The sequence below is a fragment of the Pocillopora damicornis genome, chromosome 5 (assembly GCF_964200805.1).
Source record: "Pocillopora damicornis chromosome 5, jaPocDami1.2, whole genome shotgun sequence".
In the NCBI taxonomy this organism is placed as follows: domain Eukaryota; kingdom Metazoa; phylum Cnidaria; class Anthozoa; order Scleractinia; family Pocilloporidae; genus Pocillopora; species Pocillopora damicornis.
In genome coordinates, this window is record NC_142674.1 from 18339648 (window position 1) to 18411736 (window position 72089).

At 37.7% G+C, this 72089-nt stretch overlaps 5 protein-coding genes, 1 long non-coding RNA gene and 1 pseudogene across 12 annotated transcripts; 5 read left to right on the plus strand and 2 right to left on the minus strand.

Moving 5' to 3' along the window:
- Positions 1 to 1815: 1815 nt before the first annotated feature.
- LOC113668235 (uncharacterized) lies at positions 1816 to 8243 on the plus strand. The gene is made up of 4 exons (XM_027184114.2): positions 1816 to 1989; positions 2072 to 2193; positions 5113 to 5881; positions 6728 to 8243. Exons 3-4 carry the CDS (start codon positions 5128 to 5130, stop codon positions 7666 to 7668), a joined length of 1695 nt encoding a protein of 564 aa, XP_027039915.2. The 5' UTR covers positions 1816 to 1989; positions 2072 to 2193; positions 5113 to 5127; the 3' UTR covers positions 7669 to 8243.
- Positions 8244 to 11563: 3320 nt separating this feature from the next.
- On the plus strand, positions 11564 to 17217 carry LOC149045771 (uncharacterized). Of its 5 annotated transcripts, none has more exons than XR_016186822.1 (2): positions 11564 to 11687; positions 12448 to 12579. XR_016186822.1 is itself a non-coding variant. In XM_089207145.1 (2 exons), exon 2 carries the CDS (start codon positions 16643 to 16645, stop codon positions 17069 to 17071), a length of 429 nt encoding a protein of 142 aa, XP_089063271.1. In that variant the 5' UTR covers positions 11567 to 11687; positions 16575 to 16642; the 3' UTR covers positions 17072 to 17217. The 5 variants fall into 5 exon arrangements, 2 of the variants coding, with proteins under 2 accessions (XP_089063271.1, XP_089063272.1); XM_089207145.1 differs by lacking the exon at positions 12448 to 12579 and adding an exon at positions 16575 to 17217 and having other exon boundaries at positions 11567 to 11687; XR_016186823.1 differs by lacking the exon at positions 12448 to 12579 and adding an exon at positions 15268 to 15405 and having other exon boundaries at positions 11574 to 11687.
- A 2731-nt stretch (positions 17218 to 19948) lies between these two features.
- On the plus strand, positions 19949 to 22433 carry LOC149045772 (uncharacterized; annotated as a pseudogene). Its single transcript, XR_016186513.1, has 2 exons — positions 19949 to 20608; positions 21451 to 22433. The product of XR_016186513.1 is annotated as an uncharacterized LOC149045772 (transcript).
- Positions 22434 to 26218: 3785 nt separating this feature from the next.
- LOC149045773 (uncharacterized) lies at positions 26219 to 38146 on the plus strand. 2 transcript variants are annotated; one of them, XR_016186828.1, is made up of 7 exons: positions 26219 to 26377; positions 27139 to 27267; positions 29021 to 29151; positions 29814 to 29944; positions 30245 to 30375; positions 33039 to 33169; positions 36932 to 38146. It is a non-coding gene; the product is annotated as an uncharacterized LOC149045773 (long non-coding RNA). The 2 variants fall into 2 exon arrangements; XR_016186829.1 differs by lacking the exons at positions 26219 to 26377; positions 33039 to 33169; positions 36932 to 38146 and adding an exon at positions 31504 to 31638.
- A 10823-nt stretch (positions 38147 to 48969) lies between these two features.
- LOC149045774 (SLIT-ROBO Rho GTPase-activating protein 1-like) lies at positions 48970 to 52762 on the minus strand. Its single transcript, XM_089207230.1, has 4 exons — positions 52658 to 52762; positions 52095 to 52155; positions 49138 to 49215; positions 48970 to 49045 (listed from the first exon to the last, which is right to left on the minus strand). Exons 1-4 carry the CDS (start codon positions 52742 to 52744, stop codon positions 49014 to 49016), a joined length of 258 nt encoding a protein of 85 aa, XP_089063356.1. The 5' UTR covers positions 52745 to 52762; the 3' UTR covers positions 48970 to 49013.
- Positions 50275 to 51402, plus strand: LOC149045775 (uncharacterized). Its single transcript, XM_089207822.1, has one exon. The coding sequence runs from the start codon at positions 50275 to 50277 to the stop codon at positions 51400 to 51402; it is 1128 nt and encodes a 375-aa protein (XP_089063948.1).
- A 736-nt stretch (positions 52763 to 53498) lies between the features above and the next one.
- Positions 53499 to 59156, minus strand: LOC149045776 (SLIT-ROBO Rho GTPase-activating protein 1-like). The gene is made up of 6 exons (XM_089205956.1): positions 59139 to 59156; positions 56916 to 57137; positions 55313 to 55405; positions 54204 to 54371; positions 53729 to 53807; positions 53499 to 53635 (listed from the first exon to the last, which is right to left on the minus strand). Exons 1-6 carry the CDS (start codon positions 59154 to 59156, stop codon positions 53499 to 53501), a joined length of 717 nt encoding a protein of 238 aa, XP_089062082.1.
- Positions 59157 to 72089: the final 12933 nt, after the last annotated feature.

Consider the following 72089-nt stretch of genomic DNA (forward strand, 5'->3'; position numbering starts at 1 on the left):
TCCAATCTCTAAAATATTTTTAATGGCATTTGCCATTTGCCAAAACGGTTTTAAGCCTACTACACAGAACTTGATAATCATATTTCTTATGTAACGAAATTTCAACCGCTATTTCAGCGAAATCACTTTGGCTAATGTGATGTAAATAAGCCATGCCACAGATATGGGAAAAATTGTACACTTTCTTACAGTTTGGGCTGCCTGTGGTTGTCTCGAGCCGAGAAGTCTTTGCACCGATTAATCGTTGACCAAATATCACACAATGTTTCTTTAAATACAATAGACTTCGCAAGAATCGTCAATAATCGATTATGATCGGTCTTAAATGACAGTCAGTACATTAAGCAAGTATGCAGAAGGTAGTGTTTATGACATGCAATAAGTATCTCAGTCTTTAAGTTCTTCTCATTCTATTTAAAGTTGCTATAATATCTTGCCGGCTTATAATTGAAAGCGAATCGTAATTTCCTTATGAAAAAAAAAAATCTTTTAGTCCCCTGCCTGGGATTTTGATTCTATTTAAGTTGCTGGCTGGGAAAATTAAGAATTTGTTCATGCTTAGCGTGCGTATATCGAGTTATGAATGCACGCGGAAAGTTTGGAGAGCACGAAAAATGCGTGGGAGTAGCTCGAGGCGTAGCCGAGATCAGCTCTAGCTTTCTGAGTGCTCTCCAAGCTTCCCAAGTGCATCCATTATACTCGATATACGCACAGCTAAAAGCATGAGCAAATTCGTTTATAACAGAGCGACAACAAGGATCTGCGCGAAGAAGCCTTTTATTGAGAATTCTCACTACGCCCAAAAAAAAGTAAACAAACGTCCCTATTGGCTGGTCAAAAACACGCCACATTTATTACTTTGGTTTCAGTGAGAACATGTGATCCAGTTGACCGATAACTGTGAATGAAAAGCTCAAAATTTATGGGAAAAATGGAGAAAATCAAAGCCAGATGAACTCGTGTCACTAAAAAATGTTTTAAAAGTCAGAGACCCGAAGTTATCAAGGGTTTTGAATATTCAAAATGATGTTCACGCTTCCGAAAAATTTGCGAAACGTGCAACATGCGAGTTTTTTTCAGCTTTTTTTTTTTTGTTGCCTGTTGGATCAGGACCTAAAAGGTCAATGCCGATAGAAAAATTGAGCAGTTCTTCACTGGTTTCTTCCATATTTCAAAGAGAAGGGAAACTGCACTGCACCTTAACAGGACGAAAACTCTGAAGCCAAGTAAACAAAATGCTCACGTCATCTTATTTACGCACGGGCGTGCGTAAATTAAGAATTTGTTCCTAGCGGCTCAATAGGACTTATATAGGGCAAGCACGCGCTCTATGTTATAATAATCCTTTTCATTCGAAAGTGGAAAAATTGAGCTTAACTGTACTAAGTCTATTTTTTCTGTTTCAAGAGCTGTAAGGTCTGAATTGCAAGATGTTTCGTGCCATCATCCTATTCAGTGATAAACGAATCCTTTGTGGTGTCAATGGTTTCTAACATAAACTTACACGCATAACTGTGCATAGGCCTCTTTGTCGATAAAGGAAACATGCAATGAGATCATTTATCTTTTAGCGTCTAAACGGCATTGAATACTTTTTTGCAAACAGCACAAACTTTCAAGGAATCATCACTCGACAGCTGAGCGTCTCGAGAGCATCGAATCAGTGTAACTGTGATTCCAGGATAAACTCGAACTAATGGCGTACAAGTACATGGATCATATTAGTCTACAATGAATATGTAAAACACACCTTAATTGTTTAAATTCAGCGACAATATTGGGTACAACTAAAAACAACAACAACTAAATACAACAACCATGTATAAAACATCAAAGTACATTCGCACTCAGAGCCAACCTACTTCAGCTACAGCAGTTCCTACGTTCCATCGTCAGCGTTTATAACATCTATAACTGAAGTCAAATTCCAGTTCCAAGACCTCCCGTGCCATTATTTTATTGATAAAAGAATCCTTTGTGGTATTAATGGTTTGTAGCATAAACTTACACGCATAACTGCTTCTGAACCTCGTTGTTGATAAAGGAAACAATGAAATCATTTATCTTTCAGCGTCTAAACGGTCTTGACTACTTTTCTGTGAACAGAACAAACTCTCAAGGAATCATCACTCGCGGCTGAGAGGGTCGATTCAGTCTAACTGTGATTCAAAGATAAAATCACACCCATCAAAGGTAAGCATATTTGCGTCGCACAGTGATTCAAAGAGACTATCATACGTGAGAGTGAAAACAGTGTATTTAAGCTAGAGTTTTTCCAGACCTAGGTTATTATAGCTAGCTAATTCAAACTACAGAACTGCTCCAGGTTAATCAATTTGCTCAAAACTACTCAACACTACACCTTAACCAAACCAATCTACACCCGTAATCACACACACTACACCGACTATATCGAACCAACGACCTACACGTACACTGATTATATTAGTCTACAATAAATAAGTCAACCACACCATAAGTGTTTAAATTTAGAGACAACATTGGTTACAACTACATACAACAAAACCTAGCTACAAAAACCATAAATAAAACAGCAAAGTACATATCCTTCAGCTACAACAATTCCAATTCCATCGCAATTTGGGCGTGCAAGCGAAACCTTGCACTTAAACAAATTCAGATCTTGTATTAATACTAAATATAAACGAATGCTTACATCAAACCAAGTAAACTAAATACTTAACAACGTTGTGATGTTGTCTGTAGCTCTGATGGGTCTCACAATTTGTCAGTTACCGAAACAATTTTATGCCAAATCCACGAGATAATCAAATATTATTATCAGCGCAAGTTACATGATGCCATTATCTTGAGAATTCAATTTCATCGAAGACTGTTAGAATGCAATCGCACAGACTTGAATACATTTGCTCAAGTAAATGCTAACGTTTACCAGTTACGAAGGAATCATATATGAACCAAATCCTATTCAGTTAACAGTTAAGAAACTAATTAACATAGCGTAGACCTTCATAATAAGTTTACCCAATTTGTGTGGCTAATTACAGGAGAAAGGTAATCCTTTCCTGAGAGTTAAACCATTATAATGTCTTGCTGGCTGGTAATTGATGTCAATTCAAAATTTGCTAAAAGAAGATAAAAAAATGACTCTTTCATTTTCCTGCGTGGGATTTTGATTCTATTTAAAGTTGCTGGCTGGGAAAATAATCCTTTTCGTTCAGGTTGGCTGGCAGTAAAGAAAAGCCCAGCGTTCTTTTTGTTCCCACGAAGATTAATTGTTAACCAAATATCACACAATATTTCTTTAGATAAAATATACTTTGCAAGAATCATTAATAATCGATTAGGATCGGTCCTAAATGATAGTCAGTACATTAAGCAAGTATGCAACAAAACAGTGTTTACAACATGCGATAAAATACCTCAGTACTTCAAGTAAATGTAAATGTAATGTAGTCGTGGAAACGAAACACAACTCTGCACAAAGAACTCATGAGTGACTGTAATAACACGACGAAAAATTTCAGATATTGCGATACGATCGTCACTTTCCACTTATCTGTTATTGATATAACAAGGCGAAGGAACTGAACTGAAAAGTGAAATGAAAGCAAAGACTGTAGCTAAAAATTTGACATTAATTCTACACGCGTTAAATAGCTGCAACATTGTCTACAAAGAAGACAAAACAAAACAAAAAACAAAAAACCAAAAAAAAAAATAGACCAGGATGGATAGAGAAGAGGCGGTAAAATAATTTATAACTTTTATCAGGAGCCCATTACCCGAAGCTCCCATCTTCCATACTTACCCTTTGAGTCAACCCTCTCCCGCTTCTTTTTATTTTTAGAAGCACCTCCCACGGGATTTTTCGCGGGTGTTTACATAATAGCCAATCATAAGAGAGCTGTAGTCCTCTATTGTTTATGTCACATGCAGGCTGCACGAAAGTATTTCAATAATAGCGAAAAGCGCGGAAAATTTACCATTCATGCCAGGGTGTTGCGCGAACGCCAGCGTGTTTTCGCGGGAAATTAAAGAACCCCCAAATATATCACTTCTAAAAATAAAAAGATACGGGACAGGGTTGACTCAAGGGTACAGTTGGTATGGAGGCTCCGGGTAATGGGCTCCTGCTTTTATGTAGTTTGTTGGGAGGTAAAAACGTATTTGTAACGACGATTCGTTCCAAACATGACAAGTACGTATACTGAATGTTGCATATGGAGAATAGACAAACAAAGCAATGTCTATATTCAATAGCGGCTGAAGAAAATCTATGTAATTAGGCATAATCCTTACGTACCGTGAACGCTTGACACTGCAGCCCGCAATTTTGGATACCTCTGAGCATGCTACTACGAGTTTCCGCTGGACTGCCTCTTAAAATATCGCGGGAGCAAAATGTCATTAGTTGTAGCTAAATTTCTGCGATATTTCTGGATGAAACCCTCTGAGACAAATGTTAAACATCAAAGTTGTCGAAGGTAAAAGTATATACTCAGGAGCATTTTAAGTACTTCGGTATCTTTGTGTTTGGAAATGAATAAAATAATACATTATCGTAACCCACGCAGCAAAAATGTCACGTAAAAGCTCTTTCAGTTGGTCATCACCAATTTCCTTTGTGACCTCACTTTACATCTAGACTAATTGTTATTTTCTTTTACTGTGTGAAAATAGTCCATTTAACTTTGAAAAATACTTACTTTATTAACTTTATTAATTACTTTATTAATTTTGATTGAGAAATACTTTCTCCAATCGCGAATTAGACAAGAAAAAGAGATATTCGGTAATCAGACCTTCTGGAAAGTTATATTCCAATTAGACAAATGAAATAACGCAAGACAACCGTTCTCTTTATGTGATCTGATGACGATGGACAAGAATCGACGGCGCAGTAACTGTCTCCTTTATAAACCGACGAACAAAGTTTCCTAATATCTATTCCGGTTAGTATTCCATACCGCAGGGTAGTTTTTAAAAGTGTACACGGAATACAGACATAATCAACTTGAGTGTTAGAGAAATCCTAAACTTACTTCTAGCATCTAATTGCTTAATAAAACCGACGTTTGTACATTCAAACCAAGGTAATCGCTTAAAAATTGTCTCTTTTCTTTGCAGTGCAAAATCATCATCATGTCTGAACCTGAGTCAATTTTTCACGATGTGACCGTCATTGGGGCTGGTTGGTCTGGGTTAATGGCGTGTAAGTACATGCTAGAGTTTGGACTGACTGTTGCCACCTTAGAGAAACGTTCAGAGGTTGGTGGGCTGTGGTGTTACTCAGAGGACCCTAACATTGTCACAGTCATGCGGACAACGAAAACAACTTCGTCGTCATCCGTGACAGAAATGTCGGATTTTCCAATGCCGGAGGAGATTGGATACTTTCCTAAGCACGCCGACATCTTCACCTACTTGAAATCCTACTGCGACGAGTTTAAGTTGTGGCCTCACATTCGACTGAACCACGGGGTGAAGTCAGTAGAGAAGAGAGAAAATATATGGCGAATTGAGTGCGAGAACGGAAGCCTGTTCACTAGCAAATTCTTGATAATTTGCACAGGCTGTGTACAGAAGCCTAATCGAGTTCTGGAGCAGACTCTCCTTAAAGATTTCGCTGGCAAAATTTACCACAGCTCTGAGCTCAAGTCATTTGTCCCTGAGCATAAAGGCAAACGAGTGATGCTGATTGGTGGAGGCGAGACTGCCAGTGACGTGGTTGAAGAATGGTGTGACAATGTTGATCGCCTTATATGGAGTATACCTCGAGGGATGCATTTCTTCCGTAAGTTTGCGAAGATTCTGCCGAACCGACAGCCTCAAGTCCTGGACAAGGCTTCATCTCGTGCAATGAAATTCGTCGCTCCTTTCACAAAGGGAAAACCAGGTAATCCCAGTAACTATTATGTCATGTTACTGAGTTTAAGTTTTCTTTCTTGAGTTTACAGATAATTGTTCCTCGGCACAAATCAGACTGGAGGAGACATGGGTGCCAAAAACTGATGATTAAGCAAAATTCGAATACTGATAAGACAGCACTGATCAGCAGTGTTAATTAATGTGGCTCTAAACGTGTTCGTAATTTTTGAACCGGCCAATCCTTCGCTTGAGTTTTGATAACTTTTCTGACACAAGAACATTACATAATAATACCATAGCCTCTAAAAATAACAATTGCAAGTTAGCAATTAAAAAAAAAAGCAAAACATGGGAAATTTCAGGTATAGACACATTAAGCTAAAATTCAGGGTGTTTTTGAGAGAGTCTAGGCAGTGCTTCCAGGGTAACTTTATTTATCAGTAAAAAAATAATTACTTCTTGACAAATTATTAAGTACTTTTAAGGACCCCTTCCGAGAAAACAAACGAAAAAGGGAAGAAGCCATCATCCACTATAGACTAGGTATATTAAAATGGATATAGTCCGTTTTTAAACGGCTGTTGTTCTTTTAAACACAAAGAGGGTTTATACAAAATTCAAAGTAAAATAGATCCAGGGGATGATGGTCAACAGTTATGTAAACAACTGACCTGTCTATAACTTAATTACGACTGGTATTTGTCTCTACTCACGATGGAGTAAATTTCGGATCGATTTGGGAACGGACATAGTTGACTTCAAGATACAAAGTGTTGGTTGGTCGCACTGGGTGCTAACTTATTCCCTAATTTTAAATATTACCATTTGTCATATTTTTGCCTCACAATAATGTTGGTCCTCCTTTCCCTTGCAGGGCTAGCATGGGTATGTAAGTGGACGACGAACGGTTCACTACTCGCCTATCAAGGTCATGGTATATCCGAGTGGAAAAATGACGCCAAATTTTTCCATTCTTTCATCAACAAAAATGGTCACGTGCTTGATAGGGTTGATTATCACCACTGTGTTCCAAAAGGCGCAATTGAGAGCGTGAAAGGTACCAAAGTACATTTCTGTGATGGCACAGAAGAGGAGGTTGATATCATCATTCAGTGCACCGGTTTCAAGGCAGAATTTCCAATGCTCCCCGCGGAAATAAAAACGGTTCCTCTTACCCACAACTACAAGTATCTGTTTAACGTCGAGGACCCGACATTGGCTTTCATCGGATATGTTCGGCCGGTGATCGGATCATTAATCACGATGGCCGAGGTTCAATCTTTTTTTACCGCGAAAGTTTTCTCAGGACTGTGTGAGCTTCCTTCCCGAGATGAAAGGCAGAGAATAGCTGTGAAAGACAAGTTATTTTGGGACGACTACTTCAAAGATTCCTCCCGTAGACTTTCTACCTTGGTGGAAGCCTTCACTTACGGAGATGACATCGCTAGGTTATGCGGAATATTTCCTGATTATTGGAAGATGCTCAAAACAAATCCCAGTGGAGTTATGACGGCGATTTTTGCTCCCTACGATGGCAGCTGTCTTCGACTAAATCAGCCAGAATACCAAGAGAAGGCGCTACGGCACTTGCGGCACCAGATGTCCGGGACATTCTCTCCAATACATTTACTTCTCATCCTCTTCTTGCGGCTAATCTGGTTCGACTTCTGGCTGGATGTCCTAGGCGAGATTAAGTACAAGATTCAGTGCGCAGGATGGTGGAAAAAAATACGAGATTGTCGACCCATACGTTTCTTAGATTGGTGCTGGCAGGCTCCTAAGAGATGGCTCTTTGATTGTAAAACAAGAGCCTAACAATTTACCAACCTTAACCGAAAACATTTATACTAGAGTGCTTACTTACGAACACTCCTCGGTTGTTGTATATTTCGAGTGCTTTTAAACTGCAGCGTAGGTAGGATTTGTTAAGAGGGTCGCGCAAGGGGTTTTCTGAGGCGTACTTGCCCAGGCTACCGTGAAACGACTGATAATTACAAGTTTAATATTGCATTTACAAATATCCTCGCTATTAAGCTATCATTCTATGTTATTATACATTACAATACCGGGTGTTGGTTTATGATATCAATTTTTATCCATGTAAGCTGACTTAAAATCACTTCTGTCATCAGAGTAGTTCATCAATTATATTCTTGAAAGGGTTTTCTTTAGTGAAATGTTTCGTGGGCCAAAACCCACCATATGGTGCTGCTTAACTGTATCAGTCTGTCATAGGGGAAAGTCTTCAGTCCGCTTCTAAGAAGGCCTGATTGTCTTACAACAGTTCCATCGCAAAAAACTTTCATGTCGATTACTGAAATTGACAAACGTCATTATCTAGTGGGCACTACCTAAATGTTACTATGATTATTAAACTTTTTGAAAATGTTTCTTTCTGTGTTTCAGTTCTCAGTTTGGTATTTCGTTTTATTTCAGTTTGTCAGTTATTTTCTTTTCGGGATTATAAGTTTGATTGTCTTGTCGATTCAGCTCGACTGCAACACATTCGCTAAGGCTTAAGTATCAATCGCTAGTGATAAAACTCAATTGATATTTTAGCACTAACGATCGAGTTTTATCACTAGCGATTAATAACTTAGCACTAACGATTGAGTTTTTTCTGTAGCGATTGATATTTTTGGCAAAAATGGCTCCTCACAAATTGTCCATGAAAGAGAACACAAAATGAAGTCCGTAAATTTCTTGATCGAGCACAAAAGGCCTCCTCCCCTCCCCACCCCCACCCCCTCCTTGCCTACCATTATGATACAAGTAATGAAGAGCTTACGTACTGACCCAGTACTTGGTGATAAAGTAACGTTGTCCTTCCTCTTATCTGTTTGCTTATTAACCGACTGCGACTTCTCACAACAGAGTTTATATTGGATATCTTTTTTTACAAGGAATCCTTTTCCTAACAAGATGCTTGCCAACGACTTGCCTGTATTGGTGTAAACTATTCCCCATTTTCACTTCGTTGCAAGTGCAGTTGACATAAATAGAATTCTTAGAAATGCACAGATTTGCTTATTAACGAAGGCTCAGTTTTCCTCAGGGTAATCTCAGTTTCGCTCACGATAATTCTCAAAGTTGCCTCAAGGTTCTCAAAGATCACCAGGAGCTGACGGGCTTGTCTGAGATCAGTTCGCCTGACCTTGGCATCGATCCCCGCTCATTTTCAATGTATTTGTGTGTAAACCAATTTCTTAAAAATTTTATTTTTAATGTCAACAACGTACCTTTGACTCCGCGTTATCGACAGAGGACCAGCGCACCAGCTGAAGTCAAGAAACGATGCTTCGGGGGCTGCCATGCTCATATTTTAAAAGGGGCTCGAACATGGGATTGATGATGGATTTCTAATACACAACTGTAGTTTTTTCATGTGAAATAAATTTATACTCCATAGGTATACGCATTTTGAGATTATATCACTATTTTAAATCTTTCCATGCATTTCCTCAACACGTAAGAACATTTTTTGTGGCCATAGAATATTTCAAATAATTCCCAACCCCCCACTCCACCGAAGTCGACAATCAACACCATGCTAACATTATCCACCAAAAATTCGAAGAAACGGAAGGCATTTTACAATTCATGCGCTTAGTGCGCATGGGTAATCAGTTTTGCTTCTGCAGTCGAAGAAAGGTTCGTGATTAGACGAGACAACTAATAAATAATAGAACTCGCTCGGAGGCCACTCGAGAACATGCCGAAGGATATGACCTCCATATGATTCGAGAGACGGAAAGTAAATGGCAGCTCCAATTGACGGTGACTCTGCATATCGGGACAAACAATACTAAAGATGTTCATGCGATTTATTTTATATTTTGCCTTTTTCAAGCATCAGTATGACCTGGTGGTTCAACCGTTTGATGGGGGTCCATTGTTTATCAAGATAGTTCGCTTTCCTTTTTACCCATCCTACGAGATCCAGGGAGGAGTTTTTCTCTACGTCCCGCTACAACTAACTATCGCCTGGTTTTCTCTGAAGGTTATTTGTTATTTTCCTTGAACAATTTCATAGATAAAATTCACAAGTTTTTACGGAAGTTAGTCAGAGTAGAGCTTTCTATGAAAATATAATTACTTTTTAGCTCGAACAAAAACGAAGGTCGGGACCCCGATCAAACACCGAGGTCCCCGGCAGTTAATACTAAAACGGCAGTTTCGCTCATTTGTACAAAGCGTCAGTACGAGGCTGGCGTTGTTTAGGTTGCGGCATTTGATCGAGATAATAAGGGATATGGGTGCTAGGCAAGCTAGTCAACCGAGTTCAAATAAAATGATAGCAATGTCTAAAGATCTTGTAAATTTGGGTTTTACACCTAACAGATATCATCGCGTTTCAAGTAAATTACTGACAGTCAACGCCTGTTCGGTTCAATGAAACAATCGACTTGTGTCAGTTTTTTCATATTCTGACTATCCATTTTTTAAAAAAATTCAACGCCACCCTTTTAAATGCTTCGTTTCCTATCTCCTTTCCTCACGTGAAATTGGAATGGTCAGTCGCGCAAAAAAAACGAAAATTAGAAATAAAAAATTTCTGAAGAAAATCAATCTTTTAAATAAGAGCGAACTAACGGCCTGCACGTACATTGACCATCTTAGTGTACAATAAATAAGTCAACCACACCTCAATCGCTAAAATTCAGCGACTACATTGACTAGATGAAATACAACAATCATTAATAAAACATCAAAGTACACCGGCACTCAGAGCCAACCTGCTTCAGTTACAGCAATTCCAACGTTCCATCGCAATTTGAGCGTGCAAGCGAAACATGGCACTTAAACATATTCAAATCTTATCTTGATACTAATTTCAACGAATACTTAAATCAAACCGATAGACTAAATACTTCACAAACCGCCGTTTTGATGTTCTCTGTAGCTCTCATTGGTCTCACAATTTGTCAGTTACCAAAACAATTTTATGCCAAATACACGAGATAATCAAATTTTATTATCAGCGAAAGTTACATGATCTCATGATTCTGAGAATTCGATTTCATCGAAGACTGATTGAATGCGATCGCTCAGACTTGAATACATTTGTTCAAGTAAAATTTAATGTCTACCAGTTACGACAGAGTCATTTATGAACCAAATCCTATTCAGTTAACAGGTAAGAAACTTATTAACATAGCGTAGACCTTCATAATAAGTTTACCCAATTACAAGAGAAAGGTAATACTTTTCTGAAATTTCAAGCGTTATAATGTCATGCTGGCTGCTAATTGAAAGGAATTCGAAAGTTGCTAAGTAAAAAACAATTACTGTTTAAAAACTCCTGCCTAGGATTTTGATTCTATTTAAAGTTGCAGGCTGGGAAAACAATCCTTTTCATTCAGGTTGGCTGGCAGTGAAGATAAGTGCAACAATAATTTTTTTCTCTCGAATATTGGTTGGCAACCAAATATCACACAATGTTTTTTAGGTTACAATAGACTTTGCAAGATTCATTGATTGGTCTTACATGATAGTCAGTGCATTAAACAAGTATGCAACAAAGCAGTGTTTACAACATCTATAATTGAAGTCACATTCTAGTACTTAAGATGTCTCGTGCCATCATCCTATTAATAAAAGAATCCTTTGTGGTGTTAATGGTTTTTAACATAAACTTACACGCATAACTGCTTCTGAACCTCTTTGTCAAAAGAGGAGATAATGAAATAATTTGTCTTTTAGCGTCTCGACGGCCTTGAATACTAATCTATGAACAGAACAAACTCTCAAGGAATCATCACTCGCAGCTGAGCACCTCGAGAGCGTCGAGTCAGTATAACTGTTATTCCAGGATAAACTCACACCCATCAAAGGTAAGCATATTTGCATCGCTCAGCATTACAAAGAGACTATCATACGTGACGGTGAAAACAGTGCATTTGAGGTAGGGTTTTAGACCTAGGTAATTATGGCTAACTACTTCAAACCACACCAACCAAACCAATTAACACCCATAATTACACAAACTACACCGACTATATCGAACTAACGGCCTGCACGTACACTGACCATATTATTCTACAATAGATAAGTCAGCTACATCTTAACTGTTTAAATTCAGCGACGACATTGACTATAACTAATTACAGCAACCACGAATAAAACATAAAGTACACCGGCACTCAGGGCCATCCTACGTTCCATCGCAATTTGGGCGTGCAAGCGAAACATCGCGCTTTAACAAATTAGAATCTTGTCCTAATACTAAATATAAACGAATGCTTACATTAAACCAAGTAAACTAAATACTTTACAACGTTGTGGTGTTCTCTATAGCTCTCATTGGTTCCACAAATTGTCAGTTACCAAAAAAATTTTATGCCAAATTCACGAGATAATCAAATTTCATTATCAGTGCAAATTGCATGATCCCAAGATCCGGAGAATTCAACTATACTAGGTTTATTTTTTTCCTTTTGCAAGAGCTATAAAGTCTGAATTTGAAGATGTTTCGTGCCATCATCCTATTGATAAATGAATCCTTTGTGGTGTCAATGGTTTGTAACATACATCCCTAACTGCACATGAACCCCTTGGTTGATAAAGGAAACAATGAGATCATTTATCTTTCAGTGTCTACACGGCCTTGAATACTTTTCTGTAAATAGAACAAAGTTTCTAGGAATCATCACTCGCAGCTGAGCGCCTTGAGAGCGTCGAATTAGTGTAACTGTGATTCCAGGATAAACTCACACCCATAAAAGGTGAGCATATTTGCACCGCTTAGCATTATACAAGTAGGAGTGAAAACAATGCATTTGATCTAAAGTTTTTCAGACCTAGGTAATTATGGCTAACTACTTCAAACTGCAGAACTGCTTCAAGATAATCAGCTTCCACTAAACTCTTCAACACCACACCAACCAAACAAATTCACACCCGGAACTACAAAAACTACACCGACTACATCCAAATAACGGCCTGCACGTACATTGACCATCTTAGTCTACAACAAATAATCAACCACACCCTAATCGCCAGAATACAGCGACGACATTAAGGTACAACTAATTACAACAACCATGAATAAAACATCAAAGTACACCGCACTCAGAGCCAACTTGCTTCAGCGATAGCAAGTCCTAAGTTCCATCGTAATTTGGGCGTGCAAGCGAAAAATTGCGCTTAAACAAGTTAGAATCTCGTCTTAATACTAAATTTAAACGAATGCTTAAATCAAACCAGGTAAACTAAACACTTTAAAACGTTGTGATGATTTCTGTAGCTCTCATTAGTCTCACTATCTGTCAGTTACCAAAACAATTTTGTGCGAAATCCACTAGATAATCAAATTTTATTGTCAGTGAAAATAACACGATCCCACAATTCTGAGAATTCTGATTGTTATCAGACTGATTGAAAGCGAACACACAGACTTGAATACACTTGCTCAAATAAATGTTAACGTCTACGAGTTACGACAGAGTCATTTATGAACCAAATCCTATACAGGTAACAGTTAAGGAACTGATTAACAAAGAGTAGACCTTCATAATAAGTTTACTCAATTATTGTGGCTAATTACAAGAGAAAGGTAATACTTTTTTGAGACTTAAACCGTCATACTGTCTTGCTAGCTGGTAATTGAAAGCAATTCGAAATTTGCTAATTAAAAAATGACTGTTAATATGTCCTGCGTGGGATTTTAATTCTTTTTAAAGTTGCTGGCTGGGAAAATAATCCTTTTCATTCAGGTTGGCTGGCAGTGGAGATGAGCACAGCAAATTTTGTTCCCATAAAGATTAATTGTCAACCAAATATCATACAACGTTTCTTTAGATGCAATATATTTTGCATCGATCATGATCTGTCTTAAATGATAGTCAATACATTTAGCATGTATGCAAAAAAGCAGTGTTTATAACATGCGATAAAATATCACAGTCCTTCTAGTAAATGTGATTTCAAAAGTCAGTGTGTGCTCCATCGTAATGTAGGCGTGGAAATGAAACACAAATCTGCACAAAGAACTCATGAGTGGGAGTAATAACACAATGAAAAGTTTTAGATATTGCGCTTCGATAGTCCCAGCACACATCTGTTATTGATATAACAAGGAGAAGAAACTGAAATGAAAAGTAACACGAAAGCGAAGACTGTAGCTAAAAAATTCAATATCAATTCTGTGTGTGCTAAATGGCTGCAATACTTTCTAGAAAGAAATTCTAGTTTGTGTTGTATCAAAGATAAGCATATTTGTAACGCTCAGCGACACAAAGAGACTACCATACGTGAGAGTGAAAACACTACATTTGAGTTACATTTTGTCAGACCTAGGTCTCAGTAAATGTGATTTCGAAAGTCAGTGTGTGTTCCATTGTAACGTAGTCGTCGAAACGAAACACAACTCTGCACAAAAAACTCATGAGTGTTAGTTATAACATGACGAAAAATTTTAGATATTGCGCTTCGATAGTCACAGTACACTTATCTGTTATTGATATAACAAGGCGAAGGAACTAAACTGAAAAGTGACACGAAAGCGAAAACTCCAGCTAAAAATTCAATATTAATTCTATATGTGCTAAATAGCTGCAATACCTTTTTTACAAAGAAATTCTAGCATCTATAATATAAGCCCCATTCCAGTTCTTTAACTGTACTAGGTCTATTCTTTTCTGTTTCAAGAGCTATCAATTCTGAATTGCAAGATGTTTCGTGCGATCATCCTATTGATAAAAGAATGATATTTAGCCAGACCAAGGCGTACAAATTACACTCGACTCACCAGTTACGCTTAACTCCACTGAGAAAGTATATCACTTAAACTAACAGTACATGACTACATCAAACTTTTCCAGAATTAAATAATACAGTTAACTACCTAAAACTACAGACTATATCAGCTCAATCAATTAGCACTAAACTACTCAACATTACTTCAACTCTTAGGTGAAATTAAAATACCCGGCGTCGAGGATGAAAGTTGAGTGCTTCAATATGTACTTTGGTCCAATTTTTCGCAGCTAGAGGTGATGTTTTTGTAAAGCCGTTTGCAATCGCGTTTCCTCTCCTTTTTGCGGGTGTGAAAAAGTCTCGAGCGCGTTTAAAGGTTATATTTTAAGCCACATTCCTTTTCAAGCTTTCCTGTCTATCCACTAAAATGCATCTTTCCTCATCGGTGCGACTTTTCACCTATCGTATGCACTAACAGTCTCTTCTAAAATCACAAGAAACGCCATAATATAGCGCAAGTACGGATAAGAAAAGAAACTCGCCCCTTAATCTGACACTAAACACGACTCGACAAGTTGTTCAGTTCTGGCAGCTTTACTGAGTGCATTTAAATTTCACCTTCGTTTCATAATTCATACCTGTGGAAACCCATTGTGGAAACCGCTGTACTTTCTGTGATCCAAACAAGGACCAAAATAACCACTATCCCGTTCTTAGGTAAAAAGAAGTGGCCCTAGATGAGAGGAGAGAGTAAGAGAAGGCCAAAATAACACGATGACTGACGAGAGAGGAGCCACACAAATGTCGTACGAAGAGGATCTGATGCAAGCACTCCAAAGTTTACACCGCTATTATCTTAAAATTATAGAACCCGCCCCAAATGATATAAAATATGTTTTAAAGAGGAAAGACAACGCATTTGTAATACCTAGGAGAGGCCATCATGTTATCAACAAAGGAGTCACTAAGCTTTACAAAGACATAATTAAGAATTTATTCGATGTCTTAGGGGGGCGAAGAAGAACATTTCACGAAGGAATCTAATTATGGAGAGCTAGAAAGTAGAGGAATCATTAACGAACATGGTCTCCCGAACGACGATTTCCTTCAGTCCTGCGATATCCCTTATGAAATTAAGAGCAAAATTGACTGTATGACAGTGGAAAAGCCGTTTAATGGGCCACATTATGACATAAACGCTCAGGAGTTTGTTTGCGCCAAAATAGCACTGTTAACTGGTGTTAATTGTGTAATGCTAGATATCCATAAAAGCCTCACAGATAGAGGAGAGATGCCCGAGAGTTATGAGGACAAATTAACATGCGTGAGAAATATTACTACCATCTTAATTGAAAAGGACAAATATGGTGTATATGTAGACTCTGTAGCTAAGCTATGCTGGTATAATAAAAATCCAGGTAAAGTCCAAGTCTTCGAAGAGTGTATCGAAAGTGTTAGGATTTTTTTACAAAACATAACAGATTCGGATTTTATGACACGTTTGGTAAAATGGGTCAATAGTATAGGAAAAAATGCTGAGAGTTAGACAAGAGTCTCATCTCGTCAAATCTTTAATTCAGTGAGCGATCATAGTCTAACTCGAAATATTAAGACGCATTTTTCAATTCATTGTTGCTTATGAGAATATGTGCAAATATTTATTGCATGTTTCGCTTCCTGGAACTGCAGGTTAAATGAGTCAATGGCGGTGTTGTTAAAGGTATTCAAAACAAGGTTATTTTGCTCTACCATGTTCAATCTTGCAGAGCTTCAACTTTCTTTGATTATTGACCAATCAGAATGTCTGATTTGTTACTTTCTTTGTACTGAATTAACCCTCTTCTGCACTGAATTACCTGAAAACTGCATTTATCTTAACCAATCAGAACTGAGTAATTTTTCCATGTATATTATTAGTTTCGCAACAGTCACCTATAGGAGCGACAAACCGCAAGGTGGAGGTGGGGGAAATAAGAATCCTGATAAATAGTCTGTACGTCATTTGTCAAATATTTGCCTTTCAGGTGTTACCCCAATTTCTAACAAGTGCAATTGTTTCAAAGTCGCACTCACTAGAAACCTTCGCAACCTCATGGCCACTATTGCTGAACATGAACAGGATGGATTCTGGGAGGAATTAGAGAAGCACTTTGACCGCCAAATTCCAATCAAGAATGAAGTGAGATATTCCATAGACACTGTTTTTAAATGTTTGGATGTCTTTGACCCTGAGGAAAGAGCAGGAGTAATTGACACCGCTGTGCACATAGCTTATGAGATAGCCACCGCTGCATTTCGAGGTGAAGATGCGGAGGAGGTTCAGAGAGAGGTAGCGGATTATATGAGCGAACGAGACATTCATGAGGCTAGGAGAAAAGCAGTAAAGGGAGGATCACAACTGTCACTAAGAGCGGCTATTGAGCATGCAGTAAAAGGAGATGATAGTACGCCTGGTAAACTTTTGGAAATGTTTGAAGGGGCCAAAAAGCTGCCTAATAAATATGAGCAAGAACGTACGTAGAATATACTTAGATATTCCTTGATTGAAGACAAAGTGGCAAAGGTTAGAACTGTTTGGTTTTTCACTGAGTTGTATCAACACGGAAATTTTGAATACTTCAAATAAGGATGTTGAGTAAATGTGATTTCGAAAGTCAGTGTGTGTTCCCTCGTAATGTAGTCGCGGAAACGAAACACAATTCTGTGCAAAGAACTCATGAGTAGCCGGGAGTAATAACATAACAAAAAGTTATAACTGAAAAGTGAAACGAAAGCGAAGAATCTTGCCAAAAAAATTCATTATTAATTCTATGTGTGCCAAATGGCACACAAAGAAATTCTAGTTTGTGTTTAGCCTCCACCTATCATAATTTTTAAGGAGTGCGAGAAAGTGGAAAATTGAGCATCTACAAATAAAGTCACATTCCAGTTCTATAGCTGTACTAGGTCTTTTTTTTTCCTTTTGCAAGAGCTATAAAGTCTGAATTGAAAGATGTTTCGTGCCATCATCCTATTAATAAACGAATCCTTTGTAGTGTCAATGGTTTGTAACATACACGCATAATTGCGCATAACCCCCTTTGTCAATAAAGGAAACAATGAGATCATTTATCTTTCAGCGTCTAGGTGGCCTTAGATACTTTTCTGTAAACAGGACAAACTCTCAAGTAATCATTACTCGCAGCTAAGCACCTCGAGAGCGTCGACTGTGATTTCAGGATAAACTCACACCTTAACCAAACCAATTCACACCCGGAATAACGCACACAACACCGACTATATCTAACTAACGGCTTACTCGTACATTGACCATATTAGTCTACAACAGATAAGTCCACAACACCTTAATCGCTAAAATTCAGCGGCGACATTGACTACAACTAAATACAACAACCATGAATAAAACATCAAAGCACACCTGCACTCAGAGCCAACCTACTTCAGCTTCAGCGATTCCTAAGTTCCATCGCAATTTGGGCGTGCAAGCGACACGTTGCACTTAAACAAATTCAAATCCTGTTTTAATACTAAGTATAAACGAATGCTTAAATCAAATCAAGTAAACTAAATACTTTACAACGTTGTGATGTTTTCTGTAGCTCTTGTTGGTCTCACAATTTGTCAGTTACCATAACAATTTTACGCCAAATACACGAGGTAATCAATATTTTTATTAGCACAAATTGTATGATCTGAGAATTCAATTTCATCGAAGACTGATCGAATGCGATCACACAGACTTGAATACATTCGCTCAACTAAATATTAACGTCTACGATCGAGTTACGACAGAGTCATTCATAGACTTAAACCTTTATAATGTCCTGCTGGCTGGTAATTGCAAGAAAATCGTTAGTTGCTTATAAAAAAAACATGACTCTTTACTTTTCCTGCATGGGATTTTAATTCTATTAAAGTTGCTGGCTGGAAAATAATCTTTTTCATTCGCGTTGCCTGGCAATGAAGATAAGCGCAGCGATTTTTTTTCCCACGAAGATTAATTGTTAACCAAATATCACACAATGTTTCTTTAGATACAACTGAATTTGTAAGAGTCGTCAATAATCGATCATGATCGGTCTTAAATGATAGTCAGTACATTAAGCAAGTATGCAAAAAAGCATGTCGAAAGTCAGTGAGTGTTCCAAGGAAATGTGTTCGCCATTTTGAAAAAAGCAACCAGGCCTGCAATCGGTGCAAAAACAAACAAACAAACAGACAAACAAACAAAACAAAACAAAACCATACGAAAAAACAAATTAAAAAAAAAAGAAAAATAGACCCACGATGGGTAGGGAAGAGGCGGCAAAATAATTTATAACTTTTATGTAATTATGTTGGGAAGTAAAAAGATATTTGTAACATTATTCGTTCCAAACATGACAAGTAAGTATGCTGAATGCTGCGTATGGAAAGTAGAAAAACAAAGCAATGTCTATATTCAATATCGGATGAAGAAAGTCTATTTAATTGGGCATAATCGTTACGTACCGTGAACGCTTGACACTACAACCCACCATTTTGGATACATCTGAGCATGCTCCCACGAGTTTCCGCTGGACTGCCTTTCAAAATATGGTGGGAGCAAAATGTCACTAGTTGTAGCTAAACTTCTCCAAAATTTCTAGATAAAAACCCTCTGAGGCATACGTTAAACATCAAAGTTGTCGAAGGTAAAAGTATATCATACTCAGGAGCACTTTCAGTACTTCGTTATCTTTGTGTTTGGAAAAATGAATAATTTAATAATAATAAAATAATACATTATCGTAAGCCACTTAACAAAAATCTCACGTAAAAGCTGTTTCAGTTGGTCATCACTAATTTCCTTTATGACCTCATTTTACATCTAGACTAATTGTATTTTCTTTTACTGTCTGAAAATAGTCCATTTAACTTTGAAAAATACTTACTTTTATCATTAATTTTATTAATACATACTTTATTAACTTTATTAATGACTATTAACTTATTAATACTTTACTTTATTAATTTTGATTGGGAAATACTTTCTCCTATCGCGAATTAGACAAGAAAAACAGATATTCGGTAATTAGACCCTGTGGAAAGTTATATTCCAATTAGACTAAACGAAAAAATGCAAGAGAACTGTTCTCTTTATGTGATCTGATAACGATGGACAAGGATTGACGGTGCAGTAACTGTCACCTTTATAAACTGATTAAAAATTTCCTAATAGCTATTCCGGTTAGTACTCCATAATGCAAAATAGTTTTAAAAAGTGAACACGGAATACAGACGTAATCAACTTGTGTCTCAGAGAAATCATAAACCTAATTCTAACATCTAATTACTTAATCGAACCGATGTTTGAACATTCAAACCAAAGTAATCGCTTAAAAATTGTCTCTTTTTTTTGCAGAGCAAAATCATCATCATGTCTTAATCTGAGTCAATTTTTCACGGTGTGACCGTCATTGGGGCTGGTTGGTCAGGGTTAATGGCGTGTAAGTACATGCTAGAATTTGGACTGACTGTTGCTGTGGTGTTTCTCAGAGGACCCTAACATTGTCACAGTCATGCGGACAACGAAAACGACTTCGTCGTCATCCGCGTCAGAAATTTCGGATTTTCCAATGCCGGAGGAGATTGAATACTTTCCCAAGCACGCCGACATCTTCACCTACTTGTTATCCTACTGCGACAAGTTTAAGTTGTGGCCTCACATTCGACTGAACCACAGGGTGAAGTTAGAAGAGAAGAGAGACAACCTATGGCGAACTGAGAGCGAGAACGGGAGCCTGTTCAGCAGCAAATTCTTGATAATTTGCACAGGCTGTGTTCAAAAGCCTAATTGAGTTCTGGAGCAGACTTTCCTTAAAGATCTCGCTGGCAAAATTTACCACAGCTCTGAGCTCAAATCATTTGTCCGTGAGCATAAAGGCAAATGTATATCGCCTTGTATGGAGTATACCTCGAGGGATGCATTTCTTCCGTAAGTTTGCGAAGATTCTGCCGAACCGACAGCCCCAAGTCCTGGACAAGGCTTCATCTCGTACGATGAAATTCGTCGCTCCTTTCACAAAGGGAAAACCAGGTAATCGCAGTAACTCACATGCCATCTTGTTGAGTTTAGGTTTTCTTTCTTGAGTTTATAGATAATTGTTCCTCGGCACAAATTAGACTAGAGGAGACATGGGTGCCAAAAACTGATGATTAAGCAAAATTCGAATTCTGATAAGACAGCGCTGATCAGCAATGTTAATTGATGTGGCTCTAAACGTTTTCGCTATTTTTGAACCGGCCAATCCTTCGCTTGAGTTTGATAACTTTTCTGACACAAGAACATTACATGATAATACCATAGCCTCTAAAAATAACAATTGCAATTTAGCAATAAAAAAAAACATGGGAACTCGTTTTTTCAGGTATAGACACATTAAGCTAAAATTCAGGGTGTTTTTGAGAGAGTCTAGGCAGTGTTTCCAGGGTAACTTTGTTTATCAGTAAAGAAATAATTACTTCTTGACAAATCATGGAGTATTTTTAAGGACCACTTCCGAGAAAACAAACGAAAAAGAGAAGAAGCCATCATCCACTATAGACTAGGTATATTAAAATGGATATAGTCCGTTTTTAAACGGCTGTTGTTCTTTTAAACACAAAGAGGGTTTATACAAAATTCAAAGTAAAATAGATCCAGGGGATGATGGTCAACAGTTATGTAAACAACTGACCTGTCTATAACTTAATTACGACTGGTATTTGTCTCTACTCACGATGGACTAAATTTCTGATCGATTTGGGAACGGACATAGTTGACTTCAAGATACAAAGTGTTGGTTGGTCGCACTGGGTGCTAACTTATTCCCTAATTTAAATATTACCATTTGTCATATTTTTGCCTCACAATGATGTTGGTCCTCCTTTCCCTTGCAGGGCTAGCATGGGTATGTAAGTGGACGACGAACGGTTCACTACTCGCCTATCAAGGTCATGGTATATCCGAGTGGAAAAATGACGCCAAATTTTTCCATTCTTTTATCAACAAAAATGGTCACGTGCTTGATAGGGTTGATTATCACCACTGTGTTCCAAAAGGCGCAATTGAGAGCGCGAAAGGTACCAAAGTACATTTCTGTGATGGCACAGAAGAGGAGGTTGATATCATCATTCAGTGCACCGGTTTCAAGGCAGAATTTCCAATGCTCCCCGCGGAAATAAAAACGGTTCCTCTTACCCACAACTACAAGTATCTGTTTAACGTCGAGGACCCGACATTGGCTTTCATCGGATATGTTCGGCCGGTGATCGGATCATTAATCACGATGGCCGAGGTTCAATCTTTTTTTACCGCGAAAGTTTTCTCAGGACTGTGTGAGCTTCCTTCCCGAGATGAAAGGCAGAGAATAGCTGTGAAAGACAAGTTATTTTGGGACGACTACTTCAAAGATTCCTCCCGTAGACCATCTACCTTGGTAGAAGCCTTCACTTACGGAGATGACATCGCTAGGTTATGCGGAATATTTCCTGATTATTGGAAGATGCCCAAAACAAATCCCCGTGGAGTTATGACGGCGATTTTTGCTCCCTAAGATGGCAGCTGTCTTTGACTAAATCAGCCAGAATACCAAGAGAAGGCGTTACGGCACTTGCGGCACCAGATGTCCGGGACATTCTCTCCAATACATTTACTTCTCATCCTCTTCTTGCGGCTAATCTGGTTCGACTTCTGGCTGGATGTCCTAGGCGAGATTAAGTACAAGATTCAGTGCGCAGGATGGTGGAAAAAGATAAGAGATTGTCGACCCATACGTTTCTTTTATAAGTGCTGGCAGGCTCCTAAGAGATGGCTCTTTGATTGTAAAACAAGAGCCTAACAAGTTACCAACCTTAACCGAAAACATTTATACTAGAGTGCTTACTTACGAACACTCCTCGGTTGTTGTATATTTCGAGTGCTTTTAAACTGTAGCGTAGGTAGGATTTGTTAACAAAGTCGCGCAAGGGGTTTTCTGAGGCGTACTTGCCCAGGCTACCGTGAAACGACTGATAATTACAAGTTCAACATTGCATTTACAAATATCTTCGCTATTAAGCTATCATTCTATGTTATTATGCATTACAATGCCGGGTGTTGGTTTATGATATCAATTTTTATCTAAGTAAGCTGACTTAAAATCACTTCTGTCATCAGAGTAGTTCATCAATTAAATTCTTGAAGGAGTTTTCTTTAGTGAAATATTTCGTCGGCCAAAACCCACCATATGGTCCTGCTTAACTGTATCAGTCTATCATAGGGGAAAGTCTTCAGTCCGTTTCTAAGAAGGCCTGATTGTCTTACAACAGTTCCATCGCAATAAACTATCGTGTCGATTACTGAAATTGACAAACGTCATTATCTAGTGGGCACTACCTAAATGTTACTATGATTATTAGACTTTTTTGAAAATGTTTCTTTCTGTGTTTCAGTTTTCAGTTTGTTATTTCATTTTATTTCAGTTCGTCAGTTATTTTCTTTTCGGGATTATAAGTTTGATTGTCTTGTCGATTCAGCTCGACTGCAACACATTCGCTGAGGCTTAAGTATCAATCGCTAGTGATAAAACTCAATCGCTAGTGATAAAACTCAATTGATATTTCAGCACTAACGATCGAGTTTTATCACTAGCGATTAATAAATTAGCACTAACGATTGAGTTTTTTCTGTAGTGATTGATATTTTTGGCAAAAATGGCTCCTCATAAATTGTCCCTGACAGATAACACAAAATGAAGTCCGCAAATTTCTTGATCGAGCACAAAAGGCCTCCCTCCCCTCCCCACCCCTACCCCCCCCCTTCCCTACCGTTACGATAAAAGTAATGAAAAAGCTTAAGTACTAACCCGGTACTTGGTGATAAAGTAACCTTGTCCTCCCTCTGATCTGTTTACATAGTAACCGACTGCGACTTCTCACAACAGGGATATATTGGATATCTTTTTACCAGGAATCCTTTTCCTAACAAGATGCTTGCCAACGACTTGCCTGTATCGGTATAAACTATTCCCCATTTTCACTTCGTTGCAAGCGCAGTTGACATAAATAGAATTCTTAGAAATGCACAGATTTGCTTATTAACGAAGGCTCAGTTTTGCTCAGGGTAATCTCAGTTTCGCTCACGATAATTCTCAAAGTTGCCTCAAGGTTCTCAAAGATCACCAGGAGCTGACGGGCTTGTTTGAGATCAGTTCGCCTGACCTTGGAATCGATCCCCGCTCATTTTCAATGTATTTGTGTGTAAAAGAATTTCTTAAAAATTTTATTTTTAATGTCAACAACGTACCTTTGACTCCGCGTTATCGTCAAGAAACGATGTTTCGGGGGCTGCCATGCTCATATTTTAAAAGGGGCTCGAACATGGGATTGATGATGGATTTCTAATATACGAACTGTAGTTTTTTCATGTGAAATAAATTTATACTCCATAGGTATACGCATTTTAAGATTATATCACTTTTTTAAATATTTTCATGCATTTCCTCAACACGTAAGAACATTTTTTGTGGCCATAGAATATTTCAAACAATTCCCTACCCCCCACCACACCGAAGTCGACAATCAACACCATGCTAACCTTATCCACCAAAAATTCGAAGAAACGGAAGGCATTTTACAATTCATGCGCTTAGTGCGCATGGGTAATCAGTTTTGCTTCTGCAGTCGAAGGAAGGTTCGTGATTTGACGAGACTACTGATAAATAATAGAACTCGCTCGGAGGCCACTCGAGAACATGCCGAAGGATATGACCTCCATATGATTCGAAAGACGGAAAGTAAAGGCAGCTCCAATTGACGGTGACTCTACATATCGGGACAAGCAATACTAAAGATGTTCATGCGATTAATATTATATTTTGCCTTTTTTAAGCATCAGTATGACCTCGTGGTTCAACCGTTTGATGGGGTCCATTGTTTATCAAGATAGTTCGCTTTCCTTTTTACCCATCCTACGAGATCCAGGGAGGAGTTTTTCTCTACGTCTCGCTACAACTAACTATCGCCTGGTTTTCTCTGAAGATTTTTTGTTATTCCTTGAACATTTTCATAGATAAAATTCACAAGTTTTTACGGAAGTTAGTCAGAGTAGAGCTTTCCATGAAAATATAATTACTTTTTAGCTCGAGCAAAAACGAAGGTCGGGACCCCGATCAAACACCGAGGTCCCCGGCATTTAATACTAAAACGGCAGTTTCGCTCATTTGTACGAAGCGCCAGTACGAGGCTGGCGTTGTCTAGGTTGCGGCATTTGATCGAGATAATAAAGGGTATGGGTGCTAGGCAAGCCAGTCAACCGAGTTCAAATAAAATGATAGCACTTTCTAAAGATCCTGTAAATTTGGGTTTTACACCTACCAGATATTATCGCGTTTCAAATAAATTACTGACAGTCAGCACCTGTTCGGTTCAATGAAACAATCGACTTGTTTCAGTTTTTTCATATTCTGACTATCCATTTTTTTTTTAAATTTAAGATCACCCTTTTAAATTCTTCGTTTCCTATCGCCTTTCCTCACGTGAAATTGGAATGGTCAGTCGCGTAAAAAAAACGAAAATTAGAAATAAAAAATTTCTGAAGAAAATCAATCTTTTAAGTAAGAGCGAACTAACGGCCTGCACGTACATTGACCATCTTAGTCTACAATAAATAAGTCAACCACTCCTCAATCGCTTAAATTCAGCGAATACATTGACTAGATGAAATATAACAACCATTAATAAAACATCAAAGTACACCGGCACTCAGAGCCAACCTGCTTCAGTTACAGCAATTCCAACGTTCCATCGCAACTTGGGCGTGCAAGCGAAACATGGCGCTTAAACAAATTCAAGTCTTATGGTACTAATTTCAACGAATACTTAAATCAAACCGATAGACTAAATACTTCACAAACCGTCGTTTTGATGTTCTCTGTAACTCTCATTGGTCTCACAATTTGTCAGTTACCAAAACAATTTTATGCCAAATACACGAGATAATCAAATTTTATTATCAGCGAAAGTTACATGATCTCATGATTCTGAGAATTTGATTTCATCGAAGACTGATTGAATGCGATCGCTCAGACTTGATTACATTTGTTCAAGTAAATTTTGATGTCTACCAGTTATGACAGTCATTTATGAACCAAATCCTATTCAGTTAACAGTTAAGAAACTCATTAACATAGCGTAGACCTTCATAATAAGTTTACCCAATTACAAGAGAAGGGTAAGCGTTACAATGTCTTGCTGGCTGCTAATTGAAAGCAATTCGAAAGTTGCTAAGTAGAAAATACGACTGTTTAAAAACTCCTGCCTAGGATTTTGATTCTATTTAAAGTTGCAGGCTGGGAAAACAATCCTTTTCATTCAGGTTGGCTGACAGTGAAGATAAGCGCAGCAATTATTTTTTTCTCACGAGTATTGGTTGGCAACCAAATATCATACAATGTTTTTTAGGTTACAATAGACTTTGCAAGATTCATTGATTGGTCTTACATGATAGTCAGTACATTAAGCAAGTATGCAACAGAGCAGTGTTTACAACATCTATAATTGAAGTCATATTCTAGTACTTAAGATGTCTCGTGCCATCATCCTATTGATAAAAGAATCCTTTGTGGCGTTAATGGTTTTTAACATAAATTTACACGCATAACTGCTTATGAACCTCTTTGTCAAAAGAGGAGATAATGAAATAATTTGTCTTTTAGCGTCTCGACGGCCTTGAATACTAATCTGTGAACAGAACAAACTCTCAAGGAATCATCACTCGCAGCTGAGCACCTCGAGAGCGTCGAGTCAGTATAACTGTTATTCCAGGATAAACTCACACCCATCAAAGGTAAGCATATTTGCATCGCTCAGCATCACAAAGAGACCATCATACGTGACAGTGAAAACAGTGCATTTGAAGTAGGGTTTTAGACCTAGGTAATTATGGCTAACTACTTCAAACTACACCGACCAAACCAATTAACACCCATAATTATACAAACTACACCGACTATATCGAACTAACGGCCTACACGTACACTGGTCATATTATTCTACAATGGATAAGTCAGCTACGTCTTAACTGTTTAAATTCAGCGACGACATTGACTATAACTAATTACAGCAACCACGAATAAAACATCAAGTACACCGGCACTCAGAGCCATCCTACGTTCCATCGCAATTTGGGCGTGCAAGCGAAAAATTGCGCTTTAACAAATTAGAATCTTGTCCTAATACTAAATATAAACGAACGATACATCAAACCAAGTAAACTAAATACTTTACAACGTTGAGATGTTCTCTATAGCTCTCACTGGTTTCACAAATTGTCAGTTACCAAAACAATTCTATGGCAAATTCACGAGATAATCAAATTTCATTATCAATGCAAATTAAATGATCCCAAGATCCGGAGAATTTAACTATACTAGGTTTATTTTTTTCCTTTTGCAAGAGTTATAAAGTCTGAATTGCAAGATGTTTCGTGCCATCATCCTATCGATAAATGAATCCTTTGTGGCGTCAATGGTTTGCAACATACACGCATAACTGCGCATAAACCCCTTAGTTGATAAAGGAAACAATGAGATCATTTATCTTTCAGAGTGTAGACGGCCTTGAATACTTTTCTGTAAACAGAACAAAGTTTCGAGGAATCATCACTCACAGCTGAGCGCCTTGAGAGCGTCGAATTAGTGTAACTGTGATTCCAGGGTAAACTCACACCCATTAAAGGTAAGCATATTTGCACCGCTTAGCATTATATAAGTAGGAGTGAAAACAATGCATTTGAGCTAAAGTTTTTCAGACCTAGGTAATTATGGCTAACTACTTCAAACTGCAGAACTGCTTCAGGATAATTAACTTGCACTACACTCTTCAACACTACACCAACCAAACAAATTCACATCCGGAACTACACACACTACACCGACTACATCCAAATAACGGCCTGCGCGTACATTGACCATCTTAGTCTACAACGAACAATCAAACACACCCTAATCGCTAAGATACGGCGACGACATTGACTACAACTAATTACAACAACCATGAATAAAACATCAAAGTACACCGGCACTCAGAGCCAAACTGCTTCAGCGATAGCAAGTCCTAAGTTCTATCGTAATTTGGGCGTGCAAGCGAAAAACTGCACTTAAACAAATTAGAATCTTGTCTTAATACTAAATTTAAACGAATGCTTAAATCAAACCAGGTAGACTAAATACTTTAAAATGTTGTGATGATTTCTGTAGCTCTCATTAGTCTCACAATTTGTCAGTTACCAAAACAATTTTATGCCAAATCCACGAGATAATCAAATTTTATTGTCAGTGCAAATAACACGTTCCCACAATTCTGAGAATTCAATGTCATCAGACTGATTGAATGCGATCACACAGACTTGAATACACTTGCTCAAATAAATGTTAACGTCTACGAGTTACGACAGAGTCATTTATGAACCAAATCCTTTTTTGTTAACAGTTAGGGAACTAATTGATATAGCGTGGACCTTCATAATACGTTTACCCAATTATTGTGGCTAATTACAAGAGAAAGGCAATACTTTTCTGAGACTTAAACCGTTATAATGTCTTGCTGGCTGGTAAGTCAAAGCAATTCGAAATTTGCTAGTTAAATAAAAATGACTCTTTAGTTGTTCTGCATGGGACTTTGATTCTATTTAAAGTTGCTGGCTGGGAGAATAATCCTTTTCATTCAGGTTGGCTGGCAGTCAAGATAAGCACAACAAATCTTTTTCCCACGTAGATTAATTGTTAACCAAATGTCAAAAAATATTTCTCTAGATAAAATATACTTTGCAAGAATCGCTAATAGTCGGTCATGATCGGTCTTAAATGATAGTCAGTACATTAAGCAAGTATGCAACAAAGCAGTGTTTATAACATGCGATAAAATATCTCAGACTTTAAGTAAATGTGATTTCGAAAGTCAGTGTGTGTTCCCTTGTAATGTAGTCGTGGAAACGAAACACAATTCTGCACAGAGAACTCATGAGTGGGAGTTGTAACATGACAAAAAATTTCAGATATTGCGATTCGATAGTCACAGTACACTTATCTGTTATTGATATAACAAGGTGAAGGAACTGAACTGAAAAGTGACACGAAAGCGAAGACTGTAGCAAAAAAATATAATATTACTTCTACGTGTGCTAAATGGCTGCAATACTTTATTAGAAATAAATTCTAGTTTGTGTTTTAGCCTCCGCCTATCATAATTTTTTAAGGAGTACGAGAAAGTGGAAAAATTGAGCATCTATAATTAAAGTCACATTCCAGTTCTTTGACTATACTAGGTTTATTTTTTTTCCTTTTGCAAGAGCTATAGAGTCTGAATTGCAAGATGTTTCGTGCCATCATCCTATTGATAAATGAATCCTTTGTGGTGTCAATGGTTTGTAACATACACGCATAACTGCACATTGTCGATAAAGGAAACAATGAGATCACTTATCTTTCAGGGTCTAGACGGCCTTGAATACTTTTCTGTAAACAGAACAAAGTTTCGAGGAATCATCACCCACAGCTGAGCGCTTTGAGAGCGTCGAATTAGTGTAACTGTGATTCCAGGATAAACTCACAGCCATAAAAGGTAAATATGTTTGCACCGCTTAGCATTACAAAGAGACTATAATAAGTAAGAGTGAAAACCATGCATTTGAGCTAAATTTTTCAGACCTTGGTGATTATGGCTAACTACTTCAAACTGCAGAACTGCTTCAGGATTATCAACTTGCATTAAGCTATTCAACATTACACTAACCAAACAAATTCACACCAGAAACTACACACACTACACCGACTATATCGAACTAACGGCCTACACGTACATTGTCCATCTTAGTCTACAACGAATAATCAACCACACCCTAATAGCCAAAATACAACGACGACATTGACTACAACTAATTACAACAACCATGAATAAGACATCAAAGTACACCGGCACTGAGAGCCAGCCTGCTTCAGCGACAGCAAGTCCTAAGATCCATCGCAATTTGGGCGTGCAAGCGAAAAACTGCATTAAGCAAGTCTCAGAAAAGTATTGCCTTTCTCTTGTAATTAGCCACAATAATTGGGTAAACGTATTTTTTCTGTTGCAAGAGTTATAAAGTCTGAATTGCAAGATGTTTCGTGCCATCATCCTATTGATATATGAATATTTTGTGTTGTCAATGGTTCATGACATACACGCATAACTGCGCATAAACCCCTTTGCCGATAAAGGAAACAATGAGATCATTTATCTTTCAGCGTCTAGACGGCCTTGAATACTCTTCTGTAAAAAGAACAATCTTTCAAGGAGTCATCACTCGCAGCTGAGCACCTTGAGAGCGTCGAATCAGTGTAACTGTGATTCCAGGATAAACTCACACCCATCCGAGGTAAGCTACAAAACTGCTTCAGGTTAATCAATTTGCACTAAACTACTCGACATAACACCAACCAAACCAATTCACACCCAGAATAACACAAACTGCACAGACTATATCGAACTAATGGCCTACACGTACATTGACCACATTAGTCTACAACAAATAAGTCAACCACACCCTAAACGCCAGAGTGCATCTTCCTATTAAAAAACGGATCCTTTGTGGTGTCAATGGTTTGTAACATACACGCATAACTGCGCATAAAGCCCTTTGTCCATAAAGGAAACAATGAGATCATTAATCTTTCAGTGTCTAGACGGCCTTGAATACTTTTCTGTAAAGAGAACAAACTCTTGCGGAATCATCACTCGCAGCTGAGTACCTCGAGAGCGTCGCATCGGTGTAACTGTGATTCCAGGATAAACTCACGCCCATCAAAGGTAAGCATATTTGCATCGCTCAGCATTACAAAGAGACCATCATACGTAGGAATGAAAATAATGCATTTAAGCTACATTTTTTCAGACCTAAGTAATTATAGCTAACTACTTCGAACTACAGAACTGCTTCAGAATAATCAATTTGTACTAAACTCCTCAACTTTACACCTACCAAACCGATTCACACCCGGAATTACATAAACTACACCGACTATATCGAACAAACGGCCTGCACGTAAATTGACCTTATTAGTCTACAACAACTAAGTCAACCACACCCTAAACACTGAAAGACAGCGACGACATTGACTACAACTAAATACAACAACCATCATGAATAAAACATCAAAGTACACCGGTACTTATTGCCAACGTACTTAAGCTACATCGTAATTTGGGCGTGTACGCGAAATATGGTGCTTTAATTGTTAACCAAAACCACACAATGTTTCTTTAGATACAATAGACTTTACAAGAGTCGTCAACATGATCATGATCGGTCTTAAATGATAGTCAGTACATTAAGCAAGTATGCAAATGATACTGTTTATGACATGCGATAAAATATCTCAGTCCTTTAAGTAAACGTGATTTCGAAAGTCAGTGCGTGTTCCCTTGTAATGTAGTCGTGGAAACGAAACACAATTCTGCACAAAGAACTCATGAGTAGAGTAAAAACATAACAAAAACTTTCGGATATTGCGCTTCGATAGTCACGCTACAATTATATGCTATTGATATAACAAGTCGAAGGAACTGAACTGAAAAGTAAAACGGAGAGTAAACTCCAGCTAAAAAATGAATATTAATTATATGTGTGCTAAATGGCTGCAACACTGTCCACAAAGAAATTCTAGTCTGTTATAACCTCCGCCCATCATAATTTTAAAGAAGTACGAGAAAGTGGAAAAGTTGAGTATCTATAATTAAAGTCATATTCCAGTTCTTTAATTGTAGTAAGTCTAAATTGTTCTGTTGCAAAAGCTATAAACTATTGCAAGATGTTTCGTGCCATTATCTTATTGATAAATGAATTCTTTGTGGTATCAATTGTTTGTAACATACACGCACAACTGCGCATAAACCCCTTTGTCGATAAAGGAAACAATGAGATCATTTATCTTTCAGCGTCTAGACGGCCTTGAATACTTTTCTGTTAAAAATAAAATCTTTCAAGGAATCATCACTCGCAGCTGAGCACCTCGAGAGCGTCGAATCAGTGTAACTGTGATTCCAGGATAAACTCACACCCATCCAAGATAAGCATATTTGCATCGCTCAGCGATACAAAGAGACTATCATAGATGAGAGTGAAAACAGTGCATTTGAGCTACATTTTTTCAGAACTAGGTAATTAAAGCTAACAATTTCAAATCACAAAACTGCTTCAGGACAATCAATCTGCACCAAATCACTCAAGAATACACCTTAACCACACCAATACACACCCGGAATCACTTATACTTCTCCGGCTTTATCGAACTTACGGCCTCGATGTACATTGACCACTAGCCTGCAATTAAACCACACCCGCGTCAGCACATTAAGCAAATATGCAAAAAGCAGTCTTTATCACATCTGATAAAATATCTCAGTCGTTCAAGTAAATGTGATTTCGAAAGTCAGTGTGTGTTCCGTTGTAATGTAATCGTGGAAACGAAACACAATTCTGCATAAGAACTCATTAGTGGGAGTAATAACATAACGAAAAGTTTCACATATTGTGCTTCGATAGTCACAGTACACTTATCTGTTATTAATATGACAAAGCGAAGAAACTAAACTGAAAAGTTAAGCGAAAGAGAAAACTCTAGCAAAAATACAATATCAATTATCTATGTGCTAAATGGCTGCAATACTAATTTTACAAAGAAATTCTAGTTTTTGTAACATAGATAAGAGTGAAAACAGTGCATTTGAGCAATATTTTTCCAGACCTAGGTAATTATAGCTAACAACTTCAAACTACAAAACTGCTTCAGGATAATCAATTTGCACTAAACTACTCAACATTACACCAACCAAACCAATTCACATCCAGACTTATACACACTACACCGACTTAATCGAACTAATGGCCTACATGTACATTGACCATATTAGTCTACATTGAATAAGTCAACCACACCCACGTCAGTACATTAAGCAAGTAGGTAAAATAGCAGTGTTTATAACATGCGATAGAATATATCATTCATCCAATAAAAGTGATTTCGAAAGTCAGAGTGTGTTCCATTGTAATGTAGTCGTGGAAACGAAACACAATTCAGCACAAAGAACTCATGAGAGGGAGTAACTCTAAAGACTCTAGCTTAAAAAATTAATATCATTCAACGTATGCTAAATGGCTGCAACACAGTCTACTAAGAAATTCTAGTTTGTGTTTTAATCTCCGCTCATCATAATTTTTAAGGAGTACGAGAAAGTGGAAAAATTTAACATCTATAATTTTAAGTCTTTTTCCACTTCTTTAACTGTATCAGGTCTATTTTTTTCTGTTGCAAGAGCTATAAAGTCTGAATTGCAAGAATTGTTTCGTGCCATCATCCTATTGATAAAAGAAGCCTTTGTGGTGTTAATGGTTTCTAACATAAACATACACGCATAGCTGCTTATGAACCTCTTTGTCGATAAAGGAAACAATGAGATCATTTATCTTTCAGCGTTTAGACGGCCTTGAATACTTTTCTGTAAAGAGAACAAACTTTCGGGAAATCATCACCCGCAGCTGAGCACCTTGAGAGCGTCCAATCAGTCTAACTGTAATTCCAGGATAAACTCGCACCCATCAAAGGTAAGCAAAGTTGCACCGCTTAGCATTACAAAGAAAATATTATTAGTGGGAGTGAAAACAATGCATTTGAGCTACAGTTTTTGAGACCTAGGTAATTATAGCTAACTACTTCAAACTACAGAACTGCTCCAGGTTAATCAAGTTGCATTCAACTACTAAACATTACACCCACCAAACCAATTCACACTCGAAATTACGCAAACTACACGAAATTACGGCCTACACGTACATTGACCATATTAGTCTAGAATAGATAAGTCAACCACACCTTAATCTCTAAAATTCAGCGACGACATTGACTACAACTTAATAAAACAACCACGGATAAAACACCAAAGTACATCGGCACTAAGAGCCAACCTACTTCAGTTACAGCAATTCCTACGTTCCATCACAATTTAAATTAAATACTTTAAAATGTTGTGATGTTCTCTGTAGCTCTCATTGGTCTCACAATTTGCAATTGTCAGTTACGAAAACAATTTTATGCCAAATACACGAGATGATCAAATTTTACTGTCAGTGCAAATTACATGATCCCATGATTCTGAGAATTCTATTTCATCTAAGACTGATTGAATGCGATCACACAGACTTGAATACGATTTACTTAGTTATAAGTCATTATGAACCAAATCCTAGTCCGTTAATAGTTAAGGAACTAATTATCATAGCGTAGATATTCACAATAAGTTTACCTAATTATTGTGCCTAATTATAAGAGAAAGGTAATACTTTTCTGAGACTTAAACTGTTATAATGTCTTGCTAGCTGGTAATTGAAAGCAATTCGTAATTTGCCAATCAAAAAAATGACTCTTTAATTGTCCTGCGTAGGATTTTTCAAGTTGCTGGCTGGGAAAATAATTATTTTCATTCAGATTGGCTTGCTGTGAAGACAAGCGCAGCCTTTTTTTTTCTCTTTTCCCACGAAGATTAATTGTGAACCAAATATCACACAATGTTTTTTTTAATACAATAAACTTTGCAATTGACTTCGTCAATAATCGATCATGATCGGTCTTAAGTGCCGCTCTTGCTAAGAGCGGTCCTCTCGACCTCCCGTCGGAAAAATATTTTCTTTTAATTTTTGCCCATGAAAAGGATTTAGGACATATGTTTCAGAAATAGTTTAGTTGTTCTCCAATTTTTTTTTTTGCCTCGCCACCAGCCAAAAATGATTTTTGGCCGGACCACTCCAGCGATCAAAAGTGTAAATTTCACCGATTTTGTCCAGCGCGCAGCGACTGCAATAATATAGCTCATAGAATTCTATCTTGCTACCAGTTACAAGATGTATTCAGTTAGTTCACAGACAAAATATGGAAACTTTACCGGAAACGTTTTTTATACCAGAGTGATCAGAAGAGACCCTTCTCTTCGACCTTAATTTGCATATCAAAAATTCACTAGTTTGTTCCAAAGAATTCTCAAAATGCAGGCGTTAATCGGGCTGAAAAAGCATATCAGTGCATAGTTTATACACCAATGAGGTCACGGATAGCCTCAAACCCGCAGGTATATCTCCAGCTTCCATCCACCAACATCTTAAAAACAACGCAAATCCATGTGTTTGCTCAATTGCGCTCGTGTAAAAAAACATTTGCATAATTCTCAAAATTGACCAAGATCTACTTTTGACCGTTCAAACTTCGTTCGTTTATCTTCTACGTCGAGGATTTTAAGTTTTCATAACAACTGAATGGAGAATAGATGCCGAGTTGTCCTAAAACGTTGCGTAAAAGTGATCGGTCGTAACACTGAGCGCTTGGCGTGACTTAAAAAGTAAACAAAGGTGATCGGAAGGCCTTCTCAATAATTTACGTTGAAATATCAGATTATGAACTACGCACAGTGTGGAGATGATCAAAATCAAAGAATAAAATTCGGCACTCTGGTCATAATAGACATATCGCGTTGCTTCAAAGGACACACAAACAAGTTAAAATACGTTACAGTGTTTATATTACAAAACAACACGTATACGCTCTGAGAGAATTCTTGCAGTTTCTCCCGAGATTTAACACACGGAACCCGATGAACTAGCCCTCCTTTCAACAAGTTTGTTACCATCATTAATGATGTTACACTGTTATGGACCACCACGGTTTTGAGCGACAAACTCGACATTTCCCTACGACCATCAAAATCAACTGGACAAACCCAAAGTCAACTGGACAAACCCAAAGTCAACTGGACAAACCCAAAAACCAACTGGACAAGCTTTTTTGGCTTTTTAACTGAATCTGATTGATGTTACCACCCTTTAAATTAGTTACAACTGAGTATAGATTGATTGCGCAAATTTTTCCCCTTGTCATATGACCTGTTTCGCGGGTTCTACAAATTGGCATTAAAATTAGTTAATGTAACGAATTAGAATCGAAAGTTATTAAAATGGACTGAAGAATTTTACATTTTAATGATAATTTTATCCTTTAAATGATAAAGATTGTAGTGCAAAGATTGTAGTGGCTGCGGCTATTTCAGCCCTGATGCCGGTGCCACAGCGGATTTGGATCCTCGGTCCAAATGCGCAAGCGGATATGGACACCCCCCCCCTCCCCCCTCGCAGATTTGGACCCCCTACCAAACTTTCTTTTTAAGCATCTAGCGGTGTTCGACTATCGCGGAAAAGGTTCAAAAACGACCTCTTTCCAGACATAAAGCTAAATTCTTGCCCATTTTCCCTTGGTCAAAAGAAACATCCGATGGGATGCCAGTTCGTATGCATTAACGACATGCGTTTTTTGAATTAAAAACACACTTTAGTAAGCACTGGAACGTAAAGTATCATCCATTATTACTAGAACGTTAAGGATGATGTTTTCACTCAGTTTTGTTGGGGGGTCCAAATCCGCGGAGGGGGGGGGGGGGTCCATATCCGCTGGGACACCGGGACGACGCATCGAGTCATTCGAAGCATTACCAGTTATCCAGCGAAATCCTCGGGTGCAAGTTTATTTTGTTTCGTTCCGGTCATTTTGACTTTGATGTGGAAAAAATATAACAGTTATTGGTATGTTCTAATCATCCGAACACTTTACGAAACATTGGAAATACGGTGGAAGTACTTGTTGACACCCACAGCACAAGGGAAAATGTGAGGCAGTGAAAGAAAGCTAGACTGACAGGAGATGTTTTCCAAGTTTTCGAAATTAAAGTTGTAGTCGGATCACATGAGTAACATATTTGCATTTTCTCGAGAGTTAAGGCTATTATTTAACTAAAAATTGATTCATAAGTGCCTATCTGGGCTATTTGCATTGGCAGACAAAACCAGAATTCTCCTGACAAAATCAAAGGACAAATTGAGTCATGAAAATTTTTGCATCTGCTTAAAATTTCAAAGTGTGTTTCAATGTCGTCAGCGCTTGATCTGCTCATGAGACCAGCCGGCATAGTTTGCCAGAGGACTCAAACTCCGATTTCCAGGATTCATCGTGCGTCGTTTCTAAGTTTTAAAATCCACGAGTTTCGCAACAAAAGAACGTTAATGCCTTCCTGGTAAATTTCAGTCAGCTCAATAACAAGCTAGTGGCAGCTTTTACGAAAAATGGCGTTAAACACTCAGTCTACTTTCACTGCCTCACATTTTCCTTTTTACTCTGGATGTTAAAAAATACTTTTACTGCATTTCCAGTGTCTTCCCAGGTGTTCCGATGTTTAGAACATACCAATAACTGTTAGAAATAAGAGAGATTGTAAGTTTTGAGCTCGGTAAAGATGTAGAGAAAGGTGTTTTTTCTGTCTTTGTCACTAGCGTGCGAAAAAGAAAAACTTCCCAGTCCCTATAAGGAATCGAACCTCCGACCTTCGGATTCCGCGTTCCGATGCTCTAACCACTGAACCACAGAGGCTCGTGAAGTTTATATGATACTGAAGTAAGTGAAGGCCAAAATGAAAAGATGACTGACGAGGAACGAGGAACAGAGGATTTGAGCCGTGCACTCCTAGGATTGGGAATATTTGAACCCAATTATTCTGAAGTTTTAACACGCGCTCTAATGGAGATACATAGAGTAAAACGTATATATAGGGAACGTAAAGAGAACGTAGAGAGTACAATGTACCATCATGTTATCAACAAAGGAGTCAATAATCTTTGCAAAGATATAATTAAGAAGTTTTTCGAAAGGTTTGGGGACAAAGAAAATCATTTCACGGGGGGAATTAATTATGAATCGCTAAGACGTAGTAATATCATTGACCAAGATGGTCTCCCACAAGGCTTTTTGCGTCTGTGCGATATCCCTCCTAGTATTAAGGAAAAAATTTACGACATGAAAGTGAAAGAACCGGTAGGTAGGGAGAAATATACGAACAAAAACGCTCGAGAATTTGGTTGCGCCAAAATAGCATTGTTAGCTTGTGTTCATTGTGTAATGCTAGATATCCATGAAAACCTCGTAAAAAAAAAAAAGAGGCCTGCGAGATTTTTTGCTAAATTAAAAAAGCTGAGAGAGATAATTACTGATTGCCTAATTGAAAAGAGTGTGTACGTAGACTCTGAAGCTAAGCCATGGTGGGATGAAGAATATCCAAGATCTTCCTTGATTTTCGACGCGTGTAAAATATCAGTTACGCATTTTCTAGAAAACATAGCAACTAATAGAGAATTTGTGACTCTTTGGGGACATTGGGTATATGGTACCGTCAAAATGATATAGGATTTAGTATTAGATACTAACTCGAAATATCAAGACGAATTTTTCCAATTCATATTATAGCTGCTTATGAGAATATGTGCAAATATTTATTGCATGTTCTGCGTTCTGGAACTGCAGGTTAAATGAGTTCATGGCGGTGTTGTTAAAGATGTTCTAAACAAGGTTATGTTGCTCTACCATGTTAAATCCTGGAGGGCTTTAACTTTCTTTCATAGAAAATAACTTCTTTACCCTGGCTATTGGTAAAATAATAGAATGCAAAATGTTGTTTCACAGGAATGCAAATATAATTGCTGTTTTTTCTGAAATACATGCTTCTTTTATGTCTCTCCGTAACCTCAAATCTGGCCTTACCAATCCGTCCTTTGCAACAGTATTATATCATTAAAAAAAAGAACTAGACCCCTCTATAACTGATCGAAAGAATGATATGTAATATGCAGTCATTATTTTCAGTTTTCCTCTTTTTTTATTTCACCTTGGTTTAAACTTACCCGCCCTTAACTAAGGCTTATGTAGCAGACTATCAATGTCAGATGCATTGTGCTCTAGCAGGAAAAAACAGTACAAAAAAATGGAACAGTCCTAACATTTTGCATGAAAGTCATGATTCACTGCAGCTTCGTTTCAGACTCGGAAGAAAGAAAAGGGAAAAATAGTAAAACCCAGACGAAAAACTACCTCTCCAGAAAAAACAAACTGTTTAAATTCGCTTGCTACCTTTCTTTGATTGTCAGTTCAGTTGTTTGCAACCTTATTTGCGTTAACCTCTACCATGACCCAGTCATTGACCGCACAATTATGTTTCAAGATAATTTATTTTTTTAAGACTTCCTAGTGCTTGTTTCGCAACAGTCACATATATGAGCGACAAACCGTGGGGTGGAAGTGGAGGAAATAAGAATCCTGATAAATAGTCTGTACGTCATTTGTCAAATATTTGCCTTTCATGTGTTACCCCAATTTCTAACAGGTTCAATTGTTTCAAAGCCGCACTCCCTAAAAAGCTTCGCAACCTCATGGCCACTAGCGCTGAAGAAGAACAGGAAGGATTCTGGGAGGAATTAGAGAAGCTGTTTGACCGCCAAATTCCAATCACAAATGAAGTGAGATATGCCTTAGACACTGTTTTTAAATGTTTGGATGTCTTTGACCCTAAGAAAAGAGAAGAAGTAATCGACGCCGCAGAGCACATAGCTTACGAGATAGTCATTGCTGCATTTCGAGGTGAAGATGCGGAGAAGGTTCAGAAAGAGGTAATAAAGAAGATGACTGAGGAAGATAAGAAGCAAGTAGCAAAGGAAGGATCACAAATGTCACAAATGTCACCAAGAGTAGCCACTAAGCATAGAGAAAGAGGAGATGTTATCACACCTGGTAATTTTTTGGAAATGTTTGAAGGGGTCAAAAAGCTGCCTAAAAAATATGAGCAAAAAGAGGCACCAAAAGATGAAGGAGAGAAAGTTCACTATCTCATCTACGGGAAGATTTATCGAGATATACTAGAAAAAATTATCGAGGGACTTAAGGAATACTTTCCCCCTAAAACTAAGTTCGAAGATCTTTTGAAGAAGCCATTCGAGAAAATTAATTCTAAATACTCGGTGGATACCGAAACGCTTGAGTTTTATGGCTTGCGGATTGACGAAACGCTTGTGATGACGATGCCCAAAACATTGAGTGTAACTTACTCAGACAAGTTTAAGATAGCCAGAGAAGAACTAATAACAAAAGCGGCGGGAATTGCGCGAACTATTTTTGAAAGGCGTCGGGATGACCCGGGCATAGTAGACCCGATTATACCTAGAGACGAGATGAAGGAACTGACCGAAAAAATTGATCTGATCAATTACCCAACTTCTTATAGAAAGGATCTTGGCTTGTTCGTAGACTATAAGGCTTACAAAGAGTGGAAAAAATGTCAGAGTAGTCATGAAGTGCGATTATTCAATGATTATGTCGAAGAAGTTAGAGAAAAACTCTATGAACTACGAGATCTCGTGAAACGTTGGGGAAATTGGGCCTACGAAGTTTCCGAACAGCTTAAATCAAAAGGGTCCCCGTAGCAATGAAAATCAACCCCCACTTCTCGGACTTTGTAACTATTGCTATGTTATGTTTCAATTCACTTTACGGCACACCTTTTGATCTCTAGGTATGCACTTATTTTATATCAGTTTATAACAGAAAAAAACTTCTCAAGGTCAGTGATTGCTACTGTGTTCAGTGTTCTCACCTCATTCTGATGTCAAAGATACACTCTCGTTGTTGTATTGAATTCGTTTTATGAACTTGAAACCTATTTATAGTCATTTAACTCTCAGTCAACGCCAACCAATAATGAGGTTTAACCGTCAATGACCCGTTTAAATCAACGCCGAAAATGTGAAATGTGTTTTTGCTGAATGAGAACTCGATTAAAAAAAACAAAACTTTCGTTACGGTCATCTGTGATCTATACGTGAACAGACATATACCGAAATAAACTACCTATTGACTGAGCTTAAGGCCATTTAGTATAGTCTTACTGGTGATGATTAAAACAAATCTAGAATTTTACAAATACAATATTTTTAGGGCCATTTAATGCTGCCACTGCGTGGTTGCTTTAATTCTGAGAGTTCCCATGAACGTACTTAGTATTAATTATACATTTATAGACTTTTTTTGATTGAAGACAAAGTGGCAAAGGCCTGAACTGTTAGGTTTTTCACTGAGTTATATCCACACGGAATATTTCAAACAAGGACGTTGTGAAAACTCTGTTGTTTTCCAGCTAAATCGCTGATCGTTTATCTTGTGCAGAAGTATATTCTGATCCAGAGACAATAAACATAATCTTGATTCTGATAAAATTTTGTTAACATTTTTCACTCGTAGTTTTTTTGTACATAATAGGCGTAGTTCTCAAGTGTGTTTTCCACGCGCACCATATACAACCGATTTATGAAATAAATTGTTAAAAGTTAACTCACAAAGTTTCAGTTCTTTATGGCAACGGCAGATAGCTTATCCTACTTGAAGAAAAGCGAGTGAGTGTCGAGAGGATTCGGGACTGCAGAGTTGGTTTGGAACTTCGTTCTTTGATTGGCGCTGCAAACTCCCGCCACCCTATCAGCCAATCAGAAGCGTACCTGCAACCAATCATGACTCGGCAACTTATGATTTCTCTCGTTTCCCACCGTTTTTCTTCGGTTTCTCATTGGCTCATTGTGATTTTCCCATGCTTCTGATTGGCCACTTTGATTACTTTGGTTTGGTTTTACGACACTAAAACCAAAAACTCCCTCAGTGTGGTTACGGGAGTTTCCAATTGCTATGTTGATTCCCTGCAGCGCTGAACCACAAGATTGCAAGTGTACAATAAGGGGTTTTGCAGCTCTCTTAAAGCAGGTATCAGCAGAAGTTATATCACTTCCCCTCGTTGATGTTTTCTTTTCGCTCCATTCAGTGTCCAACACAAGCATCTTGTTGCAATTGAATGACTAACTGAATAAGTTAGGAATTAGTTATATTTTGTCCTATCAATGATAAACAAATGAAGCGTTCATGATCAGCTATGATTTATTTAGCATCCGCTCGTCAAAATATGATTTATTCGTTTACCTGCGATCAGATTCTTTTATAGAAATGAAGAACCTACCAATCAATCAATCAATCAATCAATCAATCAAATCAATCAATTTATTTAACGTGGTCAGAACGCTTAGCCAAAAGCTAGTTTACAGGTACGCCACGAAATAAAAAGAGAAAAGGAAATTATAAAGCCTTATGAAGGTATATAAATTTAAATAAATTAAGATTAAGAACTAGCTAATATTAAAATATAAGAATTTAACAATGTAGTCACCAAGTAAAATGTATAAAAATGTATAAAAGTGTATAAAATGTAATCATTAAAAACAGTAAATATAATCAAGGATAGATCCTCACCGCACTAGAGTCCTGTGAGATCTAATGTTAAGTAATTTTTAAAAGTAGTAAATGTTTGTATCTTTCGAGACTCGTCCGGTAAAGCGTTCCATAATTTCGATGCAGCATATCTCCATGATCTTAACCCGAAGGTTGTTGATTTTACTTTTGGGAGGTCCAGTATTGTGGTGCCCCTAAGGTTATAAGTGGAGCACCTTACTGTTATAAGATCACGTAAGCTTTTTGGACCTGCATCACTGGCTAATATCTTAAAGACAGTGGACAATATTTTCGCTAATCGCTGTTCACGAAGACTTGAGAGACTGATACGCTTACAAAGTTCCTCATAAGGCGAGGACTTATCTCTAAAAACAAAACGGAGCGCACGTTTGTTCACCAACTCTAACTTGTCAGCTGACTTTTTATTACAGAAGCGCCACGTTTCGGAGCAGTAATTAAAGTGTGGTAAAATGAAAGCTTTATAAAGATCCCTTCTAGTCTCAAAAGACAACATTTTCTGCATCCTTTTTAATACGGCGACTTGTTGACTGACTTTTCTACATATTTTAGCAATGTGCTTTTCAAAATTTAAGTTATCATCGATTGTCACGCCAAGAAGTTCCATTGTGTTGGATATGGGAAGTTGTGACTCCTCACACTTAAACACTGGTTCATCAGTTCCTTTTTTTGTTTTCCCAACACCATAGCCTGGTATTTTGAACTGTTCCTTTTCATACCATTACGCACAAACCATATATCAGCACTAATAAGATCATCGTTGATTGTTTCTTCAACTTTGGAGAGTTGATTGTCGGCGTAAAAGATTTGAATGTCATCAGCTTAAGTGGACAGAGTGCACTTCTTGATGACATATGAAAGATCATTCATGAAGATGTTGAATAATAAAGGGCCGAGGATGGATCCCTGTTGTACACCATTGCATATAGGTTGCCAATTGGAAAGCGTATCCCCCAGTCTCACCCTTTGGAATCGATTGGATAAATAATCTTTTATCAGGGAGGTTGTTGCTTCATCTGCTCAATATTCTTTTAATTTCAAAACAATCAGTTCATGAGGTAAGGTGTCGAAAGCCTTGGACAAGTCCACGGAGACCAGACCGATCAATTTTTTTTGTTATCAATTTCTTTTTTCCATTGTTCGGTTAGACTAAGAAGTGCTGAGTCGCAGCCGTGATATTTCCTATAAGCAAACACATATTTGTGATAAATATCTTCAAAATACGGGCTTATTCGGCAATGAACAATTTTTTCGAAAACCTTCGATGTAGCTGGCAGAATCGTTATCGGCCGATAGTTAGTTTTTAATAGGCTGCAGTCTTTTTTGAGAATTGGAGTGACCTCGCCAAGTTTCCACTGTTGTGGTATCTTAGTTGAAGTTAAAACATGATTTATCAGTGTACTAAGAGGGAAGCATAAGACATCCATCGATTCTTTAACTGCTAGTGGAGGGATCCCACCACATCCAGAAGCCTTGTTTGGAGCAAGTTTCCTCATTACTTCGTAAACTTCTGTTGGATTAGTGTTGCTTAGCGACACATTCGGCCTGCTTATTAAGCTATTTGATATGTGCGATAAATCTACTGGATAGCCGTTTTGATTTTGTTCTTTGGCACTTTGAGTACAGCTTGTGAAGAAATTATTTAATGTCTCGGTCACCTCTTGAGGATTCCTGATGATTTTGTCACCCTCCTTTAATGTTATTCCGCTATTGTCTACATTCTATCGGGAATTAACATAAGGCTTGATGGCACGCCAAAACTTCTTTTGATCTGCATATTTTTTCGAACACAGCTTCTCAAAATGTCTACGTATAGATTTTCTTCTCATGCTAACTACTTTGTTGCGCACTATACGGTAGCTCTCCCAATCCCACTGATTACGTGATCTATTAAATTTTTTCTTAAGCCGTTTTCGTTCCACCATTTCTCTCCGAATTTCAGGAGTGATAAACTTCGATTCTACTGAAGATCGTCGTTTGAAATATCGCATTGGTCCATGGTCATCTAACACCTGGTTATATAACGTCTCCCAGCGCCAGTAAACATCGTCTATATCATCAAAAACGTATGCAGCATGGAAAGGAACTCGACTGAGATCTTTCTGAAAATCATCTCGGTTAAAGATCTTGATGGGCACATTTGAAAGAATGACGTCCAGGCAAGAAGCTCTAGTTGTTGAAATTCTTGTCGGTTCTTTAATTTATGTGTCGAGGTCATAGATATCGCAAATATCCAAAAGGCATTTGCCCTGGTTATTATTCATAAACGGATGAATTATGTCACAATTTAGATCACCAAGACAAATCACGTTTTCTCAGAGAGATATCACTTGATCCAGGACTGTAGTCAATTCAGTTCTGAAAGTAGCATTGTTAACAGAAGGAGGCTTGTAGGCACTGACTAAAGCAAAGCGTCTTTGTCCGATGTGTAGATCGAATAAGAGTGATTTCACTGATGTTGTAATGCCTTTCTTACATGTTGCGGCGATGTTATCGCGAATAAAGACGGCAAGACCGCCACCACCTTTCGTCCTGTCACGGCGAAATAACTTGTACCCGTTGACATAAAATTGAGAGTTAGGAAAGGATCGATCGATCTTAGTTTCCTGTATGGATAGAATGTCGAAGGCTCTGTTCGTTAGCCACTCCTTGATCTCCTCAAATTTGCTTGGTAAACTGTTTGCATTTAGGTTTGCTATAATGCATTCCTTGCGATTTTCGTTTCTAATTAACTTCATGTCCGAAGGTTGTGAACTAAGGTCCAGCTCAGTGTCGCTCGCGCTTTCATACATGGAACTATTCAAGGTGGAAAAGAATGAATCGCTAAACTTCGGCAAGGCACAGAAAGAGCATATCCAGTCGACAGATGGATTATGCATGCGACCAGGTGTTGCACTCAGAACATAAAATGGCGTCTTGATTGCTTCTTACGGATTTAGAACATTCACCACAAGGATATTTCGTAGGCTTCCTTCTCGGACCAGGGTTAGGTCAAACATCTCCAGAAATCAACAATCTTTGCGCTTGAAATGTACCTACACCAGTAGCAGTGTATAATAATCTTCCTCCATTAAAACGCCTTGATGCGAGCTTGAAAGGTAGTTTGTAGTAAGCACTTGACGTTGTTAAGTGGAGTGAAATAACCAGTCGCGTACAGCGTTCGGGATGCATAAAACTGCAGTTTGATGACTCACGAAATTCTCGTAGAAGTACGACAAGGAATAAAAGACACAATAATGTGCCGCCCATACGGACGTGTCTGACCGCCATGATGACCTGAATACAAATGTGAAAATTTGCCTCGCTAGAATTGTTTGGATTTGTAGCTCAATTGTTAGTGGCGCTTACCTAGTATTTCGGATGCACAAGTTTGGAGCCTTTCCCGGCTCGAGCTTTTCCAATTTAAGCTCTATGCAAGGCTTTTATCTTCATTCAAGCAAGATTTTTTAGGGTACCTATCTGTTCCGCGAGTTTGAACTTATCGGGCGTCACAGTGTAAACTCGAATGAACCTACCCAGCTTACACAAACGACGGAGCTGTGCGTGATGTGATGATAAATGTGCCACTAAACGGCAGACCTAGTTTTCATTTATATGCAGTAAAAGGTTACGCCCCCAAGAGGTTTTGTGCCCAATTGAGATCATGATGGGTCGCGCCCAGTCCTATACGAGCACCATTATCTAGAGGTTATCTAGAGATTTTGCCGAAATCTTGAGGTACTGCAGTTTGAACTAATACCATTTGCATTACTTTTAGTACACATTCGAACAGTGGTTAAGCGGTTAATCCCGATGAAAACTGCGCAAAAGTTGTTCAATGTTTACAAAAAAACATTTTTTTTCTTTCCACGCATAGGGAAGGAAATTTGATCTTTCTACTCAACGAAGCAGACACATTTTGTGACTGTCTGGTTGCGGACCCATCTTGCCTTCTTTCGTTTCCGTAAATAACAAACCCTACCTCGTTTCAGAGTCAGTGGGAGTACATCAGTCAGTAATCGCATAGCACTCGAAATTCTTAAGTTTCAATGTCCAGAGTTCCGCATTGGTTATTCTGTCAATCAAAGCTTTCAGTCTAAGACTCTAACTCAACCAAAACAATTAATTGCTTGGGCTTAGACAACTATGGTAAGATTGGCAACTTCGCTGATTTAGTCAACCTCCTAATTATCGGTATGAAACGCTCACTGTGGCTTGTCCTCGAATTACATGCTCGTCCTCAAGCCTCAAGGAGTGACGAGCATCTAATTTCTCCCTACCATCCATGAGTCAGTGATTGAGGTCATGAGAAAATAGGAAATAATCATCAACTTAAGGCAGTTCTAAATTGTTAAACAAATTCTCCTCGTTAGTAGCTCAGGAAAAATAAAGAAGATGGTATGGAGAATATCCATACTGATGTAAAGGCGTAAAGGGGGAAAGAGTTCAACTTTCAAACAAGTCTGTTTTGTTTTGTTTATTTGACAGTGGTGTAGATGGTGGATGCACTGTCGCTTAAAACCATCTGAGTATATCGAAAACGTGTCATTCTTAAAGTTTGTAGAATGCTCGATAGTAAGACTGATAATACTAATAATGATGACGATTTTAGATATAAGAAATTCATATATTTGCACTGCGGTGAAGAAACGAATTTAAGAGATCCTTGCAGTTCATTATTCACTACTTGGATGGTTTATTTGGACCCAACATATTGACCAGCTCCCAGTTGGCTTAATAGCTCAGTTGGTAGAGCGCTGCACCGGTGTCGCAAAGGTCATGGGTTCAAATCCCGACAAGGCCTGAATTTTTTTCCAGGTCCTATTTTCAACTACTAGTTCAGTAGTGTTCTTAGCTGCGAGGATCTCTTAAATTCGTTTCTTCACCGCAACGCAAATATATGAATTTCAAATATCTAAAATCATTATTCATCACTTGGATAGTTTATCTGGACCCAACATATTGACCAGCTCCCAGTTGGCTTGTTAGCTCAGTTAGTAGAGCGCTGCACCGGTATCGCAGAGGTCATGGGTTCAAATCCCGCACGGACCTGAATGTTTTCCAAGTCCTATTTTCAACTACTAGTTCAGTAGTGTTCCTAGCGGCGAGGATCTCTTAAATTTGTAACAATAGTGATCTTAATAATAATATCATTTAACAGGCCCTACGCCTTAGCGCTTATCCTGGGAAATTATCCAAGAAAACCACAACGCTTAAAAAAAACCGTTGTGTTTTTTATTACTTCATTGTTTCATAACTTATCTAATATTCTTACATTCACCAAAATATTTCTCCAGTGTTTCGTTTTCTTTCAATTTCTAGAATACATTATTCAATACCATTTGTCAATGACTAAAATGGCTTCTTGCTAACTACATGGGAAATAATCAAATCTGCTCATCACTGCAAACTGCATGATCCTAAGAACGAAAATATAGGTAATATTTCAACGGAATAAACGTGGCTGTGATGAACAGAAGCATTACCACAAGTATGGGGAACACGTCCACGTCCTCAATTAAAAAAAAAAAAAAAGGAAAAAAAAAAAGCAGTTTCTATCTTAAGAAAGATGGTCGTTGGCTGAAACCTTGTGACCCTTTAGGTGAATCGAAAACAGATTAAGCATTAATAAGCACGCAGTGTTTTTAACGAATAACTGTGAATATTTCTCATTGCTGATAGTTCAGTTAATTATCGAGTAATAGAGCAGTTTTCAATTGATTGTCTTAAGGCCAAGACCAAGGTAATCACCACAGCTAATCAAAACAAAGCTTTGAGTCATCAAAATTAAAACAAGCACACTTCCACTTTCGTGGGAAAACGCGGGCGACCAAGTGATGTTGGCTTTCGTTTGGCATCTGATTGGTTAAGAGCATGGCGCAAATTTTCTAGACCAATCACAGACCGAAGCAAAGCAAAACAAAGGCAGTCCCGCAAAACTTTCAACATTCGATTGAAAATTACTCAATGATGTCAAGCTCAATACTCAAATCTTTGACATCTTCAAAGATAAAGAGGTAAAAATCAAGCGTGGGACAAACTAACCCTTACAACTAAGATAAAGAGAGATCACTTAACAAGCGCTACATTCTACATCAAACATTGAACAAAGAAATCGATCAGACGAACTTTACAAAAGAAGAATCTGGGGGCTTAAAATGATTTCGTCCCGATAAAAACCAAAGACCCACTTTTCAGCTGGATTCCTTTCCCTACAATTACTGTAATCAATGGGAACGAGGAATGACAAGTTTTTTTTCACTTGCACATTAAAAAGAAACAAAAAAAAAATCATAAATAAGATAAAAGTTCACGTATCAAATCAATACTTTAAACAATTATCATTATCATTTCTGTGTTAGAGACGACTTCTTTATCTCCTAAAAATACATATTTACACCACCATTACAATTCAACTTCTTGTTTTAATTTTTTTGGAAAAGTATTTGTCTTGGATTCAAAGTTCTTCCCGATTCTTAACAAACTGATTAGTAAGATTTTATAAAAGAATCCCTCGAAACAAACCTAGCCTAACCCACCCCACCCCAGCCCATGTAGTGCAATCCTTACCCACCCTCACGAATAAATTTGACCCCACAGCTCTCCCACCCTTTCCCGACTGATAACACGTTTTGATCAATCTTAGTCTAACAATATCGAAAAATTGGCATTTCTACCAAAACCTCCCCACCGCGGGGCATGCAGATAATACGCCTTGTCGCCATAGGATCATAATTTTTTCAAGGTAAGATCTTTTCCCTCCCACCAGACCTTCTCCACCCACCCTCCCTTGCTTCCCTTAACCCCCCCTCCCTCTTATCAAAAGAAAATTTCCCCTTGACGTAGATTGCGTAATTCGCGCCCTTTCAAAGGTTTAGCTCGCTATTTTTTCTTGCTATGTGCAGGGGTTTCATATTTCCCGCTCTTGAAAAAGTTGTGAAATTTCCCGTTCTTCACGCTGAATTGCAAAAGTCAATACCAGTTGCTGTACAAGATCCCTCTTTTGATAAGACCTTAACAATTTTCCAATTTTTAAAACCGCTTGCTTTCCTCAGCCATGGCATCCACTCTTTCCCTCTCACCCACTATCCTCGGTTATAAGCCAGGAGGGCCTCAGTCTTCGTTAGAAGAGAGGAACTACCCTCATTTAACAATATAACGAGATACTTACAGCTAGCCTTAATGAATTCTTGATAATGTGAACTAGGAAACAGAGGATCTTCTGAACTAAACCCGGAGTAAACCAGCCACGGCGTTGATATCTTTTCAATGATTCAGACCTGCTAACGGATCACGACCTACCAAAAAAAAAAAAAAAACCGCGAATTTCAGCCGCAACGCGATAAATGTACAGAGAAACAAAACGTTCCCTAACTTTCAAGGCAGTTACCATTTTCAAAAAGTTGTTTCATGTCGTTTATTTCCGTTGTGGATCCCGATAACCGAAATATTCCTTGATGGTCCAGCCCTACGAACACAATAAAATAAATAAAAACTGTTATGTTATGAGAGCATACTTCCCAGGGCAGCAGACATAAACTAAATTAAGGGATTTTTAAAATCCTTCGAGGCCCCAGAATCGTCATTCTCTCTGACGAAGGGTTACCGCTCAAGACGTCAGCTAAAAGGGACTTTAAGAAAACCACGACGGCAACGACAACGTCACTAAACAAAAAGTTTAATGAGAAGAACAATAGCTGTGCACGTGCGTTATAAATCTTTGTAAATTTCTTTGCGTCCTCTGCAAAACAACAACGTGAAATGACAAACCTGTGTTCCATATTCAGTTTCGAGATAGTTTTGACAGTGAGAAACAAACTAAATGACTTTATAATAAAGTTCGGATATAACGCGCGCTGTCATTGGTTGAAAGAGCGTGCTCTATGAGAGTATAGAGCATAGAACTGAGCTAAAGCTGTCACGCCATCTGCCAATTCGTAACATGGCGGACCAATTCCCTAATTGTTCACTCGGGTTTCTTTTCGAGCTAGACGTCCTCTACGACCTAGAAAACGAAAGAGAAAACGAGCTGTTAGCGTCGATAGATTTTGAGGATATTGTCAATAATAGTGGGACCTACCCGTTATGTGAAAGTGAGGTTTCCGACGAAGTTAGTTATGAAAACAGTGAGCGACGCGACAACATTAACAAGCAAAGATTTAAAAACATGTCAAGTGATGCAATTGATGACATAATAACAAAGGCTGAAACAAAGAAAACCAAAGAATCCACTAAATGGGCACTCCGAGTTTTTGAAGGTGAGTTTTTTATTGTAAAAATGTAATAAATACAATATGAAAACCTCGAAAAAGGTGTGCGCTATTTGCTAAAAAATTTTCGCAAAAACGATTAAAATAAGTGGATGAATTAGCTGGCGCACACACGTTTACAACCAACAACATATTTTTCTCAAAAACGTACACTAAAACCCGAATAAAAATAATTTTTCATAACTCATGCCAGTTTATACCGTTTTCTTTTAATAGCTTGGTGTACTGAAAAAAGACTTTCGAAGAACCTCCACGAAATGAGCAAGAAAGAGCTTGACAAAAACCTCCGCTACTTTTACGCAGAAGCAAGAACAAGAGGTGGTGCATTATATTCAAGATCGTCCCTCCTTGGATTGCGAAATGCGATCGAAAGATATCTCAACAACCCACCATTTAATAGAGGAATTTCAATCACCAAAGGGACCGAATTCCAATCATCAAACAAACTCCTGCAGAGTATGATAAAGTTAAACAAACGCGAGAACAATGAAAACACAAAACACAAACCTCCCATCCCAGCAGCAGACCTTCAAAAGTTGAAGTCGTCAAATACAATCCGGGGAGACAGTCCTTGGGGTCTTCTACGAAATGTCTGGCTTAACATCAGCTTGTACTGGTGTCGTCGAGGACGCGAAGGTCAACGACAATTGACGAAGCAAAGCTTCCAGTTCTTGTTTGACGATAATGGACGGGAATACGCTTCAATGACCCATGACGAGGCTACTAAGAACCATCCAGGAGGGATTGAAGACATCTCCAGTGTAGAAAAGGAGGCCAGGATGTATTCAACATCGGAGGATCCACTTTTTGATGGCCTTAACTGCCTCAAGAACTATATCCAGAAGTTAAATCCTAACTGCGAAGCATTCTTTCAGTACCCAAAACGAGCCGTGAAACCTGAAGATGACGTTTGGTATGAAAACAAACCGCTGGGGGTCAATAAACTTGACGGAATGATGAAAGAAATTTCCAAACTGGCGTCTCTTTCAAGAATCTACACAAATCATAGTGTCAGAGCGACTGCAATCACGCTGTGGTCCGACGCGCAAGTTCCATCGCGGCACATAATGGCGATCTCTGGTCATCGCAGTGAGGCAAGCCTCAAGAGTTACAACACTCGCCCATCAAGTGAACAACTAAGGGCTTGTTCAGATATCCTCTCTGGTGCAATGAGTGGTGGACCACGGCAGCCCAATCCCCCTAATGCAGTCACCAGTTCAGGAAATCCTCTCGCTGCTGTAAATTCGACCGTTGTTCACTCACAGAACAACACAGCGCAGCAGTTTGTCAAGTATCAGCCACAAGCTTTAAGCAGTTTGTTTTCAAATTGTCAAGTTAATAACATCCAGGTTTTCATGGGCCACGATTCGGCCGAATTTCATTGATCATGTTACTAAAGATACTGATTTTGGACGTGGAAATTGCATTCAGTTCGCATTCGAATTCACTGTAAGAGTTACTCGTTTCGCTTTGAGATTCTACGTGATCGCTTTTGATGGCTTGACATATTGACAGCTCTTGTCTTGTTCAACCAATCAGATTAGTTTTACTATTCTAACAAAGATTCTGATTGGCTAATTGTAGCGTGCTCTATGAGAGTATAGAGCATGCTGACGACATTGTTGTTCTCTTTGGAAATAAAGTTTGTTTTGAAAATTGAAAGTAATGCTTGGGTAATTTAACGGATTCTTTATTATAAAACAAATAGAGAAGCCTTGACTGTGCTCTGTTCTGTTATAAAGCACTTAGGAAGCGGCTAGAGCACTCAAGAAGTGGGAAGAAACACTCGACTACGTCTCGTGTTTCTCCCTACACTTCTTTCGTGCTCTAGCCGCTTCCTGCGTGCTTTATAACAGAACAGAGCACAGTCAAGGCTTCTCTATTTGTTAATTAGAGTATCGCAAGATTCGTTGGTAAAATATAAGTTCATTTTTTAACCGACGTTGTCTAAGGCACCGCCGCCGTCGTCGTCTCTTAAACTCCCAAGAGATTCTCTCAACGGTGGCCAATTCACATTATCAAATCAGTTAATAAAACTTAATTAACTAACCAGGAAGGCCGAATTTCAAGTACTCACCAAACTTTTTAATAAACTTGACACAACTTTCTACAACCTCTGGAATTTCTCTTCCTGTAACCTGAGAAATAAAGCAAACTTGAAACAATCAATTTAACCGGCTAACAAGAGCTTCGATGGCGATCACTTCTTTTGTTCTCGTGACCTTAATGTTAGATTCAGGGATGATATTGTAAGAAAACATTAGAAGTAAGTCACTAAGAGCCGGTTTTTACACGAGATCTAACCCAAACCGCGGTTTTACGCAAGCAGTACACCTAAGGGATTCTCTATAAGAGGGCTGATTTAATTACATAAATGTCCTTCCACTATCAGCTTTCGGCCCTCTGAACACTACTAACAAATTTAATTATTCGGATAGAAGTTCGGCTGAATTGAAGATGGCTTAGAATGCGGTTTGGTTGAAATAATCGGCCCTTAGGGTCTAAAGAGTCAATCCCCGATATCTAACGGAGGAAATGTCACACAAATTTTCCAAAAAATTTGAAACAATTACAAGTGCGGTTATTTTTCTGCAATGACTCGTTAAGAACTACATGATATGACTTGGTGCATGTACTTACTTTAACATAATTTTCTAGATTACATCCAAACACTTTGGTCTCCTTGTGCACAAAGTCTAGAATCGCTGAAGCTTCTTTAGAGGACATATCTAGCGTTATTCTCTTGAGCCTTAAAAAAAATTGATGAAATGAAAATTCATATCATTTTTATAATATCAACACATTATAAATGTGAAATATGTGATGAGAAAAGAAAGACTTATGGAGCAGCAGGTGTCATGGAGGCGAGATATGGGGCAGACAAAATCAAGTACTGTACCAAAAACCACGATTGCAAATGCTCGTGGTAGAAATTTAGGGTACATTTTCCAAGACAAAAAATCAGACTTTTCTCTAATACATGTTTAGACACTTTGTGCAAGCCCCACCCATCCCTTAAGTCATACCCCAGCTTCAAACCCCCATTTGACGTCCTAAAAATTCTGAAAAAAAGTCACCAGAAATCAAAGTTAAGGCAAGGAAAGAAATACAAAACAAAACAAAAAAAAGCGTCGAAAGAAATTCGGGGTTGCTTTGGTTTTCTCTAACTTTGCTCTTCTCTAACTTTGCTCTGTGATTGGTCTAGAAGAATCGTGCCATCCTCTCAACCAATCAAAAGCCAAACTTAAAAGAATCGTGACTTGGTCATTCGCATTTTCCCGCGCTTGAGCAGTTTTCAGTTCTCATTGGCTAATGACTATGTAAACCTTGGTTCTGTTTAGTCGCTGAGATTGCCTTGATTTTGGACACCCAATTGAAAATTGCATTACAAAAACACAAAGATGTGACAGCTTGCTACACGAGAAAGGTCGCCAAAATGGCTTCCTTTCGGTGCAAATATAGTCCCCCAACTTTCTTCCTTCTAACTAAGGAGATCAAAACGGCTACAGCTTAGACAGGGGAATACTAAATGTGGAGATGTTGGGCAAGAAGTGTGGAAATTCATTTTTAACATCATTTGAAAATACCTGGCACCCACAATGTCTGGTGTTACTTCACCTACGAAGAGTAAACAAAGTTAGTAAATGATTGTAAGTCACTTAACAATTAAAAAAAAAAGTAAAAAAGTAAGAAGTACGGATTACTACTAACCGAGTGTTTTGGTCAGCATATCATTTTCAGCCTCCAGACGGACTTGTACACTACTAATAAGAATAAGCTCCCGCATTTTCTGAAAGAGAAAAAATATCAGAGAGCAACATAAGGAAACATCTTTTAAGTGCGCCGCATAATATCAGAAAAGAAGAGTGCAAAAATTCTGAGCTCTAAAGTAACGTAAAACCTGAATATTTTACAACATTAATACCATCGATCCCGACTGTGGAGAAAGTAAAAACACCAACAACAAAGTAGCAGATTAACCCCTGAACCCCCAAGATATGATTGTAAATTCTCCTTTCCAGCTGCAACACATTTCCTTGTAAATTAGTTACAAGAATTTGGTGTTAGATCAAGCAGATAACCACTACCTGATAAGTCTGAGTATTCTGAGTATTTGTATATTTAAGGGAGAAATTACATGTTAGTTGCTTCTGGGAGTAATTGAAAGGTTCCGATGAGGTCGTACCGTAATATAATACATCTCTAATTCATCACTGCTGTTCTTGATTGATTGACAGGTGCCTATTCCAGCAACAGGATCCACTACTCCATTGGCCACTTTCATCATTTCACTGTCCCACTGCTGATGCATTGATGCAAGAGCATCTGAGGTGGCCTCCGCTGACTTTCCAATCTAAAAAATGGACAACAGTGGCTGTTAAATGCAAGGTGAAACTCATAGACATGAATGGCTTTTTAAAAAGGGAACCACTAACTTAACTTAACCCCTTATACCCTGGCATCAGTGTTCATATTCTCCCTACTGTTCTCTATACATTTCCTATGATACGAAAGGAGAATTTTTTTCAACAATCAAGAGCATCTTGAGTTGATGATCATTTCCTTAATTCTCATGACTTTTGTGCTTGACTCAGCAGTGATACTGCTAAGATAAATAAGAAGCCAGTTCCTCTTAGGAATAAAAGGGTTAATATGTTCTTTAGTTTCTTTCCTGCTTCATTTTGCGAGAGGCTTTCAACATTTCTGACCATAGCAGTGAGCAGGATGCTTATCAAATATGAACATACTACTGCCATAATCCACAACAGAATTCTCTGTAGCTCAGTCATAAAACACTGGATCACAGAGTCAGAAAGTCTAAGGTTTGATTTTGCACGACTCAGCCAGTTTTTGCCTCATGCTTTCGGCAAAATGAATGGCCACATGTGTCATTTAAGGCCAAAACCAGAAGCTGTCATCTTCCTCATCCTCTTTAACCTTTTACACCCCAACATCAATGTGTAAAGTCTCCATACTCCTTTCTATACAGTTATAAAGATGCTGACAGAGAGAATTTGTTTTACAATCAAGAGCTTCTTTAGTTTGTGATCATTGCCTTTATTCTCATGACCTGGATGTTTGATTCAGGGATGATATTGTCAGGAGAAATTATACACTAATCACTCTTAAGGGTTAAAGGGTTAAAAAAATGTGGAAAGGAGATGTCTACGGGAAGGTAATTACAAGCTCGTTAATTCACGTCATGCTACTTTTTTTTCAGTTTTTTGTTTGAAGAAGTTCCTTAAACCATGTTGCAATTAGGTATCACTACAAGAAAGTGTTTTAGTGACAAACCTCATCTGTTTCTGCTTTTGCTCTTTGCAGTCTCTCAAACACCTTGTAGTGATGATCTATTACATCAATTTGTTGAGGTGACACCTGATAAAGCTGTGAAATAAACATCCATACACATATTAAATATGATATTTCATTGGCAAGATCTGGATATCACTCTCCACTGTCTGCCCTACATTTTGTTTAATTTCATCTCAAGAATTTGGAGTTAGGTCACATAATATCCCTACTGGTAATGTGTAGAGGTAATCCCATGGGCTAAGTTAAATTGAGGATTAAAATCACACATGTTTTCAGAAATTGCAGAAAATTCTTGAGTCATGCAGCAAGTGACGAGAGCAATTTCTGCAACTTCTTTAAAACAAAAGTGATTTCAATCTTTAACTTTACAACAAAACTTGCTGTTACTTTTTTATAACATAAATGGAAAATTAATTTTATTTTAAAAAAGGTCAAAAACAACTTAGGCAACCTAAGAACTAATCAGTTTTTGGTAATTTTGTACGGGGAATTACCAAATTTAACGAAAAATTCCCTCTATCTCAGCCAATCAACATGTAGTAAATATGCCCTCTATGCCCTCTTCTGGGACTCATAATTTTTTCTTTGTTCCATGTGTAATTGCTGTCGAGTTAAATATTATTTCTGTTACGTATTAGTCTTTGTTTTCGTATTAGTGACGCTTCGATATCATATGTCAGACCTCGTGCGTTGTCGTTTGCGGTAGATAGTTTAACAAGAGAGCTTATTGCGAGTGTTTCTGCATTCATTGCGACTCATTCAGGCGTTACAGAGAGGACAATCGGTAAGCGACCGTATTATTGTATTGATTTCCTTGTTTTCTTTTCCTGTTACCGAATGTTGCATTGTTAGCTGTGTTTGCGCTCGTGTAATTAATATGTATTCGTGTTATAAAATTGTCTATTTATCTTAGTTTCAGTCCTTTAGTATCGCTTAGACTAGGTTTTTTAATTGCATTTTAGTTTGACGGTTTTGGACATCAAGTCACAATTATTACGAATAAACTACGTTTGGAATTATAATTGGTCTTTGGTGTCTCGAATCAGTATTTCGCTCGATGTCCTCGTATTAAATCCTGTATCTTTGGGACATTCCGACGTTGTTTCGACGCCTGGAGCTATACCATGCTTGTGACAAGACACAAAACAAAATCTTTCTTTTTCTCTATTTCCTTACCAAACATTATGCCTGAGTCCCAATTACAGGGGAGTTCACAGCTTATTTGAACAAAGACTACTAGAACTACATATATACATTACTACGAAACCAGGACAAAAACATTTTGAATTAAGTGCCAAAATTTGATTTCCATCCTCTTTAAAATTTAATCTCAAAAGAAAATGATGAAATTTTAATTTCAGAAACAAATCATCTTTAAAAGATGTGAACATCAATCATCCGATTTTTTAAACACAACATGGTGTTACAAGTTTATAATTGTTTTATCTTTTACTATTTTTACCACTTTTTATGTTTCAAGAATAAATGAAGACTACTACTACTATAAGACTACCACAACAAGCAGCATTATCTAAAGAGCAGAGTAGTAGTTCTGAAATTCAGACTAAGAACAGAGACCAACCTCATCATCATTGAACGGCAAGAAGGCAAATGTGAATGGCAGAGCTAATGCACCGGAGTTGTCATCAAAGAAGAACTGTTTATCTTTAGCTGCTTCCACAGTAAACTTAGCTTCACGCACCACATCTACTGACTGGTTGCTGGAAGCCGCTACATTTTCTTCTGCAGTGACATACGCCTCAACTCCTCGAGTGAAAGAGTCATGGTAGTTGTAGTCAAAAGTCTGAGTAGAAAACAAAATACAAAATTTAACCCTTTAACTCCCAAGATCTCATTAGCAATTCTCCTCGCTGTCTACCATACAATTCATATAATGTTAGTTCTGAGAATTTAGTATTGGATCAACCAATCATCCCCTAATTGATATTTTACGATATTCTCATCTCTTCTCTGCTTGATATTGTATTGATATTGTAAGGAGAAATTCTGTCTTGATCACTCATGGGAGTTAAAGGGTTAAGATCTTGTTACCCATTTAACCCTTTCACTCCCAAGATCTGATTGTAAATTCACCCCTCTAGCTTACAAATAAGTGATGACAATTTGGTGTTAGATCAAGATAATAATTTCTACCCAAAAAGTTTAAGTATTTTCATTACTTGATTGCTGAATAATGATGGATATTACAGGGAAAAGTTACATGTTAATCACCTATGAATCAAACTTATGACAAAATTCTAAAGAGAAATTAATCATCCTTTCCATGTTTTCATTAAAAAAAAAACAATTAACTCAGTGAAATGCCCAACAACAGCACACTTTCATGATGTGTACTGTCCATGTACAAAGGCATGGCATGCCAACTGTCCTATTACACTGTCCAATTGCAAACACAATGTGTACACTGTCCTATTAGGGCTTTAATCAGACTGGTGATAACCAATCACATTCTACAATTTTGTTATAGTTTTGATTAATGAAGATGTAATGGACTTGCATCCTATCCAGGGGTATTAAATATACTCCATACTTTGCATTTGTTGCCGCTTCATGATAAAGATACCATCATAGATTCAATAGAAAAAAAGGGCCTGGTAAGGCTACGATCCTTGTAGATAAGCTGTAATTTTAGCAATTGCAAAAGAAAAGCCTGGGAAAAATTCAGGCTTCAATGGGATTCAAATGCATGGCCCTGCTACCAACTGAGCTACAAAGCCACATATTGGGGGTGAGGCACATTTAGAAGTTTCCTTTTTCCTGAGGAGGAACTTTATCATAATTTTTATTGAGAATTTTGACCAAAAAAAAAGGGGTCCCTTGACCTCAAAGACTTAACCTACAGTATAGGGCACAATCAGAGGTAAAGTTACACTCTGCCTATCACAAGACGACAACAAAAACAACAAAATCGATCAGTGGACATTTGTTCTGAAAAAAAAATTAAAGATATTCCATGCTTGTTGCCTATCTCACTTTCACTTAAAATATTACTAATATTAATATTAATATTCTCCACACTGTTCTCTTTATATTTCCCATAGCACTGACAAGGAGAATTTGTTTGAAATTCAGGAGCTTCTTGAATTGGTGATCAATTCTTTTATTCTCATCATCTCTATATTTGATTCAAGGGTGATACTGTGAGAAGATATTACATGCAAGTCTCTCTTAGGGGACAAGAGTTAACCCCATAAAGATCTGCAAATAAAACACAACAGTTTTCCACTTGATGTAATATCTTTGAAATGCGAAGCGAAAGAGTCTATGAAAGAGCACACGTTGGTTAGATTTCCCTTGATGTAATATCTTTGAAATGCGAAGCGAGCGAAAGTGTTCAATTTTCGACCTGTCATGACCCGATCCATCGATTCTAGAGGGTGAAAGCGAAAAGTTCGTTTTTCTCTAAAATTAAAACACATTGGAGGAAAAAAAATACACAGCCTTTCTTGTCTTACTAGGGTTTACTTGTGTGGAAAAATTGAGACAATTTGAATTTTTGAACCTTGCCATAAAAATTTCATTTTTGTTTGATTTTTGGCACGGATGTCCTCTTAAGTATCAATCGCTAGTGATAAAACTCAATTGATATTTTAGCACTAACGATCGAGTTTTATCACTAGCGATTAATATATTAGCACGAAGATTGAGTTTTTTCTGTAGCGATTGATATTTTTGGCAAAAATGGCTCCTCATAAATTGTCCATGAAAGAGAACACAAAATGAAGTCCGCAAATTTCTTGATCGAGCACAAAAGGCCTCCCTCCCCTCCCCTCTCCACCCCTACCCCCTCCTCCCCTACCATTACGATAAAAGTAATGAAGAGCTTACGTACTGACCCAGTACTTGGTGATAAAGTAGCCTTGTCCTTCCTCTGATCTGTTTGCTTATTAACCGACTGCGACTTCTCACAACAGGGATATATTGGATATCTTTTTACCAGGAATCCTTTTCCTGACAAGATGCTTGCCAACGACTTGCCAGTATTGGTGTAAACTATTCCCCATTTTCACTTCGTTGCACGCGCAGTTGACGTAAATCTCAGTTTCGCTCACGATAATTCTCAAAGTTGCCTCAAAGTTCTCAAAGATCATTAGGAGCTGACGGGCTTGTTCGAGATCAGTTCGCCTGACCTTGGCATCGATCCCCGCTCTTGTTCAATGTATTTGTGTGTAAAACAACTCATCAAAAATTTTATTAATTTTTTTTTTAAAGTCAACAACGTACATTTGACTCCGCGTTATCGACAGAGGACCAGCTCACCAGCTGAAGTCATGAAACAATGCTTCGGAGGCTGCGCATGCACATATTTTAAAAGAGGCTCGAAATATGGGACTGATGGTGGATTCCTAATACACGAACTGTGGTTTTTTCATGTGAAATGAATTTATACTCCATAGGTATACGCATCTTAAGACTATATTACTCTTTTAAATCTTTCCATACATTTTCTTAACACGTTACATTTTTTGTAGCCACAGAATATTTCAAATAATTCCCTACCAATGAACACCGTGCTAAATATATCCATGCATAAATTTGCATACACAAATGCGACACCAAAAATACGAAGAAACGGAAGGCATTTTACAATTCATGCGCTCGGTGCGCACGGGTTATCAGGTTTGCCTCGGAAGTCCAAGGAGGGTTCGTGATTAGACGAGACAACTAGTACATAATAGAACTCGTTCGGAGGCCACTCGAGAGCATGCCGGAGGATATGACCTCCATATGATTCGAGAGACGGAAAGTGAAGGCGGCTCCAATTGACAGTGACTCTACATACTGGGACAAACAATATTTAAGATGTTCATACTATTCAGATTATATTTTGCCTTTTTCAAGCATCAGTATGACCAGGTGGTTCCACCGTTTGATCGGGGTCCATTGTTTATCTTTTTACCCATCCTACGAGATCCAGCTATCGCCTGGTTTTCTCTGAAGATTATTTGTTATTCCTTGAACATTTTCATAGATAAAATGCATAAATTTTACGGAAGTTAGTCAGAGTAGAGCTTTCCATGAAAATATAATTACTTTTTAGCTCGAACAAAAACGAAGGTCGGGACCCCGATCAAACACCGAGGTCCCCGGCATTTAATACTAAAACGGAGTTTCGCTCATTTGTACGAAGCGTCAGTACGAGGCTGGCGTTGTCCAGGTTGCGGCATTTGATCGAGATAATAAGGGATATGGGTGCTAGGCAAGCCAGTCAACCGAGTTCAAATAAAATGATAGCAATGTCTAAAGATTCTGTAAATTTGGGTTTGACAGCTACCAGATATTATTGCGTTTCAAGTAAATTACTGACAACAACGCCTGTTCGGTTCAATGAAACAATCGACTTGTTTCAGTTTTTTCATATTCTGACTATCCATTTTTTCAAAAAATTCAAGGTTACCCTTTTAAATGCTTCGTTTCCTATCTCCTTTCCTCACGTGAAATTGGAATGGTCAGTCGCGCAAAAAAAACGAAAATTAGAAATAAAAAATTTCTGAAGAAAATCAATCTTTTAAATAAGAGCGAACTAACGGCCTACACGTACATTGACCATTTTAGTCTACAATAAATAAGTCAACCACACCTCAATCGCTAAAATTCAGCGAATACATTGACTAGATGAAATACAACAACCATTAATAAGACATCAAAGTACACCGGCACTCAGAGCCAACCTGCTTCAGTTACAGCAATTCCAACGTTCCATCGCAATTTGGGCGTGCAAGCGAAACATGGCGCTTAAACAAATTCAAGTCTTATGGTACTAATTTCAACGAATACTTAAATCAAACCGATAGACTAAATACTTCACAAACCGTCGTTTTGATGTTCTCTGTAACTCTCATTGGTCTCACAATTTGTCAGTTACCAAAACAATTTTATGCCAAATACACGAGATAATCAAATTTTATTATCAGCGAAAGTTACATGATCTCATGATTCTGAGAATTCGATTTCATCGAAGACTGATTGAATGCGATCGCTCAGACTTGAATACATTTGTTCAAGTATATTTTGATGTCTACCAGTTACGACAGAGTCATTTATGAACCAAATCCTATTCAGTTAACAGTTAAGAAACTAATTAACATAGCGTAGACCTTCATAATAAGTTTACCCAATTACAAGAGAAAGGTAATACTTTTCTGAGTCTTCAAGCGTTATAATGTCTTGCTGGCTGCTAATTGAAAGCAATTCGAAAGTTGCTAAGTAAAAAAAATGACTGTTTAAAAACTCCTGCCTAGGATTTTGATTCTATTTAAAGTTCCAGGCTGGGAAAACAATCCTTTTCATTCAGGTTGGCTGACAGTGAAGATAAGCGCAGCAATAATTTTTTTCTCACGAATATTGGTTGGCAACCAAATATGACACAATGTTTTTTAGGTTACAATAGACTTTGCAAGATTCATTGATTGGTCCTACATGATAGTCAGTACATTAAGCAAGTATGCAACAAAGCATTGTTTACAACATCTATAATTGAAGTCACATTCTAGTACTTAAGATGTCTCGTGCCATCATTCTATTGATAAAAGAATCCTTTGTGGTGTTAATGGTTTTTAACACAAACTTACACGCATAACTGCTTATGAACTTCTTTGTCAAAAGAGGAGATAATGAAATAATTTGTCTTTTAGCGTCTCGACAGCCTTGAATACTAATCTATGAACAGAACAAACTCTCAAGGAATCATCACTCGCAGCTGAGCACCTCGAGAGCTTCGAGTCAGTATAACTGTTATTCCAGGATAAACTCACACCCATCAAAGGTAAGCATATTTGTATCGCTCAGCATTACAAAGAGACTATCGTACGTGGCAGTGAAAACAGTGCATTTGAGGTAGGGTTTTAGACCTAGGTAATTATGGCTAACTACTTCAAACTACACCAATCAAACCAATTAACACCCATAATTACACAAACTACACCGACTATATCGAACTAACGGCCTGCACGTACCCTGACCATATTATTCTACAATAGATAAGTCAGCTACATCTTAAATGTTTAAATTCAGCGATGACATTGACTATAACTAGTTACAGCAACCACGAATAAAACATCAAGTACACCGGCACTCAGAGCCATCCTACGTTCCATCGCAATTTGGGCGTGCAAGCGAAAAATTGCACTTTAACAAATTAGAATCTTGTTCTAATACTAAATATAAACGAATGCTTACATCAAACCAAGTAAACTAAATACTTTACAACGTTGTGATATTCGCTATAGCTCTCATTGGTTTCACAAATTGTCAGTTACCAAAACAATTTTATGCCAAATTCACGAGATAATCAAATTTCATTATCAGTGCAAATTGCATGAACCCAAGATCCGGAGAATTCAACTATACTAGGTTTATTTTTTTTCCTTTTCCAAGAGCTAGAAAGTCTGAATTGCAAGATGTTTCGTGCCATCATCTTATTGATAAATGAATCCTTTGTGGTGTCAGTGGTTTGTAACATACACGCATAACTGCACTTAAACCCCTTAGTCGATAAATAAAACAATGAGATAATTTATCTTTCAGAGTCTAGACGGCCTTGAATACTTTTCCGTAAACAGAACAAAGTTTCGAGGAATCATCACTCGCAGCCGAGCGCCTCGAGAGCGTCGAATAGAATCTTGTCTTAATACTAAACTTAAACGAATGCTTAAATCAAACCAGGTAAACTAAATACTTTAAAATGTTGTGATGATTTCTGTAGCTCTCATTAGTCTCACAATTTGTCAGTTACCAAAACAATTTTATGCCAAATCCACGAGATAATCAAATTTTATTGTCAGTGCAATAACGTGTTCCCACAATTCTGAGAATTCAATTTCATCAAAGACTGATTGAATGCGATCACACAGACTTGAATACACTTGCTCAAATAAATGTTAACGTCTACGAGTTACGACAGAGTCATTTATGAACCAAATCCTTTTTTGTTAACAGCTAGGGAACTAATTGATATAGCGTAGACCTTCATAATACGTTTACCCAATTATTGTGGCTAATTACAAGAGAAAGGCAATACGTTTCTGAGACTTAAACCGTTATAATGTCTTGCTGGCTGGTAAGTCAAAGCAATTCGAAATTTTCTAGTTAAATAAAAATGACTCTTTAGTTGTTCTGCATGGGACTTTGATTCTATTTAAAGTTGCTGGCTGGGAGAATAATCCTTTTCATTCAGGTTGGCTGGCAGTCAAGATAAGCACAACAAATCTTTTTCCCACAAAGATTAATTGTTAACCAAATATCAAAAAATATTTCTCTAGATAAAATATACTTTGCAAGAATCGCTAATAATCGGTCATGATCGGTCTTAAATGATAGTCAGTACATTAAGCAAGTATGCGACAAAGCAGTGTTTATAACATGCGATAAAGTATCTCAGACTTTAAGTGAATGTAATTTCGAAAGTCAGTGTGTGTTCCCTTGTAATGTAGTCGTGGAAACGAAACACAATTCTGCACAGAGAACTCATGAGTGGGAGTTGTAACATGACGAAAAATTTAAGATATTGCGATTCGATAGTCACAATACACTTATCTGTTATTGATATAACAAGGTGAAGGAACTGAACTGAAAAGTGACACGAAAGCGAAGACTGTAGTAAAAAAATATAATATAACTTCTACGTGTGCTAAATGGCTGCAATGCTTTATTAAAAATAAATTCTAGTTTGTGTTTTAGCCTCCGCCTATCATAATTTTTTAAGGAGTACGAGAAAGTGGAAAAATTGAGCATCTATAATTAAAGTCACATTCCAGTTCTTTGACTATGCTAGTTTTTTTTTCCTTTTACAAGAGCTATAAAGTCTGAATTGCAAGATGTTTCGTGCCATCATTCTATTGATAAATGAATCCTTTGTGGTGTCAATGGTTTGTAACATACACGCATAACTGCACATAAACCCCTTTGTCGATAAAGGAAACAATGAGATCACTTATCTTTCAGGGTCTAGACGGCCTTGAATACTTTTCTGTAAACAGAACAAAGATTCAAGGAATCATCACTCGCAGCTAAGCGTCTTGAGAGCGTCGAATTAGTGTAACTGTGATTCCAGGATAAACTCACACCCAAAAAAGGTAAGTATATTTGCACCGCTTAGCATTACAAAGAGACTATAATAAGTAAGAGTGAAAACCATGCATTTGAGCTAAAGTTTTTCAGACCTAGGTAATTATGGCTAACTACTTCAAACTGCAGAACTGCTTCAGGATAATCAACTTGCACTAAACTACTCAACATTACGCTAACCAAACAAATTCACGCTAGAAACTACACACACTACACCGACTATATCGAACTAACGGCCTACACGTACATTGTCCATCTTAGTCTACAACGAATAATCAACCACACCCTAATCGCCAAAATACAGCGACGCCATTGACTAATTACAACAACCATGAATAAAACATCAAAGTACACCGGCACTCAGAGCCAACCTCCTTAAGCGACAGCAAGTCCTAAGTTCCATCGCAATTTGGGCGTGCAAGCGAAAAATTGCGCTTAAACAAATTAGAATCTTGTCTTAATACTAAATTTAAACGAATGCTTAAATCAAACCAGGTAAACTAAATACTTTAAAACGTTGTGATGATTTCTGTAGCTCTCATTAGTCTCACAATTTGTCAGTTACCAAAACAATTTTATGCCAAATCCACGAGATAATCAAATTTTATTGTCAGTGCAAATTACATGATCCCACAATTCTGAGAATTCAATTTCATCAATTACTGATTGTATACGATCATACAGACTTGAATACACTTGCTCAAATAAATGTTAACGTCTACGAGATATGACAGAGTCATTTATGAACCAAATTCTTTTCAGTTAACAGTTAAGGAACTAATTGATATAGCGTAGACCTTCATAATACGTTTACCCAATTATTGTGGCTAATTACAAGAGAAAGATGATACTTTTCTGAGACTTAAACCGTTATAGTGATCATTCAAAGCAATTCGAAATGTTCTAATTAAATAACTCTTTAGTCGTTCTGCATGGGACTTTGATTCTATTTAAAGTTGCTGGCTGGAAAAATAATCCTTTTCATTCAGGTTGGCTGGCATTCAATATAAGCGCAGCGTTTCTCTTTTTCCCACGAAGATTGATTGTTAACCAAAATCACACAATGTTTCTTTCGATACAATAGACTTTGCAAGAGTCGTCAATAATCGATCATGATCGGTCTTTAGTCATAGTACATTATCCAAGTATGCATAAAAGCAGTGTTTATAACATGCGCGAAAAAAAAATCTCAGACTTTAAGTAAATGTGATTTCGAAAGTCAGAGTGTGTTCCATTGTAATGTAGTCATAGAAACGAAACACAATTCTGCACAAAGAATTCATGAGTGGGAGTAATAACATAACAGATATTGCGATTCGCTAGTCACAGTACACTTATTTGTTATTGATATAACAAGGCGAAGGAAATGAACTGAAAAGTGAAACGAAAGAGTAGACTCTATCCAAAAAATTTAATGTTTATTCTACGTGTGCTCAATGGCTGCAAAACTGTCTACAGAGAAATTCTAGTTTGTGTTTTAGCATCCGCCTATCAAAATTTTTAAGGAGTACGAGAAAGTGGAAAAATTGAGTATAGACAATTAAAGTCACATTCCAGGTCTTTAACTGTTCTAGGTCTATTTTTTTTCTGTTACTAGAGTTATAAAGTCTGAATTCCAAGATGTTTCGTGCCATCATCCTATTGATATATGAATATTTTGTGTTGTCAATGGTTCATGACATACACGCATAACTGCGCATAAACCGCTTCGTCGATAAAGAAAACAATGAGATCATTTATCTTTCAGCGCCTAGACGGCCTAGAATACTCTTCTGTATCCAATGTAAGCTACAAAACTGCTTCAGGTTAATCAATTTGCACTAAACTACTCGACATAACACCAACCAAACCAATTCACACCCAGAATAACACAAACTGCAGACTATATCGAACTAACGGCCTACACGTACATTGACCACATTAGTCTACAACAAATAAGTCAACCACACCCTAAACGCCAAAATGCATCTTCCTATTAAAAAACAAATCCTTTGTGGTGTCAATGGTTTATAACATGCACGCATAACTGCGCATAAACCCCTTTGTCGATGAAGGAAACAATAAGATCATTTATCTTTCAGTGTCTAGACGGCCTTGAATACTTTTCTATAAAGAGAACAAACTTTTGAGGAATCATCACTCGCAGCTGAACACCTCGAGAGCGTCGCATCAGTGTAACTGTGATTCCAGGATAAACTCACACCCATCAAAGGTAAGCATATTTGCACCGCTCAGCATTACAAAGAGACTATCACACTTAGGAGTGAAAATAATGCATTTGAGGTGCATTTTTTGAGACCTAAGTAATTATAGCTAACTACTTCAAACTACAGAACTGCTTCAGAATAATTAATTTGTACTTTACTACTCAACATTACTCCTACCAAACCAATTCACACCCGGAATTACACAAACTACACCGACTATATCGAACTAACGGCCTATACATAAATTGACCTTATTAGTCTACAACAACTAAGTCAACCCCACCCTAAACGCTAAAAGACAGCGACGACATTGACTACAACTAAAGAACAACCATGAGTAAAACATCAAAGTACATTCACACCCAGAATCGAACTAACGGCCTACACGTAAATTGACCACATTAGCCTACAACAACTAAGGCAACCACACCCTAAACACTAGCTAAAAGACAGCGACGACCTTGACTACAACTAAATATAACAACCATGAATAAAACTAAAAGTAAACCGGCACTTACTGCCAACCTACTTAAGCTACATCGTAATCTGTAAGCGAAACATGGCGCTTTAATTGTGAACCAAAATCACACAATGTTTCTTTAGATACAATAGACTTTGCAAGAGTCGTCAATAATCGATCATGATCGGTCTTAAATGATAGTCAGCACATTAAGGAAGTATGCACAAGGTAGTGTCTATGACATGCGATAAAATATCTCAGTCCTTCAAGTAAACGTGATTTCGAAAGTCAGTGTGTGTTTCCTTGTAATGTAGTAGTGGAAACGAAACACAATTCTGCACAAAGAACTCATGAGTATGAGTAATAACGTAACAAAAACTTTCAGATATTGCGCTTCGATAGTCACAGCACACTTATCTGTTATTGATATAACATGAGGAAGGAACTAAACTGAAAAGTACAACGAAAGCTTAGGCTTTAGCTAAAAAATTTGATATTAATTATATTTGTGCTAAATGACTGCAAAACTGTCTACAAAGAAATTCTAGTTTGTGTTTTAACCTCCGCCCATCATAATTTTTAAGGAGTACGCGAAAGTGGAAAAATTGAGCATCTATATTTAAAGTCCTTACTCCAGTTCTTTAACTGTAGTAAGTCTAAGTTTTCTGTTGCAAGAGTTATAACGTCTGAATTGCAAGATGTATAACTGCACATAAATCCCTTTGTCGACAAAGGAATCAATGAGATCATTTATCTTTCAGTGTCTAGACGGCTTTAAACACTTTTCTGTAAAAAGAACAGTCTTTCAAGGAATCATCACTCACAGCTGAGCACCTCGAGAGCGTCATATCAGTGTAACTCTGATTCCAGGATAAACTCACACTCATCCAAAGTTAGCATATTTGCATCGCTCAGCGAAACAAATACTAACATACGTACGAGTGAAAACAGTGCATTTGAGCTAAAGTTTTTCAGACCCAGGTAATTATAGCTAACTACTTCAAACTACAAAACTGCTTAAGGTTAATCAATTTGCACTAAACTACTTAACATCAGACCAACCAAACGAATTCATATCCGGAATTACACACACTTCACCGACTATATCGAACTAACGGCCTACACGTGCACTGACCATACTAGTCTACAATGAATAAGTCAACCACACCCACGTCAGTACATTAAGCAAGTATGCAAAATAGCAGCGTTAATAACATGCACTAAAATATTTCATTCCTTCAAGTAGACGTGATTTCCAAAGTTAGTGTGTGTTCCACTGTAATGCAGTTGTGGAAACGAAACACAATTCTGCACAAAGAACTCATGAGTGGGAGCAATAACATGACGACAAGTGTCAGATATTGCGCTTCGATAGTCACAGCACACTTATCTGTTATTGATATAACAAGGCGAAGGAACTGCACTGAAAAGTGAAACGAAAGCGAGGACTCTAGCTAAAAAATTCAATATCAACTATATGTGCTAAATGGCTGCAGTACTCTCTACAAAGAAATTATAGTTTGTGTTTTAGCCTTCGCCCATCATAATTTTTAACGAGTACGAGAAAGTGGAAAAATCGAACATCTACAATTAAAGTCACATTCAAGTTCTTTAACTGTACTAGGTCTATTTTTTTCTGTTGCAAGAGTTATAAAGTCTGAATTGCAAGATGTTTCGTGCCATCATCCTATTGATAAATGAATCCTTTGTGTTGTCAATGGTTTGTAACATACGCGCATAACTGTGCACAAAGCCCTTTGTCCATAAAGGAAACAATGAGATCATTTATCTGTCAGCGTCTAGACGGCCTTGAATACTTTTCTGTAAAAGGAACATCTTGCTTGGAGTCATCACTCGCAACTGAGCACCTCTAGAGCGTCGAATCAGTGTAACTGTGATTTCCGGATAAACTCACACCCATCAAAGGTATAAGCATAATTGCACCGCTCAGTATCACAAAGAGACTATCATAAGTGGGAGTGAGAACAATGCATTTGAGCTAAAGTTTTTGAGACCTAGGTAATTATAGCTAACCACCACAAACTACAGTTCTGTTTCAGGTTAATCAATTTGCACTTAACTACTTAACATTACACCAACCAAACCAATTCAAACCCGGAATTACTCAACTACACCGACTATATTGAACTAACGGTCTACACGTACATTGACCACATTAGTCTACAATAAATAACTCAACCACACCCTAAACGCCAAAAGATAGCGACGACATTGACTCCAACTAAATACAACAGCCTTTAATAAAACATCAAAGTACACCGATACTTAGTGCCAACCTGCTGCAGTTACATCACAATTTGGGCGTGTAAGCGAAACAAATTAAAATCTTGTCTTGATACTAAATATAGACGAAGGCTTACATCAAACCAAGTAAACCAAATACTTTACAACGTTGTGATGTTCTCTATAGCTCTCACTGGTCTCACAATTTGTCAGTTGCCAAAACAATTTTATGCCAAATACACGAGATAATCAAATTTTATTATCAGTGCAAATTGCATGATCCTAAGCTCCTTAGAATTCAATTTCATCGAAGACTGATTGAATGCGATCACACAGACTTGAATACATCTGCTCAAGTAGATTTGAACGTCTACGAGTTACGACAGAGTCATTTATGAACCAAATCCTATTCAGTTAATAGTTGAGGAACTAATTAACATAGCGTAGACCTTCATAATAAGTTTATTTAATTATTGTGGCTGATTTCAAGGGAAAGGTAATACTTTTCTGGGACTTTAACCGGTATAATGTCTTGCTGGCTAGTAATTAAAAGCAATCCAAAATTTTCTGATTAAAAAAATGACTCATTAATTGTCCTGCGTGGGATTTTGATTCTATTTAAAGTTGCTGGCTGGGAAAATAATCCTTCTCATTGAGGTTGGCTGACAGTGAAGATAAGCGAAGCGTTTTTTTTTTCCCACGAAGATTACTTGTTAACCAATTATCACACAATGTTTCCTTAGATACAATAGACTTTGCAAGAGTCGTCAATAATCGATCATGATCGGTCTTAAATAATAGTCAGTACATTAAGCAAGTATGCAAAAAAAGTAGTGTTTATAACATCCGATAAATTATTTCAGTCCTTCAAGTAAATGTGATTTCGAAAGTCAGTGTGTGTTCTTTTGTAATGTAGGCGTGGAAACGAAACACAATTCAGTCACAGTACACCTATCTATTATTGATATAACGAGGCGAAGGAACTGAACTGAAAAGTGAAACAAAAGCGAAGACTATTGCTAAAAATTCCTCATTAACTCTATGCGTGCTAAATGGCTGCAACACTGTTTACAAAGAAATTCTAGTTTGTGTTTTAACCTCCGACTATTATGATTTTTAAGGAGTACGAGAAAGTGGAAAAAAGACCATATTAGTCTATAATGAATAAGTCAACCACACCCACGTCAGTACATTAAGCAAGTATGCAAAATAGAAGTGTTTATAACATGCGATAAAATATCTTATTCTTTCAAATAAATGTGGTTTCGAAAGTCAGAGTGTGTTCCATTCTAATGTAGTCGTGGAAACGAAACACAATCCTGAACAAAGAACTCATGATTGGGAGTAATAACATAACAAAAACTTTCAGATATTGCCCTTCGATAGTCACAGTACACTTATCTGTTATTAATATAACAAGGCGAAGGATCTGAACTGAAAAGTGAAACGAAAGCGAAGACTCTAGCTTAAAAGTCCAGTATTACTCCTATGTGTGCTAAATGGCTACAATACTTTCTACAAAGAAATTCTAGTTTGTGTTGTAGCCTCCGCCTTTCATCAATTTTAAGGAGTACGAGAAAGTGGAAAAATTGAGCATCTATAATTCAAGTCACATTCCAGTTCTTTAACTATACTAGGTCAATTTTTTTTCCAGTTGCAAGAAATATAAAGTCTGAATTGGAAGATTTTTCGTGCCATCATCCTACTGATAAACGAATCCTTTGTGGTGTCAGGGGTTTGTAACGTAAACTTACACGCATAACTGGGCATAAACCCCTTTGTCCATAAAGGAAACAATGAGATCATTTATCCTTCAGCGTCTAGACTGCCTTGAATACTTTTCTGTGAAGAGAACAAACTTTCGAGGAATCATCACTCGCAGCTGAGCACCTCGAGAGTGTCGAATCAGTATAACTGTGATTCCAGGATAAACTCACACCCATCAAAGGTAAGCATACTTGCATCGCTCAGCATTACAAAGAGACTGTCATACGTGGGAGTGAAAATAGTACATTTGAGCTACAGTTTTTGAGACCTAAGTAATTATAGTTAACAACTTCAAACTATAGAACTGCACTAAACTACTCAACCTTACACCAACCAAACCAATTCCCACCCGGACAAACACAAACTACACCGACTACATCAAACTAACGGCCTACACGTACATTGACCATATTAGTCTACAACAAATAAACAACCACACCCTAAACGCCAAAATACAGCGACGACATTGCGGAGACAGATTCATATGCATTCTGACATGAGAAGTTGCAAAATTAGAATTACAAATTTGAGAATTTAAGGGTAGACAACTAATTACTGTGGCAAAGCTATGCGTGGAAACGGATCATTCCAATTAGTGCGTCGTGAAATTTTCTTGTCTCTGGCAGAAGAAAGATATCGTCATCGCGTAAAGATGGAGGAAAGGTTTGTGAATTCAACGATTCTCGACCACGGTCAGAATCATGAGCAGATTTTGAGGGAAGTACTAGAATTTCCTGGCGGAAGCGAGCGTTTGTTGTACCGAGGTAGTAGGGATACGTGGCTTTCTCCCAGATTTCACGAACTTTGTGATAACAAAGGGCCAACAGTTACATCGATCAAGGTAAAAAACACTTATGGAGAGTACATATCTGGAGGATATACTGACAAAAGTTGGGATTGTAAGTTCTAAACATTGACCTAGTTATCTTCTTCTTTCAAATTCTTGTCGGAAAATTACGACAAGAATACTCAAATAATTTATGCTAACAGA

Coding starts and splice junctions, on each gene's coding strand:
- LOC113668235 (XM_027184114.2), top strand. CDS start 5,128: ATGTCTGAACCTGAGTCAATTTTTCACGATGTGACCGTCATTGGGGCT. Junction 5,882..6,727: donor TTTCACAAAGGGAAAACCAG/GTAATCCCAGTA, acceptor TTTCCCTTGCAG/GGCTAGCATGGGTATGTAAG.
- LOC149045771 (XM_089207145.1), top strand. CDS start 16,643: ATGGCCACTATTGCTGAACATGAACAGGATGGATTCTGGGAGGAATTA.
- LOC149045775 (XM_089207822.1), top strand. CDS start 50,275: ATGAGCAAGAAAGAGCTTGACAAAAACCTCCGCTACTTTTACGCAGAA.
- LOC149045774 (XM_089207230.1), bottom strand. CDS start 52,744: ATGTCCTCTAAAGAAGCTTCAGCGATTCTAGACTTTGTGCACAAGGAG. Junction 49,216..52,094: donor CAAGTTTATTAAAAAGTTTG/GTGAGTACTTGA, acceptor TTGTGTTCGTAG/GGCTGGACCATCAAGGAATA. Junction 49,046..49,137: donor GAAACAACTTTTTGAAAATG/GTAACTGCCTTG, acceptor TTTTTTTGGTAG/GTCGTGATCCGTTAGCAGGT.
- LOC149045776 (XM_089205956.1), bottom strand. Junction 55,406..56,915: donor TGCCGTTCAATGATGATGAG/GTTGGTCTCTGT, acceptor TTTATTTCACAG/CTTTATCAGGTGTCACCTCA. Junction 53,808..54,203: donor TAGAGATGTATTATATTACG/GTACGACCTCAT, acceptor TTTCTCTTTCAG/AAAATGCGGGAGCTTATTCT.